At 38.3% G+C, this 72,089-nt stretch overlaps 1 protein-coding gene across 5 annotated transcripts; it reads left to right on the top strand.

Annotated features, from left to right (window-relative positions):
* Positions 1 to 26,660: 26,660 nt before the first annotated feature.
* pfkpa (phosphofructokinase, platelet a) lies at positions 26,661 to 59,456 on the top strand. Of its 5 annotated transcripts, XM_067435515.1 has the most exons (23): positions 26,661 to 26,905; positions 31,616 to 31,689; positions 32,460 to 32,537; positions 38,240 to 38,429; positions 39,254 to 39,419; positions 39,535 to 39,579; positions 39,727 to 39,835; positions 40,913 to 41,008; positions 42,830 to 42,922; positions 43,469 to 43,594; positions 45,297 to 45,361; positions 45,975 to 46,044; positions 48,704 to 48,850; positions 51,190 to 51,260; positions 51,378 to 51,465; positions 52,264 to 52,416; positions 55,136 to 55,288; positions 55,991 to 56,155; positions 56,424 to 56,485; positions 56,855 to 56,966; positions 57,246 to 57,345; positions 58,666 to 58,771; positions 58,856 to 59,456. In XM_067435515.1, the coding sequence occupies exons 1-23, from the start codon at positions 26,815 to 26,817 to the stop codon at positions 59,010 to 59,012; spliced, it is 2,517 nt and encodes an 838-aa protein (XP_067291616.1). In that variant the 5' UTR covers positions 26,661 to 26,814; the 3' UTR covers positions 59,013 to 59,456. The 5 variants fall into 5 exon arrangements, with proteins under 5 accessions (XP_067291616.1, XP_067291613.1, XP_067291615.1 ...); XM_067435512.1 differs by lacking the exon at positions 52,264 to 52,416; XM_067435514.1 differs by lacking the exon at positions 55,136 to 55,288.
* Positions 59,457 to 72,089: the final 12,633 nt, after the last annotated feature.

Below are 72,089 nucleotides of genomic sequence, written 5' to 3'. Positions count from 1 at the left end.
CTGCTAGTGAGGAGCTACAAAAGAATATTGTGGGTCTGTTAAGACATGGTTATGGTAAAGCCCCACCTTTGCATATATATACACTTATATAAATAAATCTAAGAGAATGTACTCGGCAGCAGGCTAGGCCGTCCCATGCCTGCGCACTGTGACTTTCATGCAGGCCTGTTAGGCTGCCGGATGTAAGATTTGGGAAAAGGCCAGGGGATCAGAGTGAGCTCTGATCTTCCTCAGTTTTAGCTACTATGCTGTAAAGCAAAGTCAGATTTCCTCCCAGTTCCAACAGGGTTCTGTCCTCTGTGGTGGGCCCCGAGCAGAAGAAGTACAAACTCTGCTGCAAAACGGCGTTATGGAGTGTCGAGGTTTTTGAGACCATTCTACACTCTAGAGCTCCCTCCACGAGGAAACTGTGCGCTCTGAAGTGGAGACTCGCCTGTGAAGGTCATCTGTGGGATCCAGTTAACTGCCCTGTGAGCGCATTGCTGGAGTTCCTGCAGGCGAGATTCTCTGCTGGGTTAGCTCCCTCCCCATTAAAGGTGTTCGTGGCAGCCTAGCAGCTTATCACATTCCTTTGGGTGGTGTTTCATTGGGGCAACACCCACTAGTTACTTGTTTCCTCTGTGGAACTTTGAGGTTATAACCTGCATACTGCACCAGGGTGCCAGCCTGGGACTTGGATGTTGTCCTCCAAGGCCTTTCCGAGGCTCCCTTTGAGCCGCTTGAGGAAGTTTCGGAGAAGTTTCTTACTCTCAAGACAATTTTTCTTCTTTCTACTCCTTCTTTGAAGAGAATAGGGGATTTGCAAGCCCTTTCTGTTGCACCCTCATGCTTGGAATTTGCCCCGGGCATGGCAAATTCCTTCTCTCTCCGAGGCCTGGGTATGTTTCCTAAGGTCCCCTGACATCAGAACGGGAACAATTGAATCTGCTTTGTCCCGTTCATGCACTTGATGCCTATGTCCACAGAGCTGCCCTGTGGAGGAAAACAGAACAGCTGTTTGTTTGTAATGGGCCACTCTCATGAGGGTGTCCGGCTTCAAAACAGAGTATGAGTAAGTAGGTGGTCGAGGCTATCTCATTTTTTTGTGGCAGCCGGACAGCTTTCTCCTTTGGCTGTCTGGTATGGCTGATTATCAGGCTCTTTTGGCAGGGGCCTCCCTGCAGGATGTCTGTGATGTGGCAGGCTGGTCCTCACCGCACACTTTCATCCGGTTCCATGAACTAGACATTAATGCTATTTCGGGGGCTCAGGCCTCGCCTCTTAATACAATGTAACAGGCGGGCATCCGGCTCCTATGGTGGCGTCGGTATTCTCATTCCCAGAGCGGTGATGCAGCGCAAGTTCCCTTGAAAAGGAACGTCTCGGTTACAACCGTAACCTTAGTTTCCTGAATAGGGAACGAGATGCTGTGTCACCCTGCCATACTCCCCGAATGCCCGCTAGCGTCTTGCTTCATCCATGTTGCAGAAGCTGGATGGGTATTATCTGGGATGCTTTATAGTTTCTGGGTATATGACGTTAGCGCCTATGACGTTCCGTCTCTCTATTGGACTGATTACAAACGTGCTTTACGACACAATCACACAGAGGCATTCCCAGAGCGGTGACACAGTGCAAGTTCCCTATTCAGGGAAATGAAAGCTTTAGCATAAGTTCTGCTGGGAAGACTCAATTACTACGTCACTTATTTCCTACACTCTAACCTAATTATATTCTCATGCTCACGGTATAAAAGCTCTGTACTTACACATGTTTGAGTTTGCAGATACTGAAGCGACAATTACCCCATCCTCCCCACCACCACAAGGATGGCCCAGTCCATACCCTGCCAGGGGGTCAGCTGCGCCCCTGCCCTCGCCTAGGCAGGAATTGCAGATCCGAGACCCTCAGATTATGCACTATGGACGGGGCCTACGCCAAATTACTTTGTACATTATCGGTTTGCTGAGCTATTAATAAATGCACTATTGTCAATATATTGCTCCAGAGTCTTTCTGGTAGAACTAGGGTTACAGTCGTAACCAAGACGTTTGTGACGCTTTAGCTCATTTTAATTAAGGAATTTGAACAAGCAGTACTTTTTTCTTTTTTTTTCTCAGTGTGCTGGGATCCCCTGAGCCCTAGAGCAAGATGCCTGTCTCACGGGACTGTCCCTGTAAATGCAAGTTGCTTTGGAATGTGAAACTGCCTGGATTTGGCTGAATATCAGTATAGGCCTGCACGTAATCTGAGCCCACAGATTTCTGCGGAACGCTACACTTTCCATATCATTTGATGGTTCATAAATTATTTAGGCTAAACTGATAATGCTTTAAAATACAAAATGACCCTTAAGTGTGCTATGTGGCTAAATCAAACAGGCTCTAAACTATATATTTCCATGATCAATGTGGTTTTCAGTAAAATAGGCTCATAAAGTGGTAAAAACGACTGGATATTATCCTTACATGGACCAGAATGAATTGCAAATGGTTCTCAGGGTCAACTAAACAGTGAGAAACATCTTTAAAAAGGCATTTATAGTGATCTGTATATCAGGAAAATACATTTTTTTAATTTTAAATTATTTAATTTTAATTTATTTCCTCCCTTTGTAGCACTTTGAGATTTTCTTTAAAATGTAAAGTGCTTTATAAATACAACGTATTATTATTATTTATTATTTAAAATTACATTAAAATTACAAAACAACATTATTAAAAAAAGGTATCAAAATATTGGGACACTTTTGATGGGTGGCCTAAGCCCCAGCATTGATGAAAATCGGTCCTGGACAGGACAGTAACATTTTTAGGGTGGGGCTTAGTGAGGGTCTATCAGTGTATTACGTAATACATCATTTAAAACATTCCACAGAATAATGCTCATATTCTGCAACAGTCAATATATGGGGTATTCAAATTTTTCTGTATCCTTTATTTTTTATTAAAAATTGTTTAGAAATAGGAGGTCTGCCCGGAAACTAATGTGACAATTTAGTTTTTGATTGACTTGTGTTTGACATCTGTTCCAGAGACTGTGTTTTACTGCCCCAACGGGTTTCAGGATTTACATTAGTTGCTCTTTCCTGAAACACTGACATCACTGCTATGCTTGGAAGATCGTTGACAATTCCGATCCACTGCTAGGATCTTTAACTGAAACCACAGAGGGTACATGTAAAAAAAAAAAAAAAAAAAAAAAAAAAAAACCTTCCAGGATACCAATTTGCTAATTTAGGTCATTTAAAGTTCGAAACATTTATGAAAATTCTGATCTAAAAGCACATTGGTTTCGACTTATATAATATTGCATATTACATGTTTAATAAACATTTACTTTGCATGCACTTCCAACGGATGAGGACTCGCGCTTGAATTGATACAGTTTACCATCGTTAGTGTTCATATGGTAATGGGCATTTGGTATCCAACACAGCTGTGTGGTTGACCAATCACAACAGACTGGACCATGTGGAAATAAAAGGACGGAATCTATAATTGCCCCGTTTCCACCAAAATTACCCGGAACAATTTGTACCAGGAACTTTTTTACAGGAACTTTTCTCCCCCCCAAACCTGCAACTGTCTGCGTTTCGACGCGATCTAAAGTTCCGAGAAGATTAGGCAAATTAGTCCGGTGATGTAGGACTGCACGCGACTGCTCCTCCAAGTCAGTGACGGACAGAAATCATTTTTGTGTGAACCGATTGAAAGATTTAGTGGACTGTTTACATGAGACGTTATCTAATCCGATCTGGTGTTTACATGTGATTTTCAATCGCAATCATTTTGTCACATGCAGTTTGTCTGCCGCATCAAAAATGTCAACGTTGTTTTCAACCGGCAGCTGGAATGTGTTTACTGTAGCCATAGCAACTCTTAACGGCCACCAGGACTAATACAGTATTATATAATAAGCTATTTATTTGTTGTAAAGTGTAATAATCATCTCAGAAAAAAAAAAACTTCTGTCAGGCGCAGTTAAAGTAAAAACTGCCTGGGGCAATATGCGCTGTGTCATTACTCCAACATTATCTTCATAACTTACGAAATAAAAAGTTTACCCCTGAGAAAAATGAACTTTCCTCTCTTGTCAACATCCTGTCACGTCATGTAAGGATGCACACTTAAAAGTAATCGGTCAGGTCGTTGACATTAATAACGAGTATGGAAGAGATTCAAGCTGTGCAGCTTTTGCTGGTTATGTATAGGTTTACTAAGGTAATTAACAACGACAGAAAAGAGCACTATTACGCCGCATTCACATGGGGCGTAGGCGTTAACGCTTCCCATTTACTTTGAATGGGTGACATCATCCGTTGCCGAACTGAATTGTGGGTTCCGTTGCGGCGCTTCACTCGCGTTCCAAGCGGCAGAAGTTGAAGATTTCTCAACTTTTCAAGCGCCAGCGCAGGCGTCATCCAATCAGATCGCCGTATTCAAATATCCTACAGGCGACGCTAGACAACAGCTTTGAGCACCTGTGCAGTGCAATGACAACAACTACACGGGCAATCGCAATCACACATAACACCAAATCGGCATCCATTTCGTCTCACAGACTAGCTGTCATAAAAAGGTGCTTTTCTGTGTTGTGTTTTGGTCCAAGCGGCAAGTTAATGTAATTGGCTGTTGTCACCATAGATATCCATAATAAAGGCTAGATGTCTCGTGCGCGCTGTTGGCCAATGGAGGTCGCCGTCCGCAACTGGCGGCCATCTTGTCACAGGCAGCTCGCTCACTCGTAACAGTGTGTTTTAATGGTGCATGTCCTTTTAAATAACCATAACTTGCTCAATTTTCAACCGATTTTCAAACTGTTTCATTTGTTATAAATTTCAGAGATGTAGTTATGACACTACATACTTATGAATAATTATAACCATGGACTTCAATATGAAAGTAACATTGAACAGAACAGATAGGTGCAATGAATATACATACACACAAGGTATTTATGTTAAATCAATATATAGGCAATTAAAACTGTGTACCGAATGGCAACATGAGAAATTATATATATTTATACACATATATAGCTCTGAATTTATATATATATATATATATATATATATATATATATATATATATATATATATATATATATATATATATATATATGCTTTTATAATAAGAATATCACTATTATAATAAAAAAAATGTATTTTTTTTTTTAATTAAACAAAAAAAAAACATGCAAACTAAGTTTATTTTAACTAGACAAAAGATTGGTTGTCATAAAATCATTATTGGTGTCCATAAACCTATATAATTGAACAGCTCGATTGTGGTCTCAGCCTTGATAACGTGCACGTAAGTTAGCCGAGATACACAAGGTGCACGATTGAGTCGTTTATCTAAACGAAAAGCTGCGATTTCAACGTGTTAAAGCATCCAGATTTGTTGCCATGTTAATAACGTTTGTAAGAAACCAAACCATTTGTAAATCCGTCAAGATTTCAGCGAGATAAGAATATTTATATTCGCACAGATCACTCATCTTACATCAGGTTCCACAGAGCCCGACAGAAAGCTTGCCTGTGACAAGATGGCCGCCGGTGATGCCGATGGTGACTCCGCCGTAAGATATCTAGTCCTTATTATGGATATCTATGGTTGTCACTATGACGATCGCGTCAGCACCCAGCTTCAGCCACGCCCTCCGTCAAGCGTTAACGCCTACGCCCCGTGTGAATGCGGCGTTATGCAGATTCAGCAGCATGCAGCATATTCAGAAAGCTTGTAAAGCTAGATTTAAAATGACAATGTATATTATTATCAGCTATTACAGACATTGCACGTGAGATGGCTGAGACGAACGCGCGCCATCAGACAGAGAGCAAGACTGATATTTACTGAACGCAGAACGAAGCTTGCAAAAGACTTTTAAAAATGCCGTTGAAAAAAAATGCTGCGTGAGCTCAACCAATCAGCATGTTCAGCGCCCAAGTCCCGCCCTCGAAAGTTCCTGAACTTTGAAAAAGTACTACCTCGCGAGCAGGGCCGTTTGGAGGCGGAAATATTTACCCGGAACTTCATTTAGACCCTGGTTCCTGCGGTCTAAACACACAGAGTACCACTCAAAGTTCCTGGTTCCTGGGTAAAGTTCCTGTGGTGGAAACGGGGCTATAGACACCAACACCGTAGAACTGAGGAACAACGAAATATACAACATAGTATCAATCACACATTCAGTTACATGGAAAACAAACATATCACATTAAATTAGCAAATAAACAGAAAATATATCCACATACCACTTTTGCCTGCTTGTGAGCTAAGAGAGGGGGTTATATCTTGAAGATTCTTAGTTGGATGACTTATGATTAAAGAGAGAAACACCTTTTCATTTGCGATGACTACATCATTCCTTCTCTTCATGTGAATGACAAAACAGGAAGTGACATTCAAAAGCATGATGGGAATCAAATAAAATATAACTAAAAAACTCTTAGAAAGATTAAATTTTGCACAAATAAACAACAATTCAGTATAGAAATCACAATGAGCATTATAAAATATTCAAAATATACAAAATTAGACTAGTCAAAAGTAGCTTAAGTAAATGAGTGCTGAAGTACACAAGCGCCATCTAGTGGAAATTAACATTATAGACAGAGAACTTTGTGACAGCAAATTTGTGACAGAGTCTGCGTTTGTGATATATGTCCTTATTTCATGCAAAATCTGCTCTAAGTTTGCGTTTTTGTCATCTATCGCGCATGCGCACTTCAATAAGCCGACAGAAAGCAGGTAAATGCATTTACATGCAGCGCGGAATTGAGGTAAGAGGCAAAAACGACCTGTCCCGACCTGTTTATGCTTGCGCCATTTATGACCTTACTCCGATAAAAGAAAATGGGTTACCGCGTTTACATGACCATGTTCATTGTCGGCTTATTAGGCATAATCATTTAAGAACGTGCATGTAAACGCACCCATTTTCTCTCCAAACTTAAAGGAACATGGCACTATTTTTGAAAATAGGCTCATTTCTAAACTCCCCTAGAGTTAAACAGTTGAGTTTAACAGTTTTAGAATCCATTCAGCCGATATCAGGGTCTGGTAGTAGCATAGCTTAGCATCGATAAATGAATCTGATTAGACTGTTACCATCTTGCTCAAAAAAAGAGTTTAGATATTTTTCCTATAGTTACTTCATATTACGGAAGCCCTGAACGGCCATGGATAATATTTTTTTTTCTGTCTTGTTATGTCGTGATCACGAGTTAATTATCTAAAAAACATTCCAGATTTTTCTCCACACAATATACTTAAATTGCAACCAACCAAAACAATGCAGTTTCACAGGAAGGGCTTCAGAGGCTCTGCACGATCCCAGATAGTAATAGTGTCTTATCTAGCGAAAAATCGGCCATTTAAATAATAATAAAAAAAATTTTTAAAGTATATACTTTTTAACCTTAATTGCAAATTGTAAATACCGCCCCAAGAGAAAGTGCAGCGACTAATACAAATGCTCTTATTCAAAAACACTCCATCTTAAACTACGGCTGGGTGATAAGGCTAGGTGAAAAAGTATTATTTTTTTTTAAACCAATGGTTTGTCTAGAGCAGACCCTATTCCTCTGGGATCGTGCAGAGCCTTTGAAGCCCTTCCATTGAAACTGCATTGATTTTGACCTTCAAACATTGGTTGTCATTGAAGTCCATTATGTGGAGAAAAAGGCTGGAATGTTTTCCCTCAAAAAACGTAATTTCTTTTTGACTAAATAAAGAAAGACAAAAATTTTTTGGATGAAATGGGGTGATGAAATTATCAGGATATTTTCTTTTTTAAAGTTTAAGAGAACTCAACAAAAACAACAAACATTGGTCAATACTTTATTGTTTTACAGACACTTTTGTGTTTTCCAATAAAGGTTTTAGAATAATTCTATTAGAAGATAACTTTAACAAGAACTGTATTAGAATCATTAAAATTTCTGTAAAATTGTTCTGTACTAACCTTGTTACAGACTGTTCAGTGTTTGGAAGATTTGCTTTTGACCACCTTGTAAACATGTAAAAAACAATGTTTGTCTTACTTTTCTCATAAATGCTGTCGGCGGTCCATGTTGCCGGGCGTGACTTAAATAATGTCTTATAGAGGATTGTTTTATAGAGAAAATAAACATTCTAGTGTTGTGCGAAATCTGTTGTCTGTCTTTGTATTTTCAACTTAGCATTTTGAGTACAACTTACTTAAGAACTAGTTAAATGAACTATTTTTGCGTTCTGCTTACAAACCCCAACTTATATGTGAGTTGGCTGAACTTTTGAAATTGAGTTACTTGTACTCATGTTTTATGGCCTCTACAAATACACAAGTTAACTGTACAAAGTAGTAGCAAGTAGTATTAATTAAAAAATGATTAACTAATTTGCTTGCAAATTCTGAGGCAATCAGTTTCCACAGCTTTTCTAAGTAAAATCAACTTTTAACAGTGCAGAGTCCTGACCTCAACCCGATAAAACAGCTTTGAGATGAATTAAAGCGGAGACTGAGAGCCAGGCCTTCTCGTCCAACATCAGTGCCTGCCCTCACAAATGAGCTTCTAGTAGAATGACACAAATTCCCATAAACACACTCCTAAACCTTGTGGAAAGCTTTCCCAGAAGAGTTGAAATAGCTGCAAAGGATGGGCCAACTCCATATTAAACCCTACAAATTAAGAATGGGATGGCATTAAAGTTCATCTGCATGTAAAGGCAGGCATAGTGCTGGAGATTTTACTGATTAGTTTGTGCAAAAAAAGCTGTTGCAAAGTTGTATTTTTAGTGTTGCTATTGCTAGTGTGTTACTAGGTGGTTGGTGATGTAAGTTTGAGTGCTGTAATATCACACCCTCTTCTCAATAAGCCCCATCTACTTTCCACACTACATGAAGCACTTACCTTACATTTTGCTGTCATAATTGCATCACCGGTATATATGAATGAATATTTGTACCTTGTTTCAAGGAAGGGAGCTGTGCAGAGCATGTTGGGACAGGCTGTACTCCATATAGTGGTGTCTTTTGTGAAGAAGAGCCGAGTAGATTTCAGTTTTCTTTTCCAATAATGGAGCTTCATCTCAGTGCATAGTCACAAAACCTTTCCAGTGAAGTAGTTCATACGTTTCAAGTAACAATGGTTTAGTGGAGGTTTGGCAGGCTTTGCACACTGCTCAACTGCTAAATTTCCTTGACTTTCCAGTCATTTATCAGTAGTGGATTTAAAAATTGCACTTTTTAAAATGTATATTTAATATAAAAATTTCCAGGACGTTTCCCAGATTTATGTTAATGATTGCATTAATTAGCCTGGAAATAACACTGCTTTATACATTTCGTGTGCATGACTGTAAGAACCTAAATCAATTTGTGCAGGATTTGATTGTGCAAAACAATGTTTATTGACAATCTTGCTAATAAATGAACTCTTTTAAAAAAGCTCTGCATATGTTTCGCCACATGGCCCATGTTGTAAGAGGCCATTAACTACAATAGGCTGAGAGGAAAATGTGCTGTATATGCATCTCCACCAACTGCTGTTCAGTTCCACTAAAGCGATTCTCTTGTGTCAGCATGAACATTTTCACTTTCATTTCCAGTGCACGAGTTATACATGCCTTCCAACTTTTACCATAACACGTCACACAGTTAACATGATTAAGGAATTTTCAGTGCCGGAGGGAAATGAAACGACGCAAATCACAACAGAACAATGCATCTTATCCATCTGATAAAATAATGCTTTACCGTTACACCAGGGTGACTTTTCTCGTAAGACGTCTCAGCTTCTTCATACGCGCTACACGTTGTTTTCTTTACCCCATTGGTGGATCATTTTGCTTCTTTTAAGCAAAAACTCGATTTATTTTTTTAAAGAAAAAATCTGTCATTTTACTTATCTATTAAATGCATCTTGATTTAAGAATTTTTAGATATTTAGACTAGAAACGAGACAAAATTACTATTTATAACTAAGTACAAAATTACTTTTTATAATAACTGAATTAAGTTCAACTAAGCATTTCATAAATGTGCATGCATCTGCCTGCATCTATGTGGATATTTTCCACATTCCCACAAGAATTTGAATGAATATTGTTCATATTTTTGTTTACACTTTATTGTGATGGTTCACTTTAGACATTCTACTAACTACTAACTTTTCTACATGTCAGCTTACTCTCATTAGAGTATTAGTAGACTGTGAGGTTTGGGTTAGTAGAATAAGTTGACATGTAGTTGCAAAGTTACATATAGTCAGTAGAATGTCTGTTGGCGGACCATCACAATAAAGAGTTAGCAGACAGTCTACTAATACTCAAATAAGAGTAAGTTGACTTGACATTTAGATGCAACATTAATTATTGTAGAATGTCAAAAGGGGACCGCCGAAATTAAGAGCTGCAAAAATGATAAATAATTATTTTATAATTTTAAAATAAATAAATTAAAGAATTAATTAAATAGTAAATAGATAAATAAATAAATAAATAAATAAGCATCTAAAATAACATAAATTATATTTTTTAAATAGTGGAAAAACAGTTGCAACAATAACGTACCACCCACAGTATCAGTTAAACACCCCCACACTTTCCACTGACAGGAACTTCCTCCAGGAATACAGGAATATGGTACTCCAAAAAAAAGATGTCCTGTTTCATTTTTACCTTACCTGACAGGTGTGGTCAGTGTTTCTGGCCCGTTTCATTTTGACCCAGCCTGACAGGTGTGGGGTGTCATTTCCCAAGGTATAAAAGGCACAGTGTCACATCAGCATCTCACAGCATCTCAGCTCCACCGCCTGATAAGCAGAACAACAACAGAAGGTGAGGATTTTCTGCAAACTTTTCATTGCATGTTACATTCATTTTGCATGAGTGTGTGTGTGTGCGTGTCCTGGTAAACCCTAAATTATGGGGACAAAATGTCTCCTCAAAGATGGAGATATCCGAAATCCTTGTCCTTGTGGGGGCATTTTTTTGGTCCGTATGAGGAAAACAGCTTATACTAAGTGATGTTTTTTGAAAACATACACACTCTAAAAAATGCTGAGTTAAATAACCCAAGTTGGGTTGAAAACGGACAAAACCAGAAATTGGGTTGTTTGACCCCACTGAATGGACCCATTCAAACAACCAATTTCTGGGTTTGCCCATTTTCAACCCAACTTGGGTTGTTTTTAACCCAGCATTCTTAAGAGTGAAAATGCAGAAAGTTGTGTGTGATGGGTAGGGTTAGTGTAGGGGATAGAAGTTTGTAAAGTATAATAAAAATCATTATGTCTATGGAAAGTCACCATAAATCATGAAAACACAACAAAATGTGATATAAATACTCACTCTGCCATGCTTTCAGAAAATATGGCCTGGATTCGAATCATCATCGTATGCACATTGGTATCTCTGCTGCAAGCCCATAAGGAGTGCACGAGACAGATAAAATGGGAACATCTCCTTCAGTCTTTAAATGCAATGGTAAGTGTCTTCAATACAGCATAACTCTGATTTATCTGTTTTCCATTCAACCTGCATCATGAACTGAACATACATGCTTTGTGTTTCCAAAGGGCACTGCGATATCTCATGATTGTGCATTTGACTATGAAGAAGGCAGTCTGTGTGATCCACGTCACCTGGTCAATATGGTGTGTACATCTGCATTCTCTGTATGTTGCTGATAAAAGGTGTTTTATAAAAACTATGAGATTAATATGTTTTGCTATGCACCTGCAGGTGAATCATAATGCAGTCCTTCTGGCTGACATTGTCAAGAAAGCAGAAACAATGTACAGGGAGAATCCGAGCCCTCAGACGTTTATTGAGGCTCTTCGTCACACCCATCATACTCTGAGCAATTGCGTAAGAAGCACAGAATGTGGTATTATCAGTTGTAATACAGTCACAGCTCATTGTCAACATGATAGTCACGTTGTCTGTGTTTCTTCGGTAGGTTCATCACTCTGGCAATGTTGAAAAGGAACCCGTGACCACATGCTTCAACAAATTAGAAGCTTTTCTTAAGAAAAAGGTGAGAATCTATCTATCTATCTATCTATCTATCTATCTATCTATCTATCTATCTATCTATCTATCTATCTATCTATCTATCTATCTATCTATCTATCTATCTATCTATCTATCTATCTATCTATCTATCTATCTATCTATCTATCTATCTATCTATCTATCTATCTATCTATCTATTATAATGTATATATTTCTATTGTTTTCAGTCCCACTCACACTGTGCATGGGAAATCATAAATTCAAAATTGAGGGAGATTCTTCAGAGGCTGGAGAAACGCTCCGTCAGAAGGCGCCGCTAGAGACTTTATGCATGTTTGATGATATGGATATTTAAAAAAAGATATATTATAATGTACATAATATGCAAAACATTTAAATTATTATTTTTTTTTATTCATGAGTGGATAATTGCTGTGTGAGATAAGCTTGATTGATTTTTTTAAACTATTTTTTAAATAATTATGTCATGAAATGCACATAATATGAAATGAAATATGTGTGAGATTATTGTGTACTTTGTATATTCTAGATTATTTATATAATGTTTGTTTAGTGTTAAAATGTAAGTCATCACATCTACTGTACTGTATGTCAATGATATGATCTGTACTTAAACCTAATAAAAACCTAATAAAGAATATGAATAAAATCTCTTTTACATCCAGTCATATATGGAGTTGGAAATTTGGAATTTTATATATATACAGATTTTGAAAAAACTAAGAGACCACTGCAAAATTATCCATTTCTCTGGTTTTACTATTTATAGGTATGTGTTTGGGTAAAATTAACATTTTTGTTTTATTCTATAAACTACTGACAACATTTTTCCCAAATTCCAAATAAAAATAAATGTAATTTAGAGCATTTATTTCCTGAATTGGATTAGGGCCAAGAAATAATAAAAAATGTAACCATCTCCAGATTAAAGTCATTATAATGTGAATTAAAACTCGTTAAATTTCAAGAAAAAAAGTCGAAATACAATCTTGAGAATAAACCAATTAAATATTGAGAATAAAGTCGTTGTGTTTTGAAAGGGGGATTCTGAAATCCACTGTCGCTTCAATATTCTTGTGTATATATATCCTAATTAAATCCATAATCAAAGTAGAGTTTAGATTCTCTGCCCGAGCCCGAGCCCGAGCCCGAACCTGACCCGAACCGACCCGCGGGCCGGGTCGGGCTGAGATTTCCCTGCACTATCCTCGGGTCGGGTAGGGCCGGGCCCATGATCAAGCGTTTGTTTTTTTAATCATTAGCCGAAAGCTATGCTATAATCAGAAATGATATATTTATATATTTAGCAAAGTAAGAACTAATACAACAACTAAGAAACAAATGTGTAGGCTACAAAGTTGCACAAGTCCGGATTAGTGTAAAAATGCGTGTTAAACTCACAGCTCGAGCAGTGATGGAGCGCAGCATTATAAACAGAAACGCTCTGAGTCAAGAGCTGCTCGCGTGAACACTGCACTTTGCTTAAGATGTAGTCGAAATAAAGTGCTTGAGGTTGTTTTTGAAAAAGCAAAAACACCAAGATGTGTGAGCCAGTCGTATCTGCCCCCCCCCCCCCCAAGGTGTAGAAATAGTGGAAAATCAGGCCACCAGACTTTATAGACAAAACTGAGTAAATAGAAATTAACAAAAAAGTTGCTTACACTCTGTCTAACAAAATAATGAACTAATAATGTTGGGGGGGGGGGGGGGGTTAAACACTCAGTCAATCTCATGTCAATCTTGAGTACCTAGAGTAGTATTGCATCCTACATATCTCCAAAAACTCTTTAGCTTTATTATATTTATAAAAGAAATATGGCCTGTACCGAGTCTTTCCGGAAAAAAACGAGTGTGTGCGGAGCTAAAGAATGAAGAGTGCGCACAAAGCGGTGACGTCCTCAAGCGTGGAGAAGAAAATGCTACCCAGATTCAACTAATACAGATATGATCCAGAATCAGATCCGGAGGCTGAAATAAATTGAACCGGAGAAACAGCAGCAGGACGTCCGTCTCTGTGGTATGTACTGTATTTAGTGGCCTGTCAACATTTGTGTGTGTTAACTCGCAGTTTATGAGAACATGATTCGGTTTATGGACTATTGTATGCGACTAAACATTAGCCGTAGCAAGCAAAACGGTTTTGCACGTCAGACTAGCGTAACGTTATACATAGAACAACAATGGAGTAACCGTTAGCGCATTTTAATGACGAAGCACGCTTTGTGAGAACGCTAGGTTTATGTTTGGGTGGTTTTCCAATAAAGAAACTGACACCTATAGTGGTCAGCTAAACAAATGTATTTAAACACAAACCATAGATCGCATGCGCCATTGATAAATTAACTAACGTTATACACGATCGTGTTGTTTACTGATGTTTACGCACGCGACGAAAGCCAACAACAGACATTTGAAGCAGATTTACTCACCGCACATGACCGTGAACCTTTATCGCTGGGACCGCTCCATCAAAAACACACTTCTTTGGTAACTGTTGATTTCGTGAAGTCCTGTGACAGCAGAGGCCGTAGATCCACTTTTGTGACGCGACTGAAGCGTGATGTGACGCTTCTCATCATTTCTGCGTTCAAATCGGTTCAAATTCAGCGCTGCCTTCCCGGAATCTGTGCTGAAGCGTTGAAGTCACTTGATGTCACCCATAGGAATAAAGTGGAGCGCGGTGGGACAGAAGTGTTGCTCAGACGAGTGGATCTGCAGCTGAGCGAGTGTTTATGGCCGTGCATTTCCTCTCTCGCTCTAGTCACGCGCGCACCCTACCGGGAGAAGAGCCCGTACGGCCGATACAAGGACCTTCCGCTCTGTCGACGTCAAGCCGACCCATACTCGAAAAAAAACTCTCCGAAACTTGTGAGAAACCGTTAGGAGTATTTTTGACACAGAAATACTCTATCAAACGTCCAACATTAGTTTTTGAAACTTTGTCTATGTTTAGGATGGGAATCCAAGTCTTTAACAGTGTAAAAAGCTCAGTATGCATGAAACAGCATATATATATATATATATATATATATATATATATATATATATATATATATATATATATATATATATATGAAACAGCTTCACAAAATATCATAATGTGTCTTACAATAATTCAAATTAAAAAGTCCTGGGGTAGAATTTTATAGTTCTGATATAAACACTGATGTCTATGGTAGCAATCAAAATAGAGTAAAAATCCTTTTGAGAGCAACTTGACGCTTCAAATAAACATTGTATCAATTACATCGTCACACCAGTAATTGGAGACAAGTGACTGTTCAAAAAATATATATTTAACATTGAATTATTAAATGAAGAGATTCGTTCAAAAACACTGATTCATCCAGTAATGAAACGAGTTAAGCCTTTATGAGTGAGTCATTGAATCATTCACTCAAGATATTTGTTCAAAAACACTGATTCATCTATCTAGTAATGAAACAAGTGAAGTCTTTATGAGTGCGTCATTGAATACATTGAAATAAATGCACTAAAATCCAGTGTGTTTGTGAGGGTTACAGGTTAAATAATTGAAAGTGAATGACACAGAGAGCATTGCACATTCAAATTACAAATGGCTGCGCTGCTCTTACGTTTAAAGTAATATGTCTAGTGCTTTATTTGTTATGATGGCTTTCCTCATATTAATATAGACGGATGGTCGCAGTGCTTCAGCTTTTCATAATGGAAGCAGACTGCGTGATGTTTCTGTCACGCTCTCTCAACTAATGCTTTTTCCTTGTTTTCAGAACGCAGATGGAAAGATCTCCATCTATCAGTGTGATTTTTTCGAGTTATCAATTTTATACATTCTAATTTTAGATGATGAAATGACACACATTTAAATGCCTCTTTTGGTCTCGCAGTGCCATTGCGGGACAGTTCGGAGGGATTTGGGATAGAGCATGCATCACTGGTGGCTATAAACCCATGTGACAGGCAGAAGTGCGTATTAAATCTATTTTTTGCGTCCATTTTAGCGGGATTTTATTTTAATGCATACTTTCTTTATTCCAAAGGTAGGGCACAGTCCTTATTTCTCTAATGAATAATGACTGCAGATGTCTGGTGGACATGATAGAATACAATCCTGAGCTGTACAAAGGTAATCTCAGGAAATAAAGAATTATAAAGCATATTTGTTTTAGTATTTGATCTTTTCTGTTGCTACATTAGGTCCACCTTTTTTTGGCAGAAGAGGATGTAAAAGATGCGTTTGTTGAGTTTTGGTCACTGTTCTGACTGGACTATTTCATTGAGATGTTTTGTTATTTGTTCTGCATAATACACTGATCAGGCATAACATTATGACTAATATTTAGTTGGTCCCCTAAATGCTGCCAAAACAGCCCTGACCCATCTCTGATGGACTCCACTAGGCCTCTGGAGGTGTGCTGTGGTATCTGACACCAAGATGTTAGCAGCAGATCCTTTAAGTCCTGTAAGTTACGAGGTGGGGCCTCCACGGATCTGACTTGTTTGTTCAGCACATCCCACAGATGCTCGACTGTATTGAGATCTGGGGAATTTGGAGGCCAAGTCAACACCTCAAACTCGCTGTTGTGCTCCTCAAACCATTCCTGAAGCATTTGTGCTTTGTGTCAGGAGCATTATCCTGCTGGAAGAGCCACAGCCACCAGGGAATACTGTTTCCATGAAAGGCTGAACATGGTCTGCAACAATGCTTAGGTAGGTGTAACATGTCAAAGTAACATCCACATGGACGGCAGGACTCAAGGTTTCCCAGCAAAACATTGCCCAAAGCATGCCACTGTCTCTGCTGGCTCACCTTCTTCCCATAGTGCATCCTGGTGCCATGTGTTCCCCAGATAAGCGACACACACACACACACCCGGCCATCCACGTGATGTAAAATAAAATGTGATTCCTCAGACCAGGCCACCTTCTTCCATTGCTCTGTGGTCCAGTTCTGATGCTCACGTGCCACTGTTGGTGCTTTTGGCGTGGTCAGGGGTCAGCATGGGCACCCTGGTCAGCAGCTACGCCGTCCTATACACAACAAACTGAGATGCACTTTGTATTCTGGCACCTTTCTATCAGAACCAGCATTCACTTCTTGAGCAATCTGAGCTCCAGTAGCTTGTCTGTTTGATCAGACCACACGGGCCAGCCTTCACTCCCCACGTGCATGAGCCTCGGCCGGTTCTCCACTGTCCCTTCCTTGGAGCACTTTTGATAGATACTGACCACTGCAGACCAGGAACAACCCACAAGAGCTGCAGTTTTGGAGATGCTCTGACCCAGTCGTCCAGCCATCACAATTTAACCCCTGTCAAACTCGCTCAAATCCTTACACTTGCCCATTTTTCCTGCTTCTAACATATCAACTTTGAGGACAAAATGTTCACTTGCTGCCTAATATATCCCACCCACTAACATGAGTTGTGATGAAGAGATAATCAGTGTTATTCACTTCATAATTGCATGCCTGATTGGTGTAGAGCTTTTATTTCTCAATAGTTTTATGATCCGATAATCATTGCAGTGTCTGATATTCCAGGAGAGGGCTGTGAGCGGGCAGGAGAATCATTGTGCTGATTCAGACGGTGGACAGCTTTGAGGAAAGGAACAAATCATGGGGAGTGGATTCACTGACGGAGAAACTCTACCTCCTCACTCCAAAAGCCCAGTGATCTCCAACTGGGGATGATTCAGAAGATTACTTAATACCATAAAACATGGCAACAAAAAAAAGGTTTTAAATAAAATACAAAAAAAAAAATTTCTTCTATTTTAATAGTAACCTGGAAGGTTTCTTATTTGGACATGATGTAAAATATTTTAATAAATCATATTGAAATATTCTGTTTATTTCATACCTGGACTAGTGGCTGAGTGAGAGATGTGAGTTCTCAGTTTGACCACCAGAGGGCAGTAGTTTGACATTTTTCTGAACGTTTAATCAGAAGTGGCCGAGGGCGTGGTCAGCATGAGCAAATTAAGGCCGGGGGGAAAAGGTGCATCTTCATTTAATGTGCATCATTTAATATGCATTCAAGTTCATCCTAATGTACAGTAGGGCTGTGCCGTGACGGCTGACCGACAACACGGTGGAGCGCAAGTGCACAGCCACCCTGATGCCACGCGCCTCGTTGTGAATTGCCAGTGCGACACACACTAATCTTGGTCTCTTCTATAGTTCACCCCTAAAAACTTTACAGGGATTTCTCTGTAAATTAAATTGAGAATATAACGGATGCATGCCATTTTAAATAGGCTACTATTCTATGAGAGATGTGAGGTCTGTGAATATTGTAAAGAGGTCATGAACTAGGCTACACGAACGACTAAAAAATATGCAAAATCTAAATTTTATATCTCCAGAAAAGCGCATGCAAACTATTGGAAGCGCAGATGAGCAATAGTTGGGTCAGAAAAATAAGAAAATTATACTTTTTAAGTATAAAAATAAATGATGTAAAGAGACAGGCTATTAAAATAAAAAGTGCTTAAAAGTGCACAATATTTTTAAGAGGAAGCTTTTTCCCTCACGTGCAAACATAAGCACCGAGTCATTGGTTAGAAAAATAACTAAAATATAGATTTTTTTTAAGTAGAAAATAATATGTATGTAAAGAGATATAATAAAATAAAAAGTGCTTAAAAGTACACAATTCTTCTTAAGTGGAAGGAAGCTTTTTCCCTCACGTGCAACATATAGAAAGCACTAAGTAATTATTTGGGTTAATAAAATGACTAAATTATAGTTTAAGTAAAAAATATTTATGTAAAGAGATAGGCTACACTGTAAACCTGAACGTTCAAATTAATTAAATAGATTAGTGTGTAGAAAAGGCCCCAAAAGTTATGTTAGTGTTGCTATTATTTAGTACAGTTGACCATAATGTTCTTTATGTTTCGCTTTCAGTTTAGTAGTAATAGGCAAAAATTGTAGGTCGGGCAGTTCGGTCTGGCCTTGCTCCATAGAGGTAGCCTGACAAAGCCAGACCCACATCAAGATGTTTGGTCTGGAAACTCACCATTGACAGCTCAATCTGAGGGGCGGGATAAACGGTTGTCTTTCATACTCCCTCTGCACGCGATAGGATAGCGCTACAAGCAACCAGAGCAACGAAGGTGAAACAGAGCTTGTTGATAGATTAAACATTCGCCGTATCCGGTCAGCAAAACTCTGAACACATCTTCCCTTTTTAGGAATGACTTCAGTGCCGTTCTTTGTTCTTTTCTCAGAGAAAAGCTTAACTCCAAGTCTTCCAGAGTCGCGGTCAAAGCTGATTCGAAAGACCGCCGTTTGCCAGTTTCTGTGTTTACTTGAAGCACACAAACGCAACTCGGCCGTCATCATTATGGCCCCGCCCACCGACTCTATACACAATGTGATTGGCCCGGCAAAAGTTAGGGGAATACAGCTCATAAGGGTATTGGGAGTTGCTAGACGACACTCGCGGGCAGATTAAATTTGCTGCCGCTAGGGTGCGTCTAGATTTCTAGGCTACCATAGAGGAGTAATTATCCCCGAACAGAAACTGTTCGGACCAATGAAATCATCAGGGCGGGCTTTAGACGATGACGGACAGATGATCAACAGTAACGTAATCATCCACGTCATCAAAGGGGCTGTTTATAGTTTTTCGAATCCTAAACGGAGAGCTTGTTTGTATCTGCATTCACCTTCACAATTTCTCTCAGAAATGATGATCATGTTGGGTAAGTACTCTGTTCATCATTAAATTATTTTATTTTTTTATAACACCGGCAAAGATCATGTATTCCAGCCTGATTTCAGCACAGGTGCAGACAGGGTTGCCAAGTTTTTACAACAAAACCCGCCAACTACTAGCCCTAAACAATAGCTTCTCAGGGTGTTCTCCGGGGGGAAAATGGCGATTGGGGGGTAAAATGTGTGTTATTTTGGCAAGGTTGCCGGCTAAAATTCGCACTCATGGGTCTATATATCACATAATAGTCGCTTCAACCCGTGGACATAGAAAACAACCTGCGTGGGAAAAAACGCGGACTTGGCAACACAGTGCAGTTGAGCTCTGTTGACATTTGACAGCGTGTCTCTCCGTTGCTCTGATTGGTTGTTGGTCTATCCAATTGATGTCTTTCCTGGTTCGGTTGAAACACGCCCCATAATCACAGCCCAATGGAGCAGTTTCAGACTCATATTCTGACTAGAATTGAGTATGACCACGTCAGACTACTCAATTATAAGACATTTAGATATAGTATAAATTCTGTCCAACCGGGCAGCACTCTCTGTTATCAGATACTTTTACCCAAGTGTATTGCCTAGCGGTATTATTTTTGACTCTCCACATATCTAAAATGTCTCTTTCACTAATTTAGACAAGTAAACAGAAGATTGCATAGTTCCTTAGAAGTTTGATCAATGGTAAAATTGTCTGTGAAATTCCAATCTCCCCCGATACAAGAGCTTAAAATATTAGCTCTAGTTTCTTGGGAAAAAAGAATGGCCACACCGGAACTATAATTTGTCCCATGACTACTATCTGTTGCCCCTTCCAATACATTTTCCAATCAATTTCATTTTCTGCATCACTATGAGTTTATTGAAGCAATACAACATTTAATTTGTTTAGCTGTATACTTTCCAGTAACAAATCTTGTTTATGTCTATCCCTCCCACCATTAGCATTAATGGAGCCCACCCTTAACATTTCAATTGAAGAGGAAGAGTGACAGACATAACAGAAAAGGAAAAAAAGTAAGATAACCCATGTTATGCATTTTTGATCAGTTATTAAAAACCCTTTTTTTCCTCCTTTCCTACCATTTCTTATCACTGTAATGTGATGCTTATTTAACCGAATATGCTTCTTTTCACTCAAAATATCAAAACCAACTGCTGTCTGAAGAACTGCAACAGACCTAACAAATTTCTCAATGTCCGGGACAAATCTTTAACATTTACCTGTTTACCAAAAGTATCATCCAAAAAAAGATTTATTTCTTCTACAATGACAGTTCATTTTGAATATCTCCCTGTAAACTATCAATGTCAGTAGAATCTGTTTCATCATTCATGTCATCAATTGTATCATTGTTTGTATAGGCAGGGGCGTTGGACAGAGGGTAAAACCAGTATGGGCCAGGGCCCCAAGGGAAGTGAGGGCCCTTGAAAAGACTAAAATATTTTATATTCGGAGTGTTCTATTCTTACTAAGTGAAAATAGTTTTCCTTGTTGGCAAGCATGCTATTCGCACTAGCTCCGCCTAACAATACCATAAAAACACGCACATAATACCATCTTCAGTGGCGTAATCAGTCGAGCGTAACGCTTAAGGATCTTTGTTTTGACGCGATTGACCCATGGGTTTGAATCCGCCTTTTGCAGAGCTTGCTCTTATCCCTTTTCCCATCAAATTATCACATCGAAAAAAACATCTTGAGACGCCATCCTATCACACAAGTTTGTTACTCTCAAAAGATAGCCTTACTAAAAACTGTCAGAACATGCAAACGAAAGAGAAAAAGTGTGAAAAAATAAGAGAGACAGAAACTAGAAAAAGAGAAATTAAAGAGAAGAAAACAGTTTTGCAGCTCAATTCTCACTCAACGCCACTCTCAACCTGAAAACTCCCAACATGCAGAGAGAGAGAGAGAGAAAAAGAGAGAGAGAGAGGCTGAAGAAATAAACGTAGATATGTACATATATATGTAAACATACTGTATGCAGACTACTTCTACAAACATTTGAGAAAGAAAGGGTTACTTTCAAGCGTGAATTAAAGCGTGGTACCGTGATAAACCTATACCAGTTGCCACTTGTGCAATAAATCCATTTGTGATTATTCCTTACTACTAAATATTTCACGGTCAACTGTTACTGGTATTATAACAAAGTGGAAGCATTTGGGAACAACAGCAACTCAGCCACGAAGTGGTAGGCCACGTAAAATCACAGAGTGGGGCCAGCGCATGCTAAGGGTCACAGTGCACAGAAGTCACCACATTCAGATTAGCTCAAGAACAGTGTGTAGAGAGCTTCATGGAATGTTTTTTTTATGGCCGAACAGCTCATCCAAGCCTTACAACACCAAGTGCAATGCAAAGCGTGGGATGCAGTGGTGTAAAGCACCCCACAAGCAATGAGACATGTTCTCTGGAGTGACCAATCATGCTTCTCTGTCTGGCAATTCGATGGATGAGTCTGGGCTTGGTGGTTGCCAGGACAACAGTACTTGCCTGAGTGCATTGTGCCAAGTGTAAATTTTGGTGGATGGGGGATTATGGTGTGGGGTTGTTTTTCAGGGGTTGGACTTGGTAAGATCCATAAAGACATGGATGAGCGACTTTGGTGTGGAGGAACTTGACTGGCCTGCACGCCTCCTGACCTCAACCCGATAGAACAGCTTTGGGATAAATTAGAGCGGAGACTGGGAGTCCAACATCAGTGCCTGACCTCACAAGTGTGCTTCTAGAAGAATGATAAAAAAAATTGTGGAAACCTTGAGGAAATCCTTCCCAGAAGAGTGAAAGGTGTTATAGCTGCAAAAGGTGCGCCAACTCCATATTAAAACCTACAGATTAAGAATGAGATGCTATTAAATTGAATGTTCATGTAAAGGCAGGCATCCCAAGTAGGGCTGGGACAACGCAAAATATGCGCGTCGATTCGTCAGACTCAAAATAAAGATGGCGGCGCCGGAGAGTAGTAGCTACCATAGATGTACATAATAAAGTATATTATGTAATTAAGTATATTATTTATTATGTATATCTATGGTAGCAACTCGAGTGGCTCCTCAGACTTTCAGAAGTGCAAGGCTTGCGGGTTGGCCAGTCTATGGGGTTGGCGCGCGGTGCGCACGGAGCATCACAGGCATGCGCACGCGTTTTGTTGTCACGGCTACATAAACAAATTTCTGCACACAGGAACAGACGTTTTGGTAATATTTGATGTATTTTAATCACAAAAACAAACGTTTGCATCAAGTGAAAGCATCGGGCACATTGGCTACCTACATAATAAGCTGTTTTAAATTTAAAATGTTCAATGTCTATCGCGCTGATGTGACCGAGGGTATCCATCCTCTAAGTGAGCAGTTTCATCCCAGGACTATTCCGGTTTTAAACGGAATATTGGCGCCCATAATGCACTCCACATGTAACTGTTTTCACTGTCATGCCGCGGATGCGCGTGGCGTTTTCTGTTGCGGGTCAGCCACGGCGTTTTCTCTGCCTTTGCACACTAGAAGCGTGTCTGACGCGGCGCTGCTGCTGCTATTGATGCGGAGGGAAGCCCATTCCTAATGTTAAACATAAATAGCCTACTGATACAGCAAAGAAAACGTCGGCAGTAGCCACATATCTGCTATTGACGGCAAAATAGGCTACAGAATATTTCGTTCTGTATTGACAGTTGCAATATTTCAAAATCGATAATTGACATTTTTTATTATTACAATTAGGCCTATATCTGCATGTATGTAAACCTACAGACTTTCAAACATGAAAATGTAATTTAATAATATGTATTCGTGTCAAAATGATATATAAACATCTTTTCCTACTCTATTTTGCCTGGAGACGCTCCCAACACACGTGAAAAATAGGCGCTCTTCTATTTCTAGCATGCACGCGTTTTCCGCGCGTCACAGGCAGTGTGCAAACGGACAAACTCCAACCTGTTACGGACACGCCATGCACGCAGCCGAGACGCTCACGCTTGCAGTGTGTCCCCGGATTTGATTAACCAACTTGTTGATATTTAATCGATGGGCATAGCCTGTAGGCTGAGTTGCATACATAGAAAAATCGTATAATATGTTTCTTTGTTGTAGGTTTATACTTATTTATTTGTGTGTGTGGTGTGTGTGTGTGTGTAGCCTACTTTATGTTTTCAAGGTTTTATTGAATGCATTGCTATTGTATAGTCTTACTTTGGAATTTTAAGAGCAATAAACATATGTTTCAATGTTAAGGAATTCGTTTTTTCATTCAGATAATTAAATCAACATGTATAAATTACTATTAGGCAATTAATGGGGAGATAATCGGTAATCGAATCGTAACCGAATCGGACAGGAAAAATTAATCGTTAGATTAATCGATGCATCGGAAAAATAATCGCTAGATTAATCGTTTAAAAAATAATCGTTTATCCCAGCCCTAATTCCAAGCCATTTCTCAAAACAATTTGTCCAAATAGCAAAATACCATGGATAACCTACAAAAGCCTAGCCTAGAAATCTAGATGCACCCTAGCGACAGCTAATCTAATCTGCCTGCGAGTGTCGTCTAGCAACTCTCATACCCTAGCATACTAGCATACCCTTCTGAGCTGTATTCCCCTAACTCTTGCCGGGCCAATCACATCGTGTATAGAGTCGGTGGGCGGGGCCATAATGACGACGGCCGAGTTGCGTTTGCATGCTTCTAGTAAACACAGAAACTGGCGAACGGTGGTCTTTCGAATCAGCTTTGACTGCGACTCTGGAAGACTTGGAGTTAAGCTTTTCTCTGAGAAAAGAACAAAGAACGGCACTGAAGTCATTCTTAAAAAGGGAAGATGTGTTCGGAGTTTTGCTGACCGGATACAGCGAATGTTTAATCTGTCAACGAGCTCCGCTTCATCTTCGTTGCTTTGGTTGGTTGTAGCGCTATCCTATTGCGTGCAGAGGGAGTTTGAAAGACAACCGTTTATCCGCCCCTCGGATTGAGCTGTCAATGGTGAGTTTCCAGACATCTTGATGTGGGTCTGGCTTGTCAGGCTAACAAAAGCCACTCTCTTACTCAAAATCCTTAGTTCATCTCTCAAAAGTAAATATCTGTGTCAGTGAACATGTCAGTGCCATCAGAATGACAAGTCCTTGTGTCATTGTGTACGGATAAGACAATCAAATTGTTTAGTCATGTTGTCAATATAACAGTTTACTCTGGAGGAATGTTCTGATGGAAACTATCTATATGATGTCTATGGAAACTATGGCTAAAGTTTTGATGACAATTATTGTCAATTGTAAGTTACATCTTAGTGTACACATGTGTGAGTGTAATTGCAAGAGAATGGAAAAGATTCAAATTTACACTGTTCTGTATTTTATCGACAGAACATGTCATTGAGATACAGAAATGAAAAGACAGCACTGAAAAGCACACACACACACACACACACACACACACACACACACACACACACACACACACACACACACACACACACACACACACACACACACACACACACACACACACACACACACACACACAAAACCTAAAGAAGAAATGTGGACATAGGAAAAACTGTACATGCGGGGCTGTAGAAATATACCTGCTAGTTGATGCTTCAAGCACCTTCGTTAGAGAAAGTAAAGATTCACCTGGGACCAATTTACCAATACAGGACAGATTTAGAAAAAAGTCTAATGAAAATATAGAAAGTATAGAAATATACTTGACATATTATGATAACTTGTTCAACCATTTTGCACGTAAAGACTATGATATGCTACGAGCTTGTGCCTAAATGTTGTGGGGGGGGGGGGGGGGGGGTAAAGAATATTCAATAGAGACCCAATATAATACATTTTGATCAACATGACATAGCAACTGATAAACAACAGAGAATTGTACATAATCATTTGCATGGATGTGATTATGCCAAAGCATTTGCAACTTGTTCAAAGAAATGAGAAACTGCTTTTTTGATGTGCACAAGTGACACAATGATGTGAGAATTGAACAGGTAGTTTTGAGAATTTCAATTCTGATCTGAGAAATGTACCAAAGCGACTGAGAAAAACTGTCAAATGTGATAGCTTGTGATGTACTTCATTGTACAATCTGATCGCTTTAGGTACAAATTATTTATTGTAGCTTTCTTTTGTAAAATTGTACCAGTTGACCTGTTACTTCTCATAAATTTATGATGAAGAGGATGAGTAAAGTCATTAAGAATTTGTTCAGTCTTTTTTAAGATAAGCTCATTGTACAGCTGATCTTAATCATAAACTGCAGTCTCTTTTGACCAAATGAAGTGCTTAGCCTAATGCATATTACCAGGCTACTAAATATCAATGTTTGATATATTTATATTAACAGTATTTACAACTTCAGTACAAAAAAAAAAAAAAAAAAACCTTTTAAAACGTTCACTGTCATGTGATCATTTAGGACATGTCAGAAAATGATTTTCAATACCCCCCCCCCCCCCCCCCTGTTTTATGAAAACAACTTATTTTATTTTATTTTTTTCCAAGATAACATACTGCATGAGAATGACCTGAGACTGTGATTGATTCTCTAGTGGAAATTCCCTTGCAGTTCTCATACTAACCAACAGACGACAGCATAATCTACAACTAACAGTTTAAAAACTAGTAAAATGACAAGCACGGTTCCAATTTTCATTTCTAATTTAATTTTATGTTAAACATAATTATATGTGTAAAGATAAAATCATGTGATAGATATACAGTAACTGTAAATTAAATTAGAACAATTTTGTTCTTTGACGGTGACTGACAGTAACCGGATATATTTGACCGGACCATATTTGGCCAATGCAAAATTATCATCCCGCCTACATACAGCACCTTCCTACACGGAAACCGTCGCCGAGAGCGTCTACTATTGGTCAACATTCTGACAAGAATGCGTGATCTGATCAGCCATTGGCTGAGAAAGCTGTCAGCCACAGAAACTGTTGATGCAGGTTGAGGAGCGGACGTGCCGGAGGAGACCGTTGGAGAGAGAAGAGGAGAGGGGAGGAAAGAGTCCTCAACAGGCACACTTTCTTATAGAATTTAATTTATTCATTTTTATTTTAACATACTGTAAGTATTAAAAGGGAAAATGGCTCAGCCAGACAATAAGAAGTTCTTTGAGAACCTGACGGGCGCTGGGAAAGCCATAGCAGTGCTGACGAGCGGAGGAGATGCTCAAGGTAAGTTACAGTAGAAGAGCTCAATGACATCTCACGATCGTTTAGTTTTCGTATTATTTGGGTTGTGTTCTATTGAAATTATCTACACATCGTATCATGATGACATCTGATGTTCATTCTGGTAAATTGCATATTGTACAGTACGATTCACGGTTATCAGAGTTAAATGGACTGCTGTCGTTATATCAGTACAACTTTATTAGCACCGAGTTGCTTCTCGTTAGGATGGATGAAATGGCTCTCGAGGGCCTGAAGAGATGGAAATGTAATCACCAGATGGTCACAAGGTCATATATGTTGCATTGTGAAGCGTTTGACTGTCACATGGTTAACGTTTAGGATCAGTGTCTGTCATCATTTAGATTCACTGGCTGGTTAATATTAGTAAAAATGCAGGTTGAGATGATGACGCTAAACACATTTTAGCTCATGCTGCTAACGTTAACTCACTTCACAGATGACAGTGACGCTTTCATTTCTGTCTTAACGGACATCGCATAACGGACAGTTTTCCCTTACTGTACGTCTATTATATAAGTTAGGTGATTGAATAGCATTTATTCCTGTCACTGCATTGCGGAATCACGTGACCTTCACGACGAGCACGTAGAATGTCATCTTCGCTGCCACCGTCGAGCCTAAAATATTCTGATTCGTGCTTATGTTTGCATGATGTTAATGACCATCATGTCTTTTACCTCATATCAGCACTTTCCTGTCTGTCAATCATCGGTATGACGATTTTTCGCCTCCATCCAGGAAGTTGCTGCGCGTTTCATAGCCACTTTCGCGTTATCATGTGCAGATGCCTTTTTTAAAGTCATGTCTGTTTCTCATTAAGTGTCATATGTTGTAAATAGGTGAATTTAGGTGACTTAAGGGGTGTAGGGAGTTGCGGATGCGTACGTGAGAAGCCGCGTTGAGCCGGTGAGCTTCGTCACAGGAAGCTGAGTCATGTGACCAACGCGCTCTGCTTTATAAACCGAAGTCAAGTTCCTTCACGCAGTCATACAACATCTTGCATGTGCTGTAAGAATTGAATACCAGAAGACGCTTTTTCTACCTGGTCTGACCTTTAAAATGACTTTTGTGTAACCCAATCTAGTCAGGATGATTCAGTCATAATAAAATAATACAAATGGGTTAGTTTACAAGTGCACTTTTACAACCCCCTTTTAAAGACTAATAGTTCCTTTAGAAATGCCAATCTAGTTTATGAGACCATTTCAGCCACTCCTTTATAAAAGTATATTATTTTAAGCATGCTATTTCTAAACCAAAGTCTACTTCTTTTTTTTCCTCAAGGAACTTTTCACTGCATATCTTATGAGATATGCAGATATTCTTGTTTTGTTAGTTACTGTGGTAAAACAAAAAGCACATACAATTTCATAGTAGTTAATGAGTCACCATAGATGCAGTGCGTGACTTCTGTAGTGACTCTGATCTGATGTAACTTACATGTAGTATTAGTCAGTTCAGTGGCTTAATGTATAGATTTCTCAGTCACTCAGGACATCTTATAGAATAATTCAAAAGAAGCTGCAGGACCTCATTTGTTGTCTGTTTAGATAAACTGATAGACCGTGACAAAATCAAAAGATTGAGCTTTTTGTCAGCACTTGTAGGGCAGCTAGAACCCTCAACTGACATCAGACTTAACATTTTGCCTGGTGAACAATTAAACAGGTGGAAATCCCAAAAAACACACACTGTAGGAGGAACCCAAGCTATATTTACAGATGAGCAGACGCGCACATCAGATAGACTGCTGACCACCTAGAAACCACAAAGCATTGTTGTTCCCATATGATTACTTCTCTCTCTCTCTCTCTCTCTCTCTCTCTCTCTCTCTCTCTCTCTCTCTCTCTCTCTCTCTCTCTCTCTCACGCACACACACACAGAGACACAGATATGTCTGGGTCACTATATTTGTGGGGACGTAATGGTTTTTATACTGTACAAACTTTGGCTAAACTCTGCCCCTGCCACTAAACCTACCCATCACAGAAAACGTTCTGCATTTTTACATTTTCAAAAAAAAACGTCATCCTGTATGATTTATAAGCCTTTTGAAAATTTGGGACCGCTGGCTGGTCCCCACAATGTTGGTAATCTCAGGTTTTATGTATGCGCAAGATCATATTTTGCCACAATTATGTATGCGCAAGATCATATTTTGTGCATGCAAAAGGGCATTTTGAACGCGTGTGAACTGTGAACTGAGTTTTGCGGAGAAATGTTCATGTTCATTTTTTGTAAATGAAGAAATGTGGACATAGGAAAAACTGTACATGCGCCACATGTTTACAAGCGCGGTGATTAACTTGCGTGTACAATAAGCGTGCATTCTCCCGATCAGTTTTGAGCATCCAGATGGTAATCAAACATGCCTTGTGGAGAGCTCACGGAGTATGCATTTATTTGTCATTTTTAACTGTTCAAAACAGAGCCTGCGTGTCAGAAATTGCTTATCCTGTTGCGCCCTCTATAGGCCAGCGACTAGTCAAAGTCAAGCTTAAAGCGTCATGACAGAGCATTAAGGTCGACTAGTCGGTGCAACCCCTAACATGCGTTGCTGTAGAAATATACCTGCTAGTTGATGCTTCATGAGAAGCACCTTCGTTAGAGAAAGTAAAGTTTCACCTGGGAGCAATTTACCAATTACCAAGATTATCAGTGAATTATGACATGACTGTTAGTTTGTTGCAAAAATGGTAAATGGACTGCTTTTATATAGTGCTTTTAACAGACCCATGGCCATCCAATGCGCTTTACATGTTGCCTCCCATTCACCCATTCACTCTCTCATTTACAACCCCAAATCAGAAAAAGTTGGGACAGTATGGAATGTGCAAATAAAATAAAAAAGAAGTGATTTCTAAAATTACTTTGACTTGTATTTCATTGCAGACAATATGAACACAAAATATTGGGAAAAAAGTTGGGACAGTAAAGCATTTACCACTTTGTAATGTTGCCATTCCTTTTCACAACACTTAAAAGACCTTTAGGGACTGAAGACACCAAGTGATGAAGTGTTTCAGGTGTAATTTTGTCCCATTCTTCCTGCAAACAAGTTTTAAGGTGGGCAACAGTACGGGGTCTTCGTTGTCGCATTTTGCGCTTCAAAATGCGCCACACATTCTCTATTGGAGACAGGTCGGGACTGCAGGCAGGCCAGTCAAGTACCCGTACCCTCTTCCTTCGCAGCCAGGACTTTGTAATGTGTGCAGAATGTGGTTTTGCATTGTCTTGTTGAAATATGCATGGACGTCCCTGGAAAAGATATCTTCTTGAAGGCAGCATATTATGCTCCAAAATCTCTATGTACTTTTCAGCATTAATGGTGCCTTCACAGAAGTGCAAGTTACCTTTGCCAAGGGCACTGACACAACCCCATACCATGACAGACCCTGGCTTTTGGACTTGTTGCTGGTAACAGTCTGGATGATCCTTTTCTTCTCTGGTCCGGAGCACACGGCGTCCATTCCTCCCAAAAAATACCTGAAATACTGATTCATCTGACCACAGTACACATTTCCACTGTGTGATGGTCCATCCCAAATGCCTCCGAGCCCAGAGAAGTCGACGGCGCTTCTGGACACTGTTAACATAAGGCTTCCTTTTGGCACAGTACAGTTTTAACTGGCATTTGTGGATGTAACTACGTATTGTGGTACTTGACAAAGGTTTGCCAAAGTAGTCCTGAGCCCATGTGGTGATATCGCTTATAGATGAATGACGATTCTTGATGCAGTGCCGCCTGAGGGATCGGAGATCACGGTTGTTCAGCTTAGGCTTGCGGCCTTGTCCTTTACGCACTGAAATTCCTCCAGATTCCTTGAATCTTGTAATTATGTTATGCACTGTTGAATGTGAAATATCCAAATCTCTTCCTATCTTTCTTTGAGGAACATTGTTTTTAAACATTTCAATAATTTTCTCACGTATTTGTTGGCAAACTGGCGATCCTCAGCCCATCTTTGCTCCTAAAGGATTAGATCTTTCTTGGATGCTGCTTTTGTACCAAATCATAATTTCAATCACCTGTTGACGTCACCTGTTTCAAATCACATCATTATTTAACCCTTTTACCTCATTACTAGCCCTAAATTGCTCCTGTCCCAACTTTTTTTGAAATGTGTTGCAGGTCTGAATGACAGGAAAGAATGCATATTTACAAATGACATGAAGTTGACCAGACAAAACATGAAATATTTTGTGTTCATATTGTCTGCAATGAAATACAAGTCAAAGTAAATTTAGAAATCACTACTTTCTTTTTTTATTTGCGTTTTCCAAACTGTCCCAACTCTTTCTAATTTGGGGTTGTATACACAGACGGCGGTGTCAGCCATGCAAGGCACCATCCAGCTCGTCGGGAGAAGCTGAATTAAAAAAAGTTGTATAAAATGACTTTAGAGGACGATGAATATAGTGTATTAGTCGAATAGGCTACTTTTGTGGTGCTTTTGCCTGCTTTTTGGAACTTGAAAGCTCCAGTTGCTGTTTCTTGAAATTACACGGAAAAGAGCATGGAAATCAAATTACACTTTTTCTCTTGTTCTGTTTTTCGAAAAATTGCAACTCAAATTGCAATATCAAGTGCAAGAATAAACAAATAGCCATTTCTAACCAGTTTCCCCAGTGTTATATGCTATATATATCCCTCTATAAAGGGATTTGTCTGTGTTTCTCTGCATCCAGGGATGAATGCTGCTGTTCGGGCTGTTGTCCGTATGGGAATCTATGTAGGAGCCAAAGTCTACTTCGTTCATGAGGTCAGTCACTAATTCATCCATTCAGAATTCAGATACTGGAAGACTGGTATGTCTTCACATGCTGTTCATACTTATATTGATATGTAAACATTAATAAGACAAACTAGTGTTTATGTCAGTGCTGTGTAACAAATGGGTCTAATGACTGTCAATGTTGCCATTCAATCTTTCCAAATGGCCAATCATTTATTTCCAATATAAAAATGTTACTACTTAAGATGTACTATGAATACACACATTTAGTTAAATAAGTCATGTATTATAAATAATATTTATATTATAATCCACTTCAGAGTTGTTGGCATAGCAGAACTGTTTTGAATTAAAGGCCCATATATCTAGCCTCATATAAACATGATTTTTTTATTAGCATCACATGGCATTTAAGCCCTATGTCTAGCTGTGATAGGCCAAATATCTTCGCCCACTGTGCTCTTATGCAACAGTTTTAGTGAAGAAACCCACACATCCATTTTCTTCTGATCCCACCCTCATTCTTAAAGGTGAAACATGTCATTTGATAAAATGCAACTATTTGCAAGTGCTGCTAATGATGCAGAAATTATACATTTAACCAGTATTTTCGAGATTGTGGCATATAGAGATATTTTGTAATCAGAGAGCCATGTCTTTGCCAAACCAGACCATCGCCTGCCAATCTCAGTAAGCTAGTTCATGGGATTACCTGGAAAACTGAATTAATTTCTGAGGTCATTGAAGGATAAGAGAAGGAGGGATTTTTATTGTGTGTTTGTGTGTGTGACTTACAGGGTTATCAGGGTATGGTGGATGGTGGTGACAACATCAAGGAGGCGACATGGGAGAGTGTGTCCAGCATGCTGCAAGTGGTGAGTGTGATGGGAATCATACGGCTCTCAAAGCACTCCTACATCCTCTGCTCGTACTGTGGCAAGGTTACCGGTCACTATTCATGGTCCCCACGAGGTTTAGGAGAATTTAGGTCACATACAATTCTTGAATGTCTTTAAAAGTCTTTAAGAAAAGTCATGAACTGCACTGTTTTATTGTTTTATAATGTTTCCTGTGGTGCACTTATAATGTTAGTATGAACATAAATTAGAAGTAAAAGGCATTTTTCCTACCATGATTTCATTCTTTTAGATTTAAACACTCTGTTTGAAGGGGCGTGTCAACTGTTCAATGTAAACGCCCACTGCTGTGATTGGCTAACATCTTTGCACTTGAAATGCACATGTTAAACTCTCTCAAACTTTTAGCACCTTTTTACTATTACAACTCTCAAGGTTAAAGCATTAGTTCACCTAAAAATGAAACTTCTGTCATTAATTCCTCACCCTCATGTTATTTTAAATAGGGATGCACGATATTGGATTTTTGCCGATATGCCGATATTTTTCAGCTCATTTTGGCCGATGCCGATATATGTTTATTTTTTCCCTTTGTTTGGAAACAACACCATTTTGAGCAAAAACTATTTTTTTTTCATTCTGGTTTCAGATTTCTGAGGTATCCTTACTAAAAGGATTCTTGTTGAAGATAAATAAATGTTAATAAAGTTCTTTTTATGATAAGAGTATATTAAAAGCTCTGAAAATAACAATAATAAAGTCAGTAATTTTTCACCCCAGATGCAGCTGTAACCTAAATATTGTATTTTTGGATTTAACGTTTGTGCACATGAAGTGGGGGTGGCATGACATCCATTGATGCTGTCTTTTAATTCTACAATTATTGTAGAGCTCCTTGGATTATTTTTCATCATCCATTTCGTAAAATTTTATTACAGATTAATACACTGTATATAAAAGTATTTAATTTACAAGTGTCATGCTTGTGATTTATGACATCATTACTGATTTGTTTATTCAGAACAAGAAGTAACTTCAATTTATTTGTGTATTCTACTTTTCATTGTATTACTCAGGGTGTCCGCGGGGTTTTAAAAAGTATTAAAAAGTGATAAATCAAAATTGTCAAATTTAAGGCCATTAAAAGTGTTAAATGTGGTCTCATAGGTATTATTTTTTTCCAAAATAGGTATTATTTTTTCAGACTATCAGGTGTCCTATTCTGATTGAAATTCTATCTGCGTTCGCGTTAGTTCGTTTAGATATGGGCTTTAGCATATCTGGGCACATAATCAAAGATCTTTCGTCTCCGTCTCAACGTATGTTTGATGCTGACGTCATATTCAGTGATCGTTCGGCATCATCTCAGAACACTGCGCGCTCAACAGAAAGTGGCTGCATGGCTTACGTTTTATTTTAAACTTACTTCAAGGCATATCTAAGCATAACGACTGTCCCCATAAGAGCAATCTTAAACGATTTATATAAAGTCTAAAATGAACAAAAAGAGTTGTGAGAGAATAAGGCGCGATCCATAGACAGTGAGATCCGCGTGTCTGTCTGCTCTTAAAGGGACAGCAGCCAATAAAGCTTCCTGTCAGGGAACAGAGAAAATGACTCGCTGCTCTTGACTAAATAACTTTTGTAGCTTTAATAAGGATTAACTATTTAATTTATAGTTTATGCAGTGCAGACTCCATATATCTTTGATAACTGTATTACATTTCTGTATATTTCCTAACTGTTAAGACAGGAAGGGCAGGAGTAAACATGACATTTATTATGGGTTTATGTTAGCATTGTTTTAAGTTTACTTAAATTAAAAACTGTTATATTTTTGAAGCCTAATAATTAATGTAAAAAAAAAAATCAGTAGCTGTATTAATATCAGTAATACTGGCCTTCATTCAGAAAAAGATGCCATTTAAACAAGTATTTAAAATATACTGTCTTTATGTTGTTTCTACATTAATTTGATTAAATGTGTGATTAATCTAGTTAGAGTTTTTAATCGATTGACAGCACTAGTTTTTAGTATTTTGTTTAATGCAACAACTCACAGTTATAGAAATGTAATATTTGGCTCTGGTTTTGTTGCTGGAAAAAAACACTAAATCATTTAATTGCTGAATTACCAATTATTAATTGAAATCAAATGTGTATGCAGTAACGCTTCTCCTTAACCAACCTTTGTGAATGTTGAGATCTATTTTACTGTGTCTGAATGATAACTTATAACAGATTTCCTCCTGCGTTCGATTCTAAATCTATTCTTTTTTGTATTTTATATGTGTCAAAATCTGTGTAAATAATAGAAAGGTCCCTGATTAACACTTGCAATTCAGTGTTGTGATGGTTTTAAAAAATATTCTGAAGGTAGTAAAAAAGGTATTAAAAAGTAGTAAATTTAACTTAAGGATTGCTGTATATACCCTGATTACTGTAACAACAGCGCCCCCACTACATGTATAAATATATAGCGGTCTAGCTGGAGGGCACTAGGACCTGGAGGAGCTTCTGCTGCTGTGGAGGCTGCCGCACGCGCTAAAGAATGGAGAGACGCGATTGGGCGCATATCAACACGTTATCATATCGGCAAGGCATATCGGCATAATGTTTTCATATCGGCCGATGCCGATTTTTATATTTTAATCGTTTATCGGCCGTTTCCGATGTCGTGCCGATAATATCGTGCATCCCTAATTTTAAACCCATAAGATCTTCGCTCATCTTCGGAACATATTTGTATTTTGATGAAATCCGATAGCTCTCTGACCTCTCCATAGACAACTTTTTCATTTACCGTATTTTCCGCACTATAAGGCGCACTTAAAAGCCTTTTAATTTTCTCAAAAAACCACAGTGCGCCTTATAATCCGGAGCGCCTTATATATGGATCAAGGCGCTCTGTCAAAATGTTTCAGTATGAAAAACCAATAAAAACGATTTAATAATAATAAAATGTTTCAGTAAGACTGGTGAACTACAAAGCCACACCGCGTCTCTACAGTCACTGTTTGAATGAAGGCAACAGCACTAGTACGGGGCATAAACATCGATCAATTTCAAAGCGGTCCTTCTTGGTGCTTTCGTTTTACGAAAAAACGTAATCTCTCCATACGCAAACGAACTACCGTCTCGCAGCAACTGCCAAAAGATTACCAAGGCTGGGAGATATTGTTAATATTCACATCAACGTTTGAACAACGTTACCATGGGAGTGAACGGAGTTGTCAGAACGCTTAATAAAGTGTGCGCATAATGAATGCAGCCTCCATTCTTCGTGAAAGATAAAGATAGAAATGCGCACAGGAAAAAAAACCTTGCAATAATGATATAGCCTACGATCCGCCTAATTCTGGCCAAATCACAGAGATGCCAATTCGCACGGGACTAATATTATCACAGGACCTTGGTGTTCGGCGAAATATGGTAGGTAATTTGCGGGGGAATTTTTACTTTACAATTACAGACATGGCCGATTCGCACGGGATTAAGATCACAGACATTCTCTGCAATTATTACAAATCACCAGAGGTCCCCAGATAATACTAATTCCGTGCGAAAAGTCAGTTTGTCTGACTGTTTTGTTGACATTCCCTTTAGCACAGCTCCATCTAGTGGATGCATAACGCAAACCCAGTCAAACATTTGACTGCAGTAGTTTCTATTCTATGCGCCTTATAATCCGGTGCGCCCTATATATGAAAATAGTTTTAAAATAGGCCATTCATTGAAGGTGCGCCTTATAATCGGGTGCGCCTTATAGTGCGGAAAATACGGTACACTTTCAAGGCCCAGAAAGGTAGTAAAAACAATTTTTTTTGTGTTAAAATAGTGCATGTAAGTCAAGTGGTTCAACCTTAATTTCATGAAGCAACGGGAATACTTTTAGTGCTCAAAAACAAAACAAAAATAACGACTTTATAACTTTATTCAACAATTTTGTTCAAGCCTGTGTCATTCTCTTACGCTGTTTACGTTGCAAATACAGTCCCGCGTCATCATTAGAACAGCATCGGCTGCCATAGAACTCGAAAACGCTGCACTATTTACAACGGAAACTGCCAGGCTGACAGTCTAGAACAAAATGGTTGAATAAAGTTGTTATTTTTGTTTGTTTTTGAGCACAAACAGTATTCTCGCCACTTCATAAAATCTAGGTTGAACCCGTCAAAAGGGCTATTTTGAAAGTGTTAATTATATTTCTGTCTATGGGGGGATCAAAGCACTCGGTTTATCATTTGTGTTTCAAAGATGAACGAAGGTCATATGGGTTTAGAACGACATGTGGGTGAGTAATTTATGACAATTTTTATTTTTCGGTAAACTAACCCTTTAAATAATCATGATCAGTGTTGATTATAGCCTTATGTTTAGATCGATTGCATCATATTTATATTTTTGTACATAAATCATTACATATCAGAAATCACTGGTCTCAGATCAGGCATTAGAATTACCATGGTTACTCACATGTAGCAATACTGTCGAGTCCATATAGTAAAGGTCTGTTTGCAAAGCCTGCGCTGAAATTGCGACTGATATCCCAAAGAATACACAGTGAAATGTACCAAATACAAATAAATAATGTTCAACTGAGACATTCACATGGTTGAAAATAAAAAAGCTCATTCCTATCATTAGGATCCTTTGGAGGGTAATGTTATTTTTAGTGTAGTGATTCTGTATTGCTCTTCTCTCCTTGTCATCTCACTAACACACCAGTGGGCACAGCCAAAGTTGCAATGATTAAGTAGGCCATTCTTATAATATAATGACCTCTTATATGTCGAAAGCTCAAGGAGAATTTATTTCTCAGTGCATAACCCTTTAATTATCAATTTAAGAGGTATTTGGGGATAGAAAAACAGGAATCACAATACAGCGTAAAGTAATTGATTATTACATTTTAAAAGGCTATGATTTCTAATTACAATCATGTCAACTCTCAGAATAGTTTTAACATGTTTTTTAATAATGCTAATGTATTTGGTATTGGCGGACTAGATCTGTTATGCTGCTGCTTCAGCTTTTGAATATTAGTGCTGTATGTATGGACTTGTAACTGTTCATTGCTACACGGACATGCTGCTGTGAGCATTTAAGATATGCTGCTGCTGCTACTGCATAAATAGACATGCATAAATCCAATTGCAGATCCAGCGAGATGGAGCGTTTCAGAGGAACTCGGATAGCGCTGCTGGCCTAGCTTACAGCAAACAATGAACCAGACTATTTAAATGTTGAGCAAGCAAACTAGTTGGCTGCATGATCAGCAGAGGTCAGCTTGTGTCATGCTGTAGTGATGTGATTGCTTGAAGGACCCCTAGACTTAAGATATTTATAATTTTGATTTCTTAAAAAAATGTCTAAAGAATGAAATATGAGTTTTAGAATATTCTAAAAGTTTTTGGGTTTGTCAAAACTCAACCTGAATTTGTATGGTAAAAATCATCACATTTATAGTTTAGGATGTTACCATAGACATTGTTCAACCTTAACCATATGATATTAATTTTATTTGCGAAAGTCTTAATATTACATTTTATTTTAAAACCCCGCAGATACCCTGCTATGGTGATCACCTCTGATCTCACAAGAAGGAATTGATGTCTTTAAACGTCACATGGTTCTCTGAACATTAAGCACAGATTAATGGGCCAATACCTGTTCCATCTCATATTACAGTAGTAACAATTTGTGTGATTGTATTTCAGGGCGGCACTGTTATTGGCAGCGCACGATGCAAAGATTTCCGCTCGCACGAGGGTCGTCTGAAGGCGGCTCATAACCTTGTGCAGAGGGGCATCACCAACCTGTGCGTGATTGGAGGAGACGGCAGCTTGACCGGGGCCAATCTCTTCAGAGAGGAGTGGAGCGGCCTGCTGGCAGAGCTGGTCCAGCAAAGTATGAGCTGCAGACGACACAATAGAAATATAATTACATTTATTGAGAATTTTGCGCGACCTTATTATCGTCAGTTCATTATATATTATCCACTATCAAATGCCACTTACATTAAATTAATGCACAAACATTCTTGCAATTTGGTGATTCGCTAATTATTTTATGTTTTAATCAGGCTGTCCGTCAGGCAAGTACAATTCTCACTTGTCCCTTCAAAAAATCCACTTGTCCCGGAAAAGCGTTAATGTCGAGTGCTGCTTTGTATTCGCCGTAAAGATCATCTTTGTGGTGCCGTTTTAAGTGATCAGACAAATTGGTGGTGTTTTCTTGTTTTGTGGCCACAAGACACTCAATGCAAAGTCCCTCATTTTGTTCAACATCCTCCTTCTTGTAGCCGAAATAGTCCCAAAAAGATGATTTTTGGTACAAACCTTTTTTTTTGCGGCAGATCCTCTTCGTCGCCCGTTTTAGCAGTGAATGTTTGGCCGTGAGCGGTGAGCAGCTGCACAGCGAACCAATCACTGTGCAGGCATGAGGAACATGCATGTCACCCCAGCAACAAACTCGTGTTAACTGTGTGCTACCGTTCTCTTAATAAACCATGGGCTACTACCCTTCACATCGCATGTTCCGGCGATGTTACTATCGCTCACGCGCACATCGCGATGTTGATGTTAAAACAGAATATCGTTCAGCCCTAATAAACAGTTGCTTGAATTGATCTGAATTGTGAAAATATTGGTTAGATTTAACATAGATTTATGTAGATAATAAAACAAGTGCTGTCCAGAATTGCATTTTTCTTGTTTTGTTTTAAATTTTAGATCTGATTGATGAGGAGGCGGCTCAGAAATACTCTGCTCTTCACATTGTGGGCATGGTGGGCTCTATTGACAATGACTTCTGTGGCACTGACATGACAATAGGAACAGACTCGGCCCTCCACAGAATCATCGAGGTGGTGGATGCAATCATGACTACAGCTCAGAGGTACTTCAACAGTCCATAACAACGTTACCAGATGTGCAAGATGTTTCTTGTGAGAAAATATGCCTATTTTTGAGTGATTCCCATTTATTAGTTTATAATTTTTTGTGGATTTCAGTCACCAGAGAACATTTGTGCTGGAGGTGATGGGCAGGCATTGTGGGTAAGATTACATATTAGCTTCATCAATTTTGACCTGGATTTGTTCAAAACATGGACTTCATGTTTTTGCACTTCATGGTGAAATCATGCTGTCTACTGTCAAAGCAGACACTGTATTATATATATCTGTATGCTGATGTGTATGAAGCTATCTAGCGTTGGTGAGTGCCCTGGCATGTGGAGCTGACTGGGTGTTGATTCCTGAAATGCCCCCTGAGGATGGCTGGGAAGAGAAAATGTGTCAGAAACTCTCGGCGGTAAAACAAAAATACATCACTTCTCACTGAATTTACATGCAACACACATTCAATTCAGTTTTATCCTTGCTAGTTTTTTACCTAGAAAATTGTCAAATTCATTAAAGTATGCTTGTGGTCGTGCACAGTGTTAGGGAAATCTAAAACTGGAACTTAATAAACAAATTAGGGACTGGTTTCACAGACAGGGCTTAGACTAAGCCAGGAGCAGGCCGTAGTGAAATTAGGACATTTAAGTGGCTTTTATAAACTTGTCTTTTAGAAAATATCTCAAACAGCTCAAACATGCATTTCAGTCTGGGATTAGATTAAGCCTTTTCTGTGAAAACAGCCATAGGTTAACTATTGTTAAGTTTCACTTATGAGATTTATAGCTTTCCATCACTACTTGTTCAAGATGTAGCTTGCTCAGTTATGTAGGTAGTCATCTATTGAATGAAAACTAAAGAACTTAATTACTCTTCAACATTGGTTATACATACACATTTACAGACTGAAAAAAGTATTTCTCCCAGAGTCATCTGTGTAAAGTAAATAATTTTCTACTAGTCCCAAAATGTATTGTTTATTTGAATATATTATTTTGTTTGCAACATGCCTATGTTTTTGTGGAACAAATGTGTTCACTGCCCCAGACTCGATCCAGAGGTTCAAGGTTGAACATAATCATAGTTGCTGAAGGAGCCATTGACAGACATGGAAAAGCTATTACTTCTAGTATAGTCAAGGATGTGAGTACTGAATGTTTTCAATGGGAGAGAGCAAAAATCTGGAATTCTCTAGAACTGGAGTGGCCCGTCTCCAATAAAGACCTTGTTCTCGGCCAGAAGTACAGCGACTTGGTCTGCACCGTAACTGGGTTTTGTGGTGTAGTGGTTAATGATCTGGGTAGGTCATTTTGCAAGGGGCAAGCCACTGTTATTACATTGCTTTTGAGCTAACGTTTCTTCATTAGAAATGGTGTTTCAGTAAGTGTTTATTTTCTACATAGGCCACTTCTGCAGCCTGAATTCCAGCTTTTTACATCTCTCCTGTAGTTTTTGTCATCAGTTTGTGACATGTCTCTTACCCTCATAGAAACGGGCAGGAATGAAAAGGCTGAATATCATAATAGTAGCTGAAGGTGCGATTGATCGTAGCAACCAGCCCATTACCTCAGAACATGTAAAGAATGTAAGTACATGAGGTATATAGAGATCCAGCCCCTGCGTTGATCCCTGACCTCTCTGAGCTCTGTATGTGCTCCCTCTCTGGCTTTGTCCTGTGTGGTTTGCTTAAACACACCCACAATCTTTTCTGGTAAGGCACATGTGGTCACCTCAAACATAACCAGCTATGGCTATCCTCTACTTGCTGTATATCTTAACTACTGCACGGCATTAGTGCAATGTGTCTTGAATTCTACCTGAAGCAGGAGCATGCACATTTTCTAGTGCTTTACAGTTCAGTGTAATTGTTGTATAAATATATTTTTAGAATTCTTTGTGTTACAAAAAAACGCTAGGTTAGCATCACTATTAGTATTGCTCATACTTAAAAAACTCTAAAATAACCCTCAATTTGTAAACTTCATTACATATCTTGTTACAATTTTTTTGTGCAACTTACATGAATGATTTAAAAAAAAATAGGGAATTGACAGGATTTTCTTAAAATTTTATTCAAAGAGACAATAATAACAATACAAAAAAAAACTTGTTTTACTCGTTTTAGTCATGCATGTGGAAACATTTATGTTTTCTTTGTTCAGATTATTCATATTGAAAGGAAGTGCATTTCCTCACCCTAAAAAGGTCCTGCAAGAGTTGAATTATTTACTATGTTTAGCAACGTCTCTAACACTAATCACTAAAAATGGTTTTAATTTACTGACTAGCATGGGACGCTGTTCTGATTGCAGCAATTAATGCTAAATTTCTTATTCTTTGCATGTGTGTTGCAGCTTTCTTGTGAATCTTTCTGCTAAATGCATGTAGTACCATGACTGATTTGTGTCTTCTGTCCTTGTTCTATGGTTTATCATTAAATATCTTTATACTGTATCAAACTTATATTCAGAAAAACGAATAGTTCACCGACAAATTAAAAGTCTGGCATCATTTACGCACTCATTAACGTCTCATATGACATTCCTTCTACAATAGAATACCAAAGGAGATGTTATAGAGTAACGTAGCTCTCTTAAATACAATGAAAGTGAAACCTGTACATTGTTTTTCCTGCTTCTGTTACAAATTTGCGGGGACCAATCACAAACCGGCTTATCCACCTTCTGCGCTACTGGCGGGTTTAACACAATGACGGATAGAGAAACGATGGATCGTTTTCGTTTGTCTGATTGGTTGAAGCACTATCCAATTTCGTACAGAGTCATTTGAACTGTACCCGTTGATCACACCTCTTGTGCAATAAAAATACAGGGCAGACTCCCCAGACCATTGTTCAATCTAAAAAGTCTGGTGATAGCCAGACAAGGGGATAAGGGTTTTGGAGACCCCAAAATTAAAATTATGTCATAGTTTACTTACCCTCAAGTTGTCCCAAACCTGCATAAATGTCTTTGTTCTGCTGTACACAAAGGAATATGTATATACAGGTTAAGGACAACTAGAGGGTGAGTAAATGTTGACAGAATTTTTCTTTTTGGGTAAACTATCCCTTTAATTTAAAATCTTTTTGTTGTCGTTTAGCTGTTGTGGCCACAGTTGACTTCATTGTATGGAAAAGAGCAGCTTGAACATTAATGCTATGAATAACTCCTTTTGTGTTCCTAGTAAATGGCGTATTTTCAATTTCGGGTTAATTTAAGATTAATAAATATTATGAAGACGTAATGTACTTTATTCAAAATGCTCATAGACATTTGCTTTATTTGGGATTAAATGTTATCTTGCATGATGGACAAGAAGTTTTGTTGACAAAACATGACCTAAAACGTCTAAATTCCCCTGATTCCTATGATTGAAGTCTAAATCTTCTTTATTACCCCTCCAGCTGGTGGTTCGGCGCCTGGGCTTCGACACGCGCGTGACCATCCTGGGCCACGTCCAGAGAGGAGGGACCCCCTCAGCGTTTGACAGGATTCTGGTGAGAAACTCTTTCGGATAAAAACAGGAGGATTGGTGGAGCTTACTTTAAGACCATAAACAGATTTGATGTCCACACACGCTGCACATGTTTCCAAGTGCACTCTGGGGAACTGAGAAAAGAATAATGCCGGAACGGAAAAACAGTGTTTCCTAAGTGATCAATTTGTTTTCAACATGTTTATGTACATCTTTGTGGCATGCTGTTGATTAACACAAACAACACTTACATTAGATGTGTAAAGTATATTAACCCTTGAATTCAACATGCATAAACTGGTCCTTGAATAAGCAACAACAATAGACAAACACAGTCTGCTTAAGCAAATAACACACAAAAAACATTACCTTCTGAATATCTTTAATGAACACATCATGTGAACATTCTCAGTGCAGGGTGGAAGTAGTACGTAAATCCCTAGGGTAATTGAAAATGGTATTTTCTGTTGACATGAAATATGAAACTATTTCTATGCTTAAAGTGAAGATTACATTAGAGCAGGCTGAAGCGCTACAGATTGCAATGCTGTTTTGTGTTTGTTGTCAGGCCAGTCGCATGGGTGTGGAGGCGGTTCTGGCGCTGCTTGAGACCACTGCAAACACGCCAGCCTGCGTGGTGTCTCTGTGTGGGAACCAGTCTGTGCGGCTACCCCTAATGGAGTGTGTGCAGATGGTAAGGCTTGGACAGATGCCACGTCGGGTTTAGTGCTGTGATAATAAAGATCCACGCTTCCGCAGTTCAGCAGAGGAATGAGAACATAGCATTACTGCTGCACTCATGAATCATTCCGGCATTTGCAATCCTATGAGCTGAATTAATTAACATTTAAATATTTAATAACATGTAATGAAATAACAATGAAATTGACGGCTTGATTTACATTGCTGCATTACAGTACTGAAAAACTGATTGAAATGTACATTATTTTTACTTTTTGTGTGTGTGTGGGGGGGGGGGGAAGGTCATGCATACTGAGCTTTTTACACAAAGTTTAAAAAATTTAGTTGGACGTTTGATGGAGTATTTCTGTGTCAAAAAAATTTCCGAGTATGGGTCTGTCTGACGTACAATGGGGTGGAATTATCTTATACGGGTCCTAAGGGCACAGAAGGGTGAGTAAACAGTAAACAACACGATCGTGTATAGGGTAGGGCTGACCCCTATAGGTGTCTGTTTGTTTATTGTATACCATACATGTTCAATTTCAGCCTCTGGATCAGATTCTGGATCATACATGTATGCTTGATTCTTATTGATAGCCGTGGTTTATTTAGGATAACGTTTTCTTTTCCACACTTGAGGATGTCACATCTTTCAGACGCTCTGAATGCAAGCTGCGCGCGCTCTGGATTTTTAGCTCCGCCCACACGATACGCCTCCATCCGCTCCTTTTCTTTCCAGAAAGACTTGGTACAGCCTATCTTTCTTTTATAAAAATAATAAAACAAAATATTTTTCAGAGATTAAGGATACAATACTACTCTACAGTTACTCAAGACTGACATAAGATCAGTGTTGCCACAGTTACTTTGAAAAAGTAATCTGATTACTGATTACTCCTTTAAAAAGTAACTTAGTTACTTTACAGATTACTTGATTTTAAAAGTAACTAAGTAAGATTACAAGTTACTTTATTAGTTAAATTCAGCAGTTGCCGACAACACCCCTGCCACCTCAACATAGAAATGACAACTGTTTTTTGCAACACTCACTTTATTGGAAGTGTAGAGTATAGTAAATAGTGTATAGTAAAGTCAACAATGTATCTCCTGACTACCGGATGGGCCCCGACTTTCTTATGCCCTAGGGCAATAACATTTTCACGTTATACCTAAATTGCAGGCCAGGCTTTGGGCCTTTTTTTAGGATTTTCCTTCGTTTTATATTTATTTTATTAACTAAAAGGTACAATGAGATGTGCTGCGCTGGTGGAAACAACACAAGACCATAACAGCTTATGCTATTTTAATGGCTGCAACAATGTTGCAAAAAAACAACAACAACAACAACAACACAGGCTCCAGTCGGACTCGGGCTGAGAATTTTGATAAGCTGTTGGTTTTTACTAAGGAAAATGACTAAAATAGTAACTCACAGTGACTTGGATAAATTACTTTAATCTGATTACTGGGTTGAAAATAGTAACACGTTAGATAAATCGTTACTGGAAAAAAGAAGTTAGATTAGAGTAACGCGTTACTGGCATCACTGCATAAAAAAAAACTAAAACAGTGTTTCACCCCTCCTTTAACTTTTTTTTTCTTTCGATGTTGAGATGAAATATGACCGAAACATTGGTTTCAACAAATCGTTTCAACCCAACAAATCACGTCATAAAATCATTATAATGGAAGTGCTTTTGTGTGTCTTGTAGACTCAGGAGGTGCAGAAGGCCATGGATGAGAAAAGATTTGAAGATGCAGTGCGGCTACGTGGCAGGTGCGTTTGAAAACTTTTGAAACTACTTTTAGTAGCTTGACTCTAGTTTAACTTTTATTTTGAGTATAATGCACACTACTGTTCAAAAGTTTGGGGTCAGTACTAGGGATGTAAATCGGATGGTTCATCCCAATATTTCAATATTATGATACCAGTTAAATGTTTATTAACTCAACTCACATTTTATTTACATGATGTTCAGAAATCATTCTAATATGATTTGCTGCTCAAGAAACATTTCTGATTATCAATGTTGAAAACAGTTGTTTTTATGAAAACTCTGTTGTTGCTTTTTTCAGGATTCTTTGGTGAATAGACAATTTATTTATTTATATATATATATATATATATATATATATATATATATATATATATATATATATATATATATATATATATATTATTTATTAATATATATTTTTTGTATCAACGTAGAAGTATTTACTATTAATTTTGTTTAATTTAATGTATACTTTAAAAAAAACGTAAACTGTTTTTAACAAACTTTTGAAAGTTAGTTTATGTTGTATTTATTTTAAACATATCTACACATATAACGCTTACATCTTATCAAATATAAGAATAACACTTACATGTTTATGTGTAAATGCAGGAGCTTTGAGAACAACCTGAGGACTTACAAACTGTTGGCTCACCGCAAACCAGAGACTGAACTTCCACAAGTAAGTGTCATGTCATCCTGAGAGGGACTCCATGTTTGTTTTACCCTGGTGATCTTTTACTTCATCTCAACACAACACCACTTCTGTTGACTGACATCAGCATGCCGTTGGGCCAGACTTAGCTATTCACAACCCTCAGTACATGATAGAATTCCACCCCTAGCAGATGTTTCCCGAGGAAACCAAGATTAATTAGTCCTGTCACACATCCTGTGTGGATATTTCTGCTTGTGGATAGTTATTTTTAGCTCTACTCTCTAGCTATTATTATCTCAATTAAAGGGCACATTTTTGGTAGCATTTATTTTAAGTGATCTAGGTGATCAGAATCACATTTTTGAATAGCGGATGATAAAACTGAGAAAAAAACATAGACTAGAATATCATATAGTTTTTGGAATGGACTCTTTTGACTTGGGCGATCTCTCAGAACACCCTAGGAACTGCATAGCAATACCCTGACAGCCATCCAAAACACACTAGCAACAACAAATTGACAATTTCCCACCAACAAGCTATTTTTGCTACTGTACCTTTAGTGCATCTTTATGCAAATTATCTATTTTATGATTGGTTACCCTTCACATCACCCTTTAATATGTTGAAATACTTATGGTTGGGTTTTTTTCCCTCTTTTTTTCTTTGTTTGAGTAATAATTCCAGACTTTTCAATATTATAATTTCTGATTATTCCTTAAGGTTTACACGTGTTATTACTTGTTATTTACAAATACAAATTTACATATAAAATATGCTTGAGGTCGACATCATTTTTTTTTTTTTTTTACTTTTCTGGTTCCCTGCTTCTTAAATATAAATGACAGCTGTTGAGAGAACAAATGAAGGCAAGAAACTATATTTTTTTAAAATAAAGGTTCATCGACATCAATGATTCCATGAAAAACCTTTAACATCCATGAAACCTATAGTGGAAAAAGTTTATTTAGATTGTTAACATTTTTTTTTTTTTAAAGTAGTTCTTTTAAGAACTGTTCACTGAAGGGTTCTTAGGGAACCGCTGTGAAAACCCCCGGTTTTTAAGAGTGTACAAGCAAAACCATAAATTTCTTGACCTGGCTTCTGCAATCTAGTGCATATTTAAATAGTAGTCATAGACTGTAAAAAAAAATATGGACATAGAGTCTGTGACGTCACCCATAGGATTCCGAAGAGCCGTTCTGAAGCGTAAATTAGAGACGAGCTGGCCGTTGCCATCTTGGCCTGCCATCTTGGTGCAGAGGGCCACCCAGGGCTTGGGTGTCAAGGCCTGACAACAGAAAATGGGCAAAGAGGTGGGATGTGAGCGGCGCTGAAGTGACGCAATGTTTAACAGACAGTGGATAAATGGCTATCTACCTGTCACTAAAAAAAGTGGCCACGCCCTTAATTATGTAGAACTTTAAGGCTTTATATAATGTAAACTAATGTGTTCTAAAAAAAAAATTCACCCCCCTCACTGTTGTCATAAAGGGCAAAATTAGCCGTATAGGCCAAAACCACAATTTTGCAACAGGCTGTAAATATATTTTTTTTCTGTTAAATTTTAACATGGGTCTCAATGAGATTCTGCTCCCTTCTGGAGCCTGTCCCTAGTGGCCAGTGGATGAATTGTAGTAGGGCTGTGCAATATATTAGAAATTATCGAAATATCGCAAATGTACATATCGCAATATGCATATCACAACGACACACACAATATCTGAATGATTTTAATAGGCTACTTCAACATTGTGAAAAGTGTACGTTTTAGGTCGATGCATATAGCATATAGGGCACACGACTTTTATTATGTGACTTGCTTGATGTTAAAAAGAGTAACCAAATGAGTGTCAAAAGGATCCGTGCATTAGCTCTTAAAGTGACAGGCAGCTAATATACTAAAGCTGCCGCTGTACAAGAGAAAATCACTCAGTGCTCTTGGCTGAATAACCTTTGCAGATTTATTATGTATTATGTGTATTCATTTCATGTTTAATGATGTTTAAATGTTTTATTTTTTAAAAACAAAGATAAATTAAATTAACAAAAATAGTCATCCACCCCTGGTTCAGGTATTTTAAATAATTTTCAGCTATTTTGGGGCACCCTTATAAGTTGTAAGTCCCCTAGTGAGTCCTGACCCCCCTGGTTTAGAAGATGTTTTCTTGTGTAGACCAGAGAACTGGAGTCTTGACTGGAAAAGTTGCTGCATCACAGTCAGAAAAGTTAAGGGCCGCTTGTCCAGAAGTGTTTAGTCAATAATCATTCTGTGATGCTCTGGGCTGTGTGTCGAGTTAACAAAACACCAAATTACCCTGCGCCTATTGGAGTGGAAAGCAGATTGATGAATGCCAACGGCTGGATGGAAACACTGTTAAATTCCTAATAGGCACTGAGTGGTAAAAACAAAAACATGATGATGATCAAGAAGGACAAGGCTACAAATATATAGACATACCTGCTAGTTATATAAATGATTATTGCCATTTTAATTTGCTCTTCACATCAGCCCACGTATATCCAGCAGGACACTTTCTGCATTTATTATAGACAACTGAACATAAGTCAATAATATAGCTGAAACCTTATACCGGCAAATGCTCGAGAAATGACCTAAATGTAATGTATTGGTATATTTGTCATTGTAATAAGAGTTTTTATATCTTCATCCCCCATTTAGAGCAATTATAACGTGGCTGTGATGAATGTGGGCGCCCCCGCGGCGGGCATGAACGCAGCCGTACGCTCTGCGGTCAGAGTGGGCATCTCCGAGGGACACAAAATGTTTGCTGTCAATGACGGCTTTGAAGGATTCTATAAGGGACAGGTACATAAATATTTACTATTACATTCAAATATCTAAGAATTATCCAGAAGGATTTGAACTCAATGGGAGACAAGAACCACAAACGATCTTTACATATAAACAAAATCCCAAGAAAAGCTGTTTATAATGCCAAATCAAAAAAGCATTGCACGTCTATTTATATATACAATTCTGATTGAAACATTTTTTAATGTAGATAATAAAGTATAGTAGAATAGAAGATAAAAATGTGGATCCTTTAGCAATTAAAAAAAGAAAAGAAAAATATGGTATATAGTGTGGACTATATTATATAAAATAAAATCTTTGATATTATTCAAGTTGTATATGCTAGTAGTAAGCTAATAGGCTATATGTCTAGATACACTACTGTTTGCAAGTTTGTGGTCAGTAGTGCTGGGCGGTATACCACCATATATTTTATATTATATATTATAAAATGTATAATATATTTTATGTTTATATATATATATATATATATATATATATATATATATATATATATATATATATATATATATATATATAATCACGCCGATATAATATAAATTTCGGAATAAATTATTTTAAAATATATATATATAAGTATTTCAAATTGTATGTTTTACTGTTATTTTTTTTAGTCAAATAAATGCAGCCTTAATGAGCATATGAGACTTATTTAAAAAAACATTTTAAAAAGTTAACTACCACAAAAGTTTGAATGGTAGTTTATATTCATATTTAAATCAGATTGTCACTTTCACACAAAATTTGTTGTGTGCACATTTATTACATATTAACAAGTTTAATTTAAAAGCATTATCCTTTATACAGGCCACATATACAAACATGAACACACACACTGTATTACACTCACATCCAGTTGTGCTGAGTGTATTTCTAAAGTAATTGCATTAAGAGCAGGAATTGTTTTATCTCAAGAAGGTGTAGAAAACAGCGCAGACAGCGGTGTCGCCACCTCTAGCCCTGCAGTGCTGCTCTTTGGTCTGACGAAGAACATGAATGGATTAACATAAATCAATTTACTACTGTAGTACCACTCTGTTCTGATAGGGGGCGATACATAATCCTATTAACCGTATGCCGAGAGCTGTTGGAGGAATCGAGATAAACACAGAACAATTAATTACATGGGCTGGGCCCTGGTGTAGGTTAAGACATGATCCACTAATCGTCTTGTTAAACAAACGCAAGGAGGATTACAAACTCGGGTAGATTCAGCAATGCCGTAATCAAATCCATGTGTTATTATCAGTAGCTTCAATGTGAATATCTTTTAACATTTTTGAGTTCTTATTTTCTGTACGACCCTGAAACAGCCCTAAGAGGTCTTATCCATCCATTGCTGATCTCCATTATGATCTCTTCAGCCAGTCTAATCCAATAAACTAGTGAATTTAGAAAGCACACAAGTGGTGATCACATTTATCACATTTGCATCTCCATTTGAAAAACTACATTAAAAAAGAAATTACCCTAAAGCAGAGATGCTGAGTTTAGCTCCGACCCTGATAAAATACTCACCTGCCTTATGCCCAGTACAGTGATTTCTGTGGTCATGGCTCCTCAATGGTCCTCCTACGTAGTACAGTGAGAGAGGTTCAAAGACGGTCTTTCGACCAAAGATAGCCTTCGATAATTTTATGACACAAATTTAGCATGATCATCTCACACTGTGTTTGCTGCTAAGACCTACGTCTACTGACCGGCCAATAAAAATGCAACATGAAATGGCATATAGATCAACGTTACTAGGCGCTAAAACTTTAAACTACTTCCCTCAAGCTCCATTTACACAACTGGCACACCAAGTTGGCCTCTATTCCCCAGCCACGACCACGTCCATATTCTCCTCTTTCTTTCAGCACACATAACAATCACAGTTGCCAAGTGCGATTAACCTTGCTTTATTTGTTTACCACTAGTGTATGCTAATGAAGTTTTTTTTCTATATGAACTTGCGTCGTAGCCTACAATTCAATTTGTGTAATCATTGTATCGTCTATATACGTCATACCCAAGTTTATTAGATCCATGTCGTGCAGTATGATTTATAATAATCTTTCTGAGGATTGCCGAAATCTCAGCCTGTAGCAGGAATAAGTAATCCTAGTGTGTTTTTCTTGTGCAGTTGACAACATTGTCAGATCTATTCCTGGTCACACGAATCCACCTAAACGACTCGTTTTCAAACAGTTTTCCAGTTTTTAGTTGAAAATGGTGTTGTGTAAACGTACCCTTAGATGATAGCTATAACTAAGCTGCTCACTCACACTTTGAAATTTTAATGTATCCTTACATGAACACGTTTGATCCTCTCTGCTCTCTTTTCTCAGATAAAAGAGGTCAAATGGGCAGATGTAGGTGGATGGACGGGCCAGGGTGGATCCCTCCTGGGAACTAAACGGTATTTATCCCATATACAAATTTTATATTGCCTGCAGATTTTAATAATACAGTTAATTTTGAATGTGACGTGCGGTGTCGTGCTTAGTGCTTCTCTACAATGCTGTCAAATTTTCAGAACGCTTCCTGCAAAGCACATTGACAAAATTGCCGAACAGATGCGGAAGTATAACATCAATGCATTGTTAGTGATCGGAGGATTTGAGGTATGTTTTCCATTTTAATGAATGATTAAAAAAAGTGCTTTGCTGTTAATATTTTATATTGTATAATATATCATTATTATAGTTTATTTTGATAATTACTTAAATGTTTTATTTTTTAAAATAATAAATAATTATATATATATATATATATATATATATATATATATATATATATATATATATATATATATATATACAACTTGATGAATGTAGATTTAGTTGTATAAAACAATTTAATTCTCAATTTAAAATGTCCATGGCTAAGTTTTGTTAACTTGCCTGCCCTCTCCATCATGTTTTCCTATATAGCATCACCTAAATCTTACTCAACTTCCTGTGCTCCTGTTCTTTTCATAATGAACATCCAAAAGCATTAAAAATTTGGTGATACTTCTTAGCAGGCTGGTTATCTTTCAGCTGTTGGAATGTAACATTCACACAGCTGAGATGACGCCATTAAAGACAACAATAACCTTCGATTGCAGAATAGCTCACCTGCTTTTCTAAAGTCATTTCATGCTGCTGAGTTCAGGCTCATCTTCTCTTTCTATACAGACATCATCAGGATGTGAGTGTGTGTATTTTACACAAGTGTTTCTATATGACGTGTGTGTTCGGAGTGGATCCTCTTGTCTCATGCTCTCCGCAGTGATGGCCATGGCTTTCCACTCGTTTCCTTCCCAATCCCGCCTCGTCTGTCTCTCATTCCCTGTCTGTCCCTTCATTCCATCCCCATTCCCAGCACCCCCATTCCCAGCACCCATGGCGGTTCACTAAATCCCAGGCTCTGCCCTGCAGGCCTACCTGGGGATCATGGAGTTGTTAACAGCCCGCAGGACTTATGAGGAGTTGTGTGTGCCAATGGTCATGGTGCCGGCCACCGTCTCCAACAATGTGCCCGGCTCAGACCTCAGCATTGGCGCAGACACGGCTCTGAACGCTATCACTGATGTAAGTGAGGCTGGGGAATGCCACCCACCAGCCAATCACATCAGAGGCTCTGTCTTCTCTTTACAAGCCAATCACACAGGCTCCGCCTTATGTTTACCAGCCAATTACATCAGTCTAGGCTAATAGCAGCAGTGCTTTCCGTAAACCTAAAGGTGCGGTCAATTTTCACTTAATCTAACCATAGATGTCTGCGGACATAATCTAGTCATTTCAACAGGTATTCTACACAAGCTCAAAAGTTTTGGATTTGCCACATTGACCAACAGAAAGCTGCTTGGTTTGAAAGTGATTTCTGTGTGAGCTGTGCTTCATACATCGCTACAAAATTGACAATGGAAGTTTTTGCCACAATATTTTGCCAAAATGTTGCTATTGTGACCGCAACTTTAGGCGGCTCCCCTTCTGCCAGGTCAGTCAGATTCAAAACAGGATTGTGAATGAAGTCGAGTCCAAAGCACCATAACGGCATGTCTGATGATATAAAATAATAAGTACATGTGAGCTCATTTGCGAGTATAATTGAGTCACATGTTTAGAAAAAATGAAAAATTGGAAATTTATAAACTAAGGAAAACATTTGTGCTGCCTTCAAAGCAACCACATAGGGCGTCATTTCATTAGTTTGATTGAATTAACTTCTTTAACAAGCACACAAGCCAAAATTGAACAATGCTAGTTACTGATCAGCTAGGCAATTTAAGAACACGGGGAAGAATCATGAAGCAATTTCATATTTAGTCTTTATTTTCTTTACCACAAATATTTCACCTTATCAATTTTAGGGGTGAAATATGACCTGGACATGTTTTGTGAGATTTATCCTGAAACATTTCTACACTAACCATTAATGTTTTGGCTGATAAACGCAAAGGTGAGTCGTTAGCTACCAGGTAAGTGGAGATGACATGATGGCAGCATGTTTTGAGCTCTGCTTTTTTTTTTTGTGGCTGTCATGTGACTGAGCCCGCGCTGTGTTATGATCACACTGCATTAACCTGTCATAACAGATCACTGATCCCAGCTAACGCAAGCTGAACTGGAGTCTGCCTGCATAGTTTCATCATTAAAGGTTTAAATGAACACAAGCCTTAAAAAAGCACAGGCCACTGCAAAGTACCTTTTTTCATATAAGAATATTTCTGCTAAAATGCCATTTATTCTCCCTCTAGTCTTTACAAACTCAAATTTCTCTTGTTTGCTGAACTCAAACCCCCAGATGCGAAAAATAAAAAATAAAATAAAAATATTGGGCCTAGGGAAATCTAGCTTGAAAAAAAAAACACCATAAAGGTACTCCTTGTGATTTGAGTTGTCAATTTAAAGGGATAATTTTTTTAATTAGTTATGTAAAAAAGATATGAATGCTTAAAACTTATTAAACCTCCCTGCCTCAGGCCTATTTAGTTCATCTTGCGTTTCATAAAGTTGATTGGTGATGAACATAAAGCAGGGGAATAGCTCACTGCGTGATGAAGCTTAAGAACGCACTTAAAATGCCTCGTATGAGTTTTTGCCTCATATTTATATCATGATATAGTAAAGCAATATCACATGAGTGCTGTTTTTGTCCTGAATAGCACAAGTGTAAATGTGATATTGATTTTATACAACAGTTCAATAAATAAGTTAATATTGTATTATATTATAGACACAATATTGTCAGCTTTTACAATATTTTGCCAATATTTACAATATTATTATAACCAGGGCTCGACATTAAGCCTGTTTTTGTCCTTCAGACAAGTAAATCTGTGATCCACTTGTCCCAGGAAAAAGTACCTTATTCTAATTTAATTTATTGATCAAATTTAAGAATAAAAAAGGAAAGCTGAAGCACAGAAAAAATAAAATTTATAATTTAAAAAAAGAACACTGAACACTGCTGAACAGCTGAACACAAGGGAAGCTGGGAAGATATTTTGAAGAATGTCAGTAACCAAACAGTTAACTGGAGCCATTGACTTCCATAGTATTTTTTTTTCCTACTATGGAAGTCCAGTTAACTCCAGTTAACTGTTTGGTTACTGACATTCTTCAAAATATCTTCCCAGCTTCCCTTGTGTTCAGCTGTTCAGCAGTGTTCAGCTGAAGAAAGAAATCATGCAGGTTTGAAACAACTTGAGGGTGAGTAAAGAATGACAGAATATTCATTGTAAAGTGAACTATCCCTTTAAATATGTCAAAGCTGTTTGCGCACTGGTGAGAATATTGCTTCAGATTAAATTATATTTACAACACACACACAAAAAACCGGGACAAACTAATTTTTTCATAGCAATAATGGCATGAGGGCGAGTAAATGATGACAGAATGTTCTGTTTTGGGTGAACTATCCCTTAAATATACTGATACTTTAGTATGCGAATAGAAAGGCCAGTCGCAATTCAGTATGCAGATGTAGCGAAGGTGCCATTACTTGGTGTGTGGATCATCTGCGTCTACAGTATTTCTGTTAAAGTGTTTGGAATCCCTGCCGCCTCGCTTCAGTGTCTTGCCTCATGACTACCCTGAGTGCATGTGAGTGCAAACGTCGAATCCCATCCCGTCTGTACCCCCTTCCTCTTCCCCTCGACTCCTAATCAGAAGCCATGGCGGCCATCACACGGTGGGTGTCCGTTCAACAGGATCCGCTCCTGCACCAGTACTCCATCTGCTGGTCTAACGTGTGCATTGTCCTGTCCTCTGTGGTCCCCTGCTGTGTTGTGCTGACCCGCCAAAGGCATTAGAGTGTCTGCTGCAGCTGAATGAGGCTCGGGCCCAATATGAGGAGTTTTGCATCCCGCTCTGTATGCTGCCCGCAACCATTAGTAACAATGTGCCCGGCACTGACCTTAGTATCGGGGCAGATACCGCTCTCAATGCCATTGTGGAGGTAAGAAGAAAAAACTCCTTCCTGTCTGTAAAGGGGCAATTCTTAAGAAACATTATTGCAACCCTGTCACATTACTTACTGTACTAAGAATCTTAGCGTTCACATTTCAGGGTTGAATGTTATGGGGCTGAATTTATTAATAATTAGCTTGCAAATATCACATTACTTAAAATCATTACTCTAGTGTGTATATTTTCCCATAATAGAGTGAAAGTAATGAGCCTGACAGCCAAAAGAACATTAAAATACTAATAAAGATGAGAATGGTGATCTGTTTGAGTCATGTGGATATGTAAATATGTCAGGAGGATTAAACTATTATTTTTATAGGGGAAATGTCACAACAGGGTTGAAAGTGAGGGACACACACATACATAGATACACACGACACACACACACACACACAAAATTCCATATAAATAGTTTTTTATAAGAATGGTGCATGTACAGTACAATACAGTGTTCTTAAGCTCCTAAAAGCCTATTTTGTGTAGTTTATCTTCCTAAAAGCTCTCTGTAAATGTGAAATAATTCATCTTGGTTTAGATACATGCAAAGTGAATAATCTATGTTTCCAAACTGATTTTTGATCATGATAGTTACTAAGAAAAGACATTTAAGTTATATTTAATGTCGTGTAAATGGTATGAGCGTGATTGAGCAGGCTGTAGCATTTGAAGTGTGTGTGTGTGTGTTTGTCAGACATGTGACCGTATCAAGCAGTCTGCCAGTGGGACGAAGCACCGTGTGTTCATCATCGAGACGATGGGGGGCTACTGTGGTTATCTGGCCAGTGTTGGCGGTCTCGCGGCTGGAGCAGATGCTGCATATATCTATGAGGAACCATTTGACATCAGAGACCTGCAGGTTACCAGCACACACACGTCGTTAAACCGCAAGGGCCCTAGTAATAAAATAAATTGTGTAACAGGATTTTATATATATATATATATATATATATATATATATATATATATATATATATATATATATATATATATATATATATATATATATATAATTACACGTACGCTTATATAAACTTTGATTCAGTGCCAAGTTCAGTGCACTTATTAAACAAACATTAGTGCCATCTGTTGGTTAAATGAAGGAACTGCTTTTCTCTTTGCTTCAGTCAAATGTAGAGCACTTGACAGAGAAAATGAAGACCAGCATTCAGAGAGGATTAGTCCTGAGGTATCTATCTATCTATCTATCTATCTATCTATCTATCTATCTATCTATCTATCTATCTATCTATCTATCTATCTATCTATCTATCTATCTATCTATCTATCTATCTATCTATCTATCTATCTATCTATCTATCTATCTATCTATCTGTCTGTCTGTCTGTCTGTCTGTCTGTCTGTCTGTCTGTCTGTCTGTCTGTCTGTCTGTCTGTCTGTCTCAGGCTGCAGTCCCTCATGTTTCATCTCCTCTCAGCTCAGATGAGAGTATTTTGGGTCAATGTGATTGAGATGTGGGAGCAGAGCCTCAGGCGTTCTGTCAGTCACCACAGCCGCTCCTCACTCAGCCGGTTTGTGTGTGCTTGTGTTCATGCAGGAATGAGAGCTGTAATGAAAACTACACCACCGACTTCATCTATCAGCTCTATTCCGAGGAAGGCAGGGGAGTGTTTGACTGCAGGAAGAATGTTCTGGGTCACATGCAGCAGGTAGTACACATAAATCATAAATCAAAGAACACAGTGGCCGTCAGGCACCATTTAACGGCAGTGGAATGAATCCAAATTCTGTAGCAAACATACCGTTTTCTTTTGCCTGCTAATTCAAGTGAGCAAGCAAGAGCATTATGATGTCTTCATACAATACAAGGACAGCTCTAATCTAGAAACAGAAGCAGTTTAGACAAACCATATAACAGCAAGTATGTCAAGTATAAAACTCTTTATATACAATATTAATTTATTATGTATATATTAATTTTTCACAAGGGTGGTGCTCCTTCTCCATTTGACCGTAACTTTGGTACCAAAATCGCTGCTAAGGCCATGCAGTGGATTACCAAGAAGCTGAATGAAAGCTACAGACAAGGTAGAAATTCACCTGTCAGTAGAATTCAATCACCACTTGACCTTGTTGACCTGTGCTGTTGTAACGGCCATATTGTTAGTGTAATCACAACTGCACACATACACCACAGATGTGACACAGTACTCAACTTTATTTACTTGATTTTGACATATTATTGTATAGCTGTTGCATTTTTTTCAGCTAGTTTTGTGTGTGTGTGTTTGTTGTTTTTTACTCCTTTGTGCCTCTGTGCCTGTGGATGAATAAAGATGAAGGTAATTGTTTGTATTTTATTCAGTCTGATTTGGGGACCACAGTGAAAGACTGTCCTTCAGGGGATTAATGCATTATCGTAGTGTAGCTTTAGTATAGTGTTAATATGGTAACACTTTCCATTAGTATACATGAATTAACATAAACTAATACTGAACCACACTTCTGCAGAATTTATTGTTCATTTCAACATTTGCTAATGCTTTATTAAAATCAAGTTGTATTTGTTAACATTAGTTAATGCACTGTGAACTACATGAACAGCAAACAGCTTTATTTTTATTAACTAGCATTAGCAAAGATTAAGAAATATAGTAACAAATGTATTGCTTTTTTCCCTTAAGAATTTTAGGGAAAAAAATCTTGACTTTTTATGTCACATGTCTGACTTTTTCTTTCAAATGCAAGTTTATATTTCACAATTCTGACTTTTTCTCCGAATTTTGAAACAAACTCGAATTTGTGGTGGCCAAACTTATTAGAACACCTGACAGATCTGAAAATATTTACCTTTTTTTTTTGCCTCCAAATCATGATTTAATTTCATAATGTTCATGAAACATGCAGATGGTTGATCTGACCATCAAATGAAGTCGTACTGTTTTTATCCACTTTTAACATTAATATTTGGTTTGTCCACCTTTTGCAGCATTTACCGCAGCACATCTCTCTGGCATAGTGTCAAAATACATTTTAACAGGTCACTTTTGTAAATGTTTGAATATAAACCATGCATTTATTTATTATTTATTGATATAATGCAGTTTTTCTAATTTGAAAACTGTGACATCAGAGTATTTTTAACTCCTTCCCCACCATTGTTTTATTTATTTTTTTGCGAGTCAGTTGCCAGTCAGAGCCAGCATTTTCAATTTCACAAAAATCTGAAGATCTGCAGATTCTGTTCCAGAATGTAATAGCGCCCCCTACAATATAACAGTGAAAACAAGGATTTATGTCATAAATGGCAGTGAACGAGTTAACATTTCCTGTAGAAATGTTTCACAGTCTAATGACAAGACAGTGGCGATTTTGTGAGTGTGTGTTGAACCTGTGTGTGTTCTGTAGGGCGAGTGTTTGCCAACACAGAGGACTCGGCCTGTCTGCTGGGCATGCGGCGTCGTGCTATGGTTTTCCAGCCTGTGGTTGAGCTGAAAGATGATACTGACTTTGTGTATGTTCACACCGCATTTCTTACATGAACAGGGTTAAATATTTTATAAATAACAATATCCGACCCTCTGTTCTGTGTGTTCAGTCACAGAATCCCTAAGGAGCAGTGGTGGCTGAAGCTACGTCCACTCATGAAGATCTTAGCCAAGTACAAGACCAGCTACGACGTGTCAGACTTTGGACAGCTGGAACACGTGACCCTCCACCGGCCCAGAGAGTCCGAGGCCACTGCTGCCATTTAAACTCCAAATAACGGCGGTGTTCAAAGGTCACGCTTTAGAAGGGCCCGTCTGTCCTGCGAGCGCTGTCGGCGACACTTGTTCTCTGGGCCCGCTTCTTTTTGTTTTGTCATCGCTTCGTTCGAAAAATGTCACCCTTTGTTATTTTACAGAAATCAGTGTTAATCGTAGGAGAGTGTGAGACGCTGTGCTGTTTGGTTTTACTGTTTTATGCCCTCGCACTCCTGTCCCGCTGTCACCCCGCCACGTCTGCAATTGTGTCGCGCTTCAAAGCACATTTCTCTCTCTGAAGTCCTCAGACAGAAGCAGAAATCCACTTTCCGGTGTCAAGCGCTTATGCGGTGAAGGTCCACATTGCTGAAGCACCGTTTGATGTATGAATGTATTGCATCATCAAGTGTTAACATTTGCCTGACCAATAAAGACCACAATCACGATGTGTGAAAATCAGTGTCTGCTGTTTGATTTTACACATTAACATATCACACTGAACACATGCCACCCTGTAATTTATTATTTATTTTTTTACATGTGCCACAGTACCATGTAATGCATACTAAAAATACCATGGTATAGAGAACATTACTTCATGAAGCTTCGAAACCTTATGAACCAGTGATTCGGAGGGCACATCTAACTGCCAAAGTCACGGTAAATAAGGATTTTTGCTGAGGCAAAACAGTTTCAAAATTCGTTTTTTGAAATAGGGCTTATTCAAAATCTTTCCTACGTTTAGATATGTGGGCAAATGCATTTTTGTCTCAGTGCATGCATTGTTTTAGTTTGGCAGGATCGTCGTTAGCTTAGCTTAGCATAATGAATGGAATCCTATGTTGCCAGCTAGCATGTCCCAAGTTAAAGTGATCCGAAAAAAAGGGAAAAAAAACCTGATTACTTGAGGCCTGTGTATTCACAAGGAGTACAAATAGCGATGCAGATTAAGACTAGGTGATTTCCTAGGCAGATATTGACTTAATTGACTATATTATGGGGAAGCACTGGCGAAGCACTGCTACTTGGGCGCAGAGATATCAAGCAACACATTGCGATCGCTCAAAAGCCAGAGGACGTGAGGATGAGAGCCATGATTTTATAAGAGTTTTCTCTTTTACTTTGAATGTGTCCGTATCGAGTGAGCGGAGCTAAAGAATGATTAGTTACCCAAAATAAACCATGGCTATGTGATTCAACTAATACAGATATGATCCAGAATCAGATCCGGAGGCTGAAATAAATTGAACAGGGGAAGCAACAACAGCAGGACGTCCGTCTCTGTGGTATGTACTGTATTTAGTGGCCTGTCAACATTTGTGTGTTTTTACTCGCAGTTTAGGAGGACATGATTCGGTTTATGGACTATTGTATTCGACTAGACCTTAGCAGTAGCAAGCAAAAACAGTTTTGCACGTCAGACTAGTGTAACGTTATACATAGAACAACAATGGAGTAACCGTTAGCGCATTTTAATGACGAAGCACGCTTTGTGAGAACGCTAGGTTTATGTTTGGGTGGTTTTCCAATAAACAAACTGACACCTATAGTGGTCAGCTAAACAAATGTATTTAAACACACACCATAGATCGCATGCTCCATTGATAAATTAACTAACGTTATACACGATCTTGTAGTTTACTGATGTTTACTCACGCGACGATAGCCAACAACAGACATTTGAAGCAGTTTTACTCACCGTCTGTTTCCAAAGCAGGACCTAGGTCAAACACCTAGGGGGAGACCGGGGATGGTTGTAACACGGGTCAGTTGTAACTACTCCAATATGGCTAATCAGGAACTAGTAACAAATCATCTTATTCACTTCGCGCATGCTCAGTTTAGTCCTTATTCCACATGTGATAAAGTAGAGCTCTGTGGCAGACAGCAGATGTTAGGGTAAAAAAAATCTATTTTGACGTAACTTTTTTTATTTTTTTATTTTTGTTACAAGAATTTCTGTTTTGTAGTTAAACACATCAAATTTAAATTATGTTTATTGTGTGTCTGTGTAGACATTTCTCATCCAAGTTGTTAGTGTTAATGTTTTAGCTGTTAGCTGTAAGGTAGGCTAGTTCATGGTGACTCTGGTTGTAACAACAAGACTCGTGGTTAGTTGTAACAGAGTCACACACACACACTAGGGTGACCAAATATACTGTTTCCTGTTTTCAAGTTCTGTCCTGGCTCTAATCTAACAATTTTCTATCCATACAGAGGGGGTATACTTTAAATGTATTGAAATAATAAGGCAACTTTCAGTATACTTCAAGTATCATTTGAGTATCTCATTGCTGGGCTAAGTGTCCTGGTTTTCCATAATCAAATCACCCTACACACGCACGCATGCACGTTCAAGTGTTCAATTTCAAAATTTTACTATGGCTAATGCTATGACTTACAGTAACAAACATGCTTACACACATAATGAATGCTTGTGTTCAAGTTAAATTTATTATGGTTTATTATATAACAATTACTATGACTGAGAGTGATAAACACACTGAGACCGAGAGTGACACACACATCAGTTATATTAAAAAGTTAATTTTGAATAAAAAGCTTTAAAAATATATATTTTTTGCCATTATCCTTATTTTATTGTTACATTTCACCCCAGTGGAAATCATAATGTAACATCTCACCCCAGGGTATGTTACAACTAACCCAGACTATAGGGTGAATTATAACATTTTATTCCTCGTGTTTGCAAAGATAAAAGTTCCATCCATCCATCCATCCATCATCTTCCGATTATCCGGGGCCGGGTCGCGGGGGCAACAGTCTAAGCAGAGACGCCCAGACTTCCTTCTCTCTGGCCACTTCCTCCAGCTACTCCGGGGGTACCCCGAGGCGTTCCCAGGCCAGCCTGGAGACATAATCCCTCCAGCGTGTCCTGGGTCTTCCCTGGGGCCTCCTCCCGGTGGGACGTGCCCGGAACACTTCCCTGGGAAGGCTTCCAGGAGGCATCCGAAATAGATGCCGAGCCCCCTCAGCTGGCTCCTCTCGATGTGATAAAAGTTATCTCATTTAATAGCAGACACTTGTAACTAGTTTGAATCACATTTTGAACACACTGGCATAAAGGTGCCCTAGAATGAGGTGAAACAATATGTTAAATTGTTCTCTGATATCTACATATTTACAGGTCCATTTACAACCCTAGAAATTGTCCCTAGGATGTAATGCTCTGGTTTTGCCTTATTTGGAAGAGGCATTAATATTAATGTTGAGCTCTGCTCTGATTGGCTTATTTCCAGAGGTGGACAAAGTACACAACTCTATTACTTGAGTAAAAGTAAAAGTACTACTGGTCAAATATTACTCCGTTACAAGTGAAAGTTGTAAAAAATGATTTTTACTCAAGTAAAAGTACAGAAGTATTTGTTTTCAAAAGTACTTAAGTATAAAAGTAAATTTTCTTTTTTATGCCAACGCATTATTTTATTATTGTTGTATAAATGCACACTGTCATCATGGTTTAAGTCATTCAGTGATGCTCCATCTGACATACTACCATACGACTAAAACTCATTTAAATACTTGTATATGTTACAAAGCTCTTTACAAAGCTGCTGTCACTTTAAGGCCAAATGCACGGATCCAATACACTGATACACATCTGATATTCTCCCAACTTTACCATTCTCTTTCTCCCAGACGTTTATATTTTTAATATTTTATAAGACATGCACCAAGTGTATGCCAACTAAACTAATATTGATTTAAAAAAAAAAAAAACTGAAACATACTTTCAAAGTATGACTATGGGTACACACACTTGTGCCAAAGAACCGTCTTCTTCCATTTTGCTATGAACTGATCAGTGTTCAAAAAAAGTTAGGGAGATGTATATGACTCTATAAGAGTGATTCCTGATAGACTGTCTGAAACAACAACAAACCTTTAAAGAAGGATAAAATCATCCACCGACTTTCAGAGCTGCTACAGAAACGACTTTCGACCTAGATAGAAATGTAGTGGAGTAAAAAGTACGATATTTGTCTTTCAAATGTAGTGAAGTAAAAGTCATAAGTTTCCAGAAAAAATAATAATCCAGTAAAGTACAGATACTCAAAAAGTGTACTTATGTACAGTACTCAAGTAAATGTACTTAGTTACTGTCCACCTCTGCTTATTTCAGCAGCTTACAGCACACAGCAGTTCAGCTGTTCAGCGAAGCGGCTCGTGATTCCTGACAGAACACAGACTGACTGAATGACACTTTAAGCAGAACATCTCGGAGATAGCTAAAATGAAGCTTACTTGTTTATTGGTGTTTTCAGATCACCCACCCGTGCACGAGAGAGAGAGAGCTCACGTGCATACGGTTGCCAGATTGCACGTTTAGGTAAAACACTGGATAGTATACGGGTTCTTTTCACAAAGTTTCCTATTGTTACTGTAGACAATGCTGTCTCTCTAAGAAACATTCATTTTAATCAGAAATTATTTAAACAGTTAATAAGTGGATAAATCGCTACTTACTGCTTGCAGGAATACAGTTGTAATTGCCACTTTCTTCAGTTTAAGATGTGGAGGGAAGCTTGCTTGAAATGGGCCGAACAAACGAACGGTCTTGAATTAAATTGTTGTGGTATCTGATTATTATAAACCTCAACCATGACTGTTGACATTTTTTATCTGTGGGAAGGGTAGAAAAGTCCTCACGTCTCCTGCACAGCCTGAAACATGACATTTGTGTCCATGATCTGCCTTTTTTGCTACTCTTTGTTTACCTGCAGTCCCGATGATTCGGCTGCACAAGTCCGCCTAACAATGAACATGTATGGACAGATGCAAATGTTGGGGGCGTACATATTAATGTTCCCCAGCTGTTGCGTAACAGGTGGCGTTATGTTGAGAATTACACATTTTTCTTTGGTGTGTTTCATGCACAAGTTTCACATACGAAGTAGGAGGCAATGGTGTTTGAGACCGTATGTGATGTCCATGTACTGATTATTTCACTATGGCAAGGTTAATTACATTTTTCATTCTAGGGCACCATTAAAAGCACACTAAGAAATAGACCGAAAGGTCAAAAATGTTACAACCATCCCCGGTCTCCCATAAGCTATAACGGTTAGGTCCAGTTGAACGATTAATTAATGAAATTGTGATTGAAATCTGTTGGTAATAGACACTGACCTAAAGCTATTAGGTTTTGTGCCTCTGACAAGTGCTTTCAACCTTTTTTTTTTTTTTTACTTAATAGTAAGCAGAAAAGACATGAGGTTTGCCACAGACTTGCAACTGAATGTTTTTTTAAGCGCCTCCATACTTGAAAAAAATGCTGAAAACTATATATCTTTTAACAGGAAACTACAGAATATTTACAGAGGTAAAAATCTTTCCTGACTTTGCCTGTAATGATAACTGAGATGGCACATTCAGACGAGACTAAAATCACTGAGATGCTCTGGTATATTTTACCCCACCTTTACATGTTAAACTAATCCCGTTCTAATTATTTCAGCTAAATTCTCTCTCCGATTAGATCGATTACACTAGATTTGCTCGACACATAGCATGCTGAGGACATCTGCTGGCTGGTTAAAGCCATGCAAATGCAACAAGAACAGTAAACACACAGCCGATTTATTATTGAATGTTGAATTCAGAAATAATCCCTTAAGTAGCTACATTCGGCAGGCAATAATATAAAACAATAAATTATACATGGCAGCAGGCCAAATCAGCTGCCAGGCGGTTCTCCCTCGTTTACATGGGATGGTGCTGACAGCAGGTAACAAATTCACAGGGGCTTGTGGCAAAATGTACTTGTATAAAAGAAAAAAAGGTTAAAATGTCGAGGCTGCTGAGTTCTATTCCCTTTAATCTTTGCATTCTGAAAGAAAGTGACCTTCAATGGCTATTTGCCGACAATGTAGCCAATCATTATGAATATAGCTATAACGTCATCAAAGAGCAATATGTCTGCTCTTCAACATCTGAGCTGGAGACATCTGAAAACAGAAACTAGAGAGCACAGCTCCTCACTGTCCAAGCTGTATGGCAGGTCTGGAGTCCATAGTCTTTTTTTTTTTTTCAGCGGTTCTGGACTGGCATTTCACATCGCTTGGCGTTCCTCTAATGGCTTCATAGAGCTTCTTAATTGCCAACTCAGCAGCCTTGAGTGTGGCATAATGGACGAAACCATAGCCTTTAGCTTCTCCATTATGGTCACAAACCACTCTGCACAACCGAACTTCCCCAAAACACAAGAAAGTGTTGTAAAAAGCCATGTCCCTTGCTAAGCTCTTAATAATTATATTACCAATTGCACTTTTTCTCAAAGTGGAATCATCTTTGGGCGTTTTCCACAATAACCAAAGTATTAAGGGACTTACATTAGACAAAATATTGTCAGTATTGCCTATTTTTGCTCTATTTCTTCAACGAAAATAGTTCCAATCAAAACAGCAGAACCATTGTGTCTCCGAGCAACACAGACTGGTGTCTTGTTACTGAATGAATAGGCATGCTTTTCTAATCTCATTATATTATTTATGCAATTCTAATTGCATTGTAAAAACATTCATGTCACTTCTGAGCTGCATTAGGCATGCCACTGCATATTGAGCTTCTGTTGACTGATTTATTTATTTTTAGGTTTCAAAAAAATTAAAATCTTCTTATAGTAAAAAATGCCTTATAGGCACATTTTATTTATTTATTTTTTTTATTAAGGGTAAAATTATTTCTAATTGGCTGAAAGCAACAGATGAAAAGATGGGTCTCTGAGACTTTAAGTCTAGTCCCGGACTAAAATGCATGTTTAAGCTGTTTAATACAAGAATCAAACATGCTGAAAATATTTATTTTATCAATTTTATTATGATCGTGTTGAAATATAGATACTGCATAGCAGACCATTTCGAGCCAGGTTATTCTTCGTTGTTGTAGCTTTATCGTCGCTCTGTGCCAACTTCTAATACCCTTTCATTTTACTGACAATTTTGAAAGGATTTCTCAATCGCTTTGGCTCAGTTCTCGAATGAGTTTTTTCTCAAAGGTTCAGATCTCTGAACAGTTTCTTGTTCACATCAGATTAGAATTCCTTATTGATTTAAGCAAATGGCATTTGTTTTGGCACGTGTGCAAAAGAGTTTGTAGAAGTGTCTACAATTTGCACAATGACTAAATGCTCATGGTTTACTGATCCAAACTGATTATTGATTCTCAGTGAAACTGAAGTGAACTTAGGTGGTTAAGTTGGTTACGATCATGACAGGTGAAGTGAATAACACTGATTATCTCTTCATCACGGCACCTGTTAGTGGGTGGGATATAGAAAGTGAACACTGTGTCCTCAAAGTTGATGTGTTAGAAGCAGGAAAAATGTGCAAGCGTGAGGATTTGAGTGAGTTTAACAAGGGCCAAATTTTGATGGCTAGGTCAGAGTATCTCCAAAACTGGACCATGGAGCAATTGAAGAAGATGGCCTGGTCTGACGAATCACGTTTTCTTTTACATCACGTGGATGGTTGTGTGTGTGTAGCTTACCCTGGGAACACATGGCACCAGGATGCACTATAGGAAGAAGGCGAGCCGGAGGAGGCAGTGTGATGCTTTGGGCAATGTTCTGCTGGGAAACTTTGGGTCCTCCACCCATGTGGATATTACTTTGACACGAACCCCCTAACTAAGCATTGTTGCAGACCATGTTCACCCTTTCATGGAAACTGGTGGCTGTGATCTCTTTCAGTAGGATAATGTGTCCTGCCACAAAGAAAAAAAATGGTTCAGGAATGGTCCCGAGTTTGAGGTATTGACTTGGCCTCCAAATTTCCCAGATCTCAATCCAATCGAGAATCTGTGGGATGTTCTGGCCCCACCTCGCAACTTACAGGACTTAAAGGATCTTCTGCTAACATCATAGTGCCAGATACCACAGCACACCTTCAGGGGTTTGGTGGAGTCCATGCCTCAACGGCTGTTTTTGTAGCCTACTGTATAAATACAAATGTTAATTTTCTTTTTTTGTACTACATTATTGACTAGTCGATTTTGAATCTGTATTCACATACACATCCATAAGACATTATTTTGAAGAATAGAAAGCAGTCAACAGAAAAAAATAAAATAAAAAATAAACTGAAATTTGTATACAACAAATATTTCCATGGTGAAAAAAAAGAGAAAACAAAACAAACTGATTTTGACCATTTTGGCTCAGACGATCACCTTATTTGCCGGTTGGCCAAATTACTAACAAAATAATAGGTTTTGAAGCATGAATTAAATGTTTTGGGTGAGGAAATAGCCTACATCTAGATTATTTTCCAACAAACAGTTGTGACAATTGCACTTACAGTTTAGAGAATGTTAAAACTGTTTCGAAAAATGTGCCAAAGCGATTGAGAGAAACTGTAATGAGTCCTTCATTCTGTTCTCATATCCATTGTGAAATGAAAAAGACATTTGAATTTGGACCATGCCTTTTATTGCCGAGTACATTATCATACGAATCAGAACATTTCGAAACAAAACCATTTACCAAAAGAAATTCTGATTATGTAGAACGAAGGCTATAAAAGGCTGCATGATAATTCGCGTTTGCTCTGTGATGCGATTCTCTGTCTATCCGTGAGGGGGCAGCAGTGCATCACCACACGAACACAGCCGTGAGCACGTGTTCTGCAGCATGGCCACTCATGCTTCTGTCAGACACGCACCACAACTGCTTCTCACCTACTGTTCTCCATCACACTGCATGTGTATTCATGGCATATGTGCAGTATTTGTTTGTAAAGAAGGATCATATAGTAAATGATTCATATGTTTGTAGAATCAAATGTTTGCTAAAGTCAAATCGAGTGCAATGACTGATGAACCGTCCGAACTTCACCAATAAATCCAGTGCACGTTTAAAACACAGACTAAAGGTGAGGCAATTCATCACTAGAGTCAAGTTACATAATCTCTTAAGTCACTTTTTTATTCTTTCACCGAGCGTGGACGCATTCATAGTCCTAGCCATACACACGCTCGCTTACACATACAAAAATTAGCAAATCCAATTATTTAAGTTGATTTAAGTATGCAAAGCCAGGCTTGTGGGGTCATATGCACATAGGTAATCAATAGTAATTACCATTTCATTTCTCCCTTGTTATTTCCTTCCGTCTTAAATCAGAATCTGATCTCATCTGACTGATTAAAGCCTGGGTCCGTATCAAGCCCAGATGTGTGGACTTGCCCGACTTTAACTTCTTTTCATACATCTCTCCTGTTAAACACAGCGCTCCAATTAAACTCCAGGCCTGGATCATTCTAATGCCCTGGAAAATAGACCATTTCCATTAAAGAGACACTTAATTCAGGCACTGTGGGGTCCCAGAATGCTTTGTGCTGCAGATTTCTGCCTTTGATTCCACACTTATATGGATTTCTGGAGAAAGATGTATGATCCCGAATGATATTCCTGTGCAGTAAATAGTGAACGCCCATAGTGGTAAAAATAGATTACTTGAAAGCTACTGCGATAACAATGGTAATGAGAGACAATAAATCTCGGTGTGTAATATTAGAAAAGCAATATTTCTCTTTCAGATAAATCATGTGTGTGTGTGTGACATATGTGGAGGATGAATATTTATGAATGAATAAATCCATGAAGAAATAAACTGGCGTAATGTTCCAGCTTTTGCAGCTCGATAAAACGTGAATGATGAATGTGGGACTTTTTGATGCCTTTTTTTGCGGGCAGATTGAACAAATCTCTGCTGTACTGTACAATGTACAGTATCTGACGCTGGATGTTTCATTGATTAAGGGCTGTACGCTTCACTGCTTTCTCGTCTGTTATTGGAGATGGTATCAAGAGCCTTATTACAGATCTGCTTTCTATAGCACTTGCTTGAACAGAGAAGAAAAAGAACAATGCTTTTCATATTTATCACCTGGATTCAACTTTAAAGCTTTTTTCCCTTATGCTGGCCCAGGCGAGCTAGTAGTAGATTTTCATGCCCTGACATTATTTTTTACAGGCCAATATGAAATATTTGTCTGTTATACTAAGCAAGAGTAAGTAGCATTAGCAAGATTTTTTTTAAAAAGGAAACATTTAAAATCTTAGTTCCCCCTAGTTTTTTTTTTTTTTTGTCATCAGTTACAAACCCTGAGGTTGTTTCAAACCTGTATGAGTTTCTTTTTTTCTGCTGAACACAAAAGAAGATATTTTCAGGAATGTTGATAACCAAACAGTTGATAGTAGCCATTGACTTCCATAGTAGGAAAAAAAATGCTAAGGTCAATGGGGCCAAACTAAACTGTAGTGGAACGTTTCTTAGCAACACACAGTGGTGTTTCGTTCCTGAATAAATCTACAATTTTGAACAAATCATTTGAGAAAGTGATTCATAAGACTGTCATTTGCTTCGTTCTTAAATAAATAAGCGTTTTGAATTAATCGTTTGAAAGATTGAATCACTTATTAAGTCTGTTATTTGGTGGTGTTCAACCTATAATTAACCCATAGCATTATTTATGCAATTGTGATATCTTTGTTGATATTATATTAACACACCAGATTATTTCTAACAATTAAAAACAAAATGAGCTCTTTCCCCGCCATTGGCAGAAATTTCCAGCTAAAATGGTTTCTGTCATTTTAGGCAGTTATCAATAAAACTGATGATAGTTCAAGTGTTTGTTCTTTAAATACATTTGGTTTAAGTTAGTTATTTGATGCTGTCACAAATCAAGCCTCTGTGGCTCCCACCGATCGCCACCAGAGGGCCCCCTCACCTGAATATTAATCCTCCCTCCGGACTTCATTACCCACAATCCTTTGCCCTGACTCACTAGCCATCATTGTTTACACCTGAGTATTATTAGCCTTATCACCTCAGTCTATATAAACTAGGTTCACTCTGTCATTCGCTGCAAAGTTTTGTTTTGCTACTGCTGACAACTCTGAGCGTGTTTCCTGTTTCTGGTTTATCCCGTGTACGACTCTAGACTGAATTTCTGGTTTTGATCCCTTGCTGCCTGCCCATTGACCTCTGCTTTGCTCAACTAGATTCCGTTGACTTGGTTTGCTGCCTGCCTCGACCCCCTGCCTGTCCAGTGACTACGCCTCTGCCTTTCCCTGGTTATTCCTGTTGTTGGTGATTGACCTCTGCCTGTTGTTTTACCTTATTGCTAGTCAAATAAAGCTGCATATGGATCCTCAACCTGTGGACTCATCGTTACAGATGCTATAAAAACGGGGGTGTGATGTTGTGATTGACGGCTTCTCTGGGTGAATTCAATGAGGCACCAACAGACTTTTTTCAGGAACTTCGGGAGGAGAATGTAGCTTTAACTTTAATTTCTACATTTCCATTATGTTTATTTTACAAAAAATTCAGGGGCGTGCGATTGAAGGCAGGACCTTGCTATCGCGGCTCCACTTCGCGCTCATTACTGCGCAGACATAATTCGACAGCCATATTTGAACACTGAACACTTCACATACTACAATGGAAGAGAGTGAAGGTGCGCCGTCCATCTCTTTTACAGTCTATGATCAAAACACAGACAAAAAAGATGCAAAAACAAATGATGTGTATACATATGCATTTATAAAATGTCACGATTATCAATATTAAACAGCTTATCAATGAAAACATTACTGAATGAAATGTCTGCTATATATTCACAGCTATAGGACGGTGAAGCTTTGTGGGTGTTGATGGACTGATAATCGTTACAAAAATGTGATTTTCTCAGCTTTATGCTTTTTATTATAAAAGCCACCTTTTTAAATGTTGATAAAAACCAATGCACGAATCTAGAATAAAACTTTTTTTAAAAGTTCTTTCTTTTGAAATTGCATGTTCAGATATGCATACAACAAAATATTCTGGGGGCTATGAAACTTTTGTGTAAATGACGCTGGTGCTGGCTGGCAACTTTTTTCAAAAACGCTGGTGGGGAAAGAGTCAAAACAAACTATACAGGAAAGAGAAATATGTTCCTTTAGGCTGTGATCCTTATCTTTTATTTAGGATCTCTGAAAAAAAAAAAACTTTGAAAAAGAGTGAAAGTCCTGTCCTTTAAGCCAGGGACACACCAAGCTGTTGTTTTTTTCAGTGTGTTCTGCACCCCTGGCTCTAGTCGGATACCGTCATTTATTTAATTAATTTTTTTGTTTGGTGTGTCCCCTTTATAAATATTTCTTCCAAAGGTTGATTTTTATTCAAACAAAAAATCTACCTGTAAGGATTTAGTGGGCAGAGCTAACCAGCCAAACTTTGATCTCTTTGGCCCGGCTGGCAAGTGGTGGCTAACTCTCTCACACCTTGTTTATCAATTTTGATTTCAAATTCAGCAAGAACTGCAAGTTTGCCCAGAATGCAGGTGAGCAGCATTCATCAAAACTAGAACAATCACAGCTGCTGTTCGCCACATTGGTTTCTAAAACCAAGCATCGATCACGACCACAGAGACGCAGAGTTAGAGTTAGGCTCATCCCTCATGTGGCAGATAGCGAACTGATGGTTTGCTTAGATTCTAAAATTTTATCACAGGACAAATGATAGCTCGCAAAAGCAGACATCAATCACGACACCTTTCGCGACACTTTGCTGCCTTTGCCGTTTTCCGCACGCTGACCATTTCCTGTAGATTATAAAGCTGATGTTTACGCACAGCTTGAGGCGGTGAACTGGTGTCGGCTCAGCACTGTTGGGAAGACCCATGATTTGATATATTAAACCTAATATCACAGTGACATTTCTCAGGACAGATTTTCATCGGCAGAGTTTCATCTGCACTTTTGGGGCCCGTTCTTGATAAATGACCCTGGACGTTAATTCTCTCCTCTCCGTCTTTCATCTTTGCAGAGTGGCGGCGGCCCACTGCGACCACACCGGGGGAAAGAAACTTTGAGAGGCGAAAGGGAGAGAGCGAGAAAATGGACAGCGCCATTAATGGAATTGACATTAATTTGACAGAGTGCTGGCTAACATATGAAGTCACTGGCAGTTCATAAGAATAATATTAAGCATGCATTAGCATGCAAGGGTAAAGCCTGAAAGGAACGCCAGGCATTCAGTGTGGCGGGCGAAAAGAAAGCGCGTGCACCGATGCAGTTTA

The sequence above is a fragment of the Pseudorasbora parva genome, chromosome 24, assembly GCF_024679245.1.
Source record: "Pseudorasbora parva isolate DD20220531a chromosome 24, ASM2467924v1, whole genome shotgun sequence".
In the NCBI taxonomy this organism is placed as follows: Eukaryota; Metazoa; Chordata; class Actinopteri; order Cypriniformes; family Gobionidae; genus Pseudorasbora; species Pseudorasbora parva.
This window is presented reverse-complemented; position numbering and strand designations above follow the sequence as displayed.

Bases quoted from the DNA above. Each gene is read 5' to 3' on its own strand.
- pfkpa (XM_067435515.1), top strand. From the start codon at position 26,815: ATGGCTCAGCCAGACAATAAGAAGTTCTTTGAGAACCTGACGGGCGCT. The intron at 26,906-31,615 runs GTAAGTTACAGT...CTCTGCATCCAG, and splicing joins GAGCGGAGGAGATGCTCAAG to GGATGAATGCTGCTGTTCGG. The intron at 43,595-45,296 runs GTAAGGCTTGGA...TGTGTCTTGTAG, and splicing joins TAATGGAGTGTGTGCAGATG to ACTCAGGAGGTGCAGAAGGC.